The sequence below is a fragment of the Lampris incognitus genome, chromosome 3, assembly GCF_029633865.1.
Source record: "Lampris incognitus isolate fLamInc1 chromosome 3, fLamInc1.hap2, whole genome shotgun sequence".
NCBI classification, from domain to species: Eukaryota; Metazoa; Chordata; class Actinopteri; order Lampriformes; family Lampridae; genus Lampris; species Lampris incognitus.
The window spans coordinates 20,696,699-20,757,646 of record NC_079213.1 but is presented as its reverse complement, the minus strand read 5'-3'; the positions used below and the strand labels follow the sequence as shown (position 1 = coordinate 20,757,646).

At 45.1% G+C, this 60,948-nt stretch overlaps 1 long non-coding RNA gene across 1 annotated transcript; it reads right to left on the bottom strand.

Annotated features, from left to right (window-relative positions):
• Positions 1-1,195: 1,195 nt before the first annotated feature.
• On the bottom strand, positions 1,196-16,527 carry LOC130109055 (uncharacterized). Its single transcript, XR_008809968.1, has 3 exons — positions 16,422-16,527; positions 1,510-1,625; positions 1,196-1,272 (listed from the first exon to the last, which is right to left on the bottom strand). It is a non-coding gene; the product is annotated as an uncharacterized LOC130109055 (long non-coding RNA).
• Positions 16,528-60,948: the final 44,421 nt, after the last annotated feature.

Below are 60,948 nucleotides of genomic sequence, written 5' to 3'. Positions count from 1 at the left end.
ATCTGCTTTGTATCTGAAAGTAAAGACAATAGAGATGTGCACTTCCATAGCTGGCTGCAAGTTGCGGTTCAGGGTGGAGGTATCTCGTCCTAAGAACTGCACCATCACAAGGTCATAAACGCACGTATTGACCTATATATTTTCAAAATTATCGTTTTTAACAAGTGCAGCGTGACTTAAAAGTTTCTCTTCATGTTTGCAAATTTGCTGCCGAATGCTGTGCAAAGGACCGTTGAGTTTTTTTTACACCGAAATGAAGCGGCGCTGCACAACATGTCCAGGACTGCTCCAGGCTGATGGACATGTCCATCTGCAGGATATTGTGTTGAGGTTTTATGAGACTTCAAAACCAAATGGAAACATAATGTGAAATTGAATTATTTAGCTGCCGAGTCTCATCAGCGTATGTGGCATGGCCAAGGTGGGCCTAAAACGGCGGGAAAAGGGAAGAAAAATGCCATAACAGCAAATTAAATGGCATCAGTGTTGTCGTTTAATGTACTGAAACGAGATTGTACCCGAGGCTGAGATTATTGAACCGATCTAAACACTTTTAATTATTTATTAAACCGTGTGACTGCCCTCTGGGTCTTTGTGGTAGAAATTTAAGAAGGAAAAAAGGCCTGTCTCATTTTTTTTTGTAATTCATTTAGCAGAGAGGTTTAGCCAGAATCCCTGCACCTCGAGTCAGTGAGTCACATGGTAGCATTCCCATTAACCTGATGTTTGATTATATTATTTTAAAGGATTAAATGGGGATTTCCTTCAAGCTAGAAACCTAAAGGTTGTCTTTTTTTTCTTTAATTGACACATTTGGAGACACTGATAATTACATTGATGTTTGACGAATCCAAATCCATTTGCAACAAACAATAAATCAACAGGCACGGTGGCACAGTGGTTAGTGCGGTTGCCTCACAGCAAGAAGGTCCTGGGTGCGAGCCCCGGGGTAGTCCAGCCTTGGGGGCAGGGTTGTCCCGGTTCATCCTGTGTGGAGTTTGCATGTTCTCCCTGTGTCTACGTGAGTTTCCTCCGGGGGCTCCGGTTTCCTCCCACAGTCCAAAGACATGTAGGTCAGGTGAATCGGCTGTACTAAATTGTGCCTAGGTATGAATGTGTTTGTGTGGGTGTGTGTGTGTGTTTGTGTGTGTGTGTGTGTGTATGTTGGCCCTGTGTATGTTGGCCCTGTGTGATAGCCTGGCGGCCTGTCCAGGATGTCTCCCCGCCTTCCGCCCAATGACTGCTGGGATAGGCTTCAGCATCCCCGCGACCCTGGGAGCAGGAAAAGCGGTTCGGAAAATGGATGGACAGATAAATCAACAGTAATCTTGGTGTCTCCCAACAGATAATGCAATGACTCCCCCTGGCTTAATCTGCAGCACTTAAAGCTGGCGATATAACCTGTCCCTCTTATCTGACTCCCCCCCCCCCCAATGCAAACCTATCATTTCCCCAAATTCTTAACCTGATCACGAGGGACACAAACGTTCAGCTTGTAGAGATACATACACAGATCAGATTTCTTTAGCCTTGGTTTGAGTCTAGCTGCAAGGGAAGTGGAGTTGTGCTTGTTCAGATGTGAGAGGAACCGGGCGGCATTTCACTCGGCTGTCCTGTGGAGAGCACTATGACAAAATGCCCTACTTCAGTTTTTCATTACATACAGTGTACGAGTCCCCTCTGAAGTAATGGGACCACATTTCAGACGCGTTCACCCCGTGGATATTGACATACTGGCAGGAGAAGGTGCAAAAATCATTACATTAATTAGCAGAAAACATAAGTGGGCAAAGCTTAGTGGTAATAATACCATAATAACACCATAAATAATTTGCAGGAAATATAAAAGGGCAGAGATTAATGCTCCGAGAGGCAATAATGTCCAGATGGGAGGAAGTGTATTTTTCTACTAAATTCATTGCTCTAGCTAAAATGGTGCTCAAGTTGTGCTTGTTTAATAGTTTGGGATCTTTTTGGCCTGCAGGGGGCGCCATATTGAACCAGTCGTTGTTTTGGAAGCTGCAGCGAGAAGTAATGCCTCGAGTTTCATCAGAGATATTGGGCGTGACGGACCAACCAACAAAGGCTGCTGTATTAGAAAGTATAGCTGATAACTATTTGTCAGTAGTGTTCTCTATTCATTTGCACTCAGTAACAAACCGTGGCTCTTAAACCTCCGCCCTCTGACCACCTGTCCCTTTTCGGGGGGAAAAAGCAAGCTACCAGCCTAACTTCCTGTGTCCTCTCCTATAGTACTGCAAAACTTACCTGTGACAATTCCAGCTCTGAAATGAAAATTAAGATGCTAGTCCAGCCTTAGCAATGCAACAAGCAAACAGCACAGAGGGAGTGAGAGTTATCACCAAAAGAAGAGAGAATAAGAAAGCAACTTTATTTTGTCATTGTATGGTTACAATGAAATTTGTCTTCTGCATATAACCCATCTTATTGTGTAGCAGCAGTGGGCAGCTGCAGCACCCGGGGACCAACTCCAGTTCTTCTTCACATTGTCTTGGTCAGGGGCACAGACAGGAAGGAGTATTAACCCTAACATGCGTGTCTTTTTGATGGTGGGAGGAAGCCGGAGCACCCGGAGGAAACCCATGCAGACACAGGGAGAACATGCAAACTCCACACAGGAAGGACTTGAGATGGCCTGGGGCTCGAACCTAGGACTTTTCTTGCTCTGAAGCAACAGTGCTAACCACTGGGCCACCGTGCCACCACAACAAAAAACAAACAAAAACAGCTAGGGCGGTACGGTGGTGCAGTGGTTAGTGTAGTCGCCTTACAGTAAGAAGGTCCTGAGTTCGCGCCCCAGGGTAGTCCAACCTTTGGGGTCATCCTGGGTCATCCTGTGTGGAGTTTGCATGTTCTCCCCGTGTCTGCGTGGGTTTCCTCCGGGGGCTCCGGTTTCCTCCCACAGTCCAAAGACATGTAGGTCAGGTGAATCGGCCGTACCTAGGTATGAATTTGTGTGGGTGGGTGTGTGTATGTTAGCCCTGTGTGATAGTCTGGCAGCCTGTCCAGGGTGTCTCCCTGCCTGCCACCCAATGACTGCTGGGATAGGCTCCAGCATCCGCGTGACCCTGAGAGCAGGATAAGCGGTTCAAAAAATAGAAGAAGAAAAAAAACAGCTAGTTTCTAAAACAAAATGCAAATCCTCCTACAAATCATCACACCATCATGCAAGCTGTGTGTGCACTTAAGCAGAATATGGTGACAACAGTCCGGGGTGCAAAACACACAGCCAACCTCTCCTACCACACAAAACCAACAAAATTTCATGTACATCATGACAGCGCAGTCATTAGTGACAGACACTTCAGAACCATGGACAGTGAACAGCGAGCATGTCATTTTGGGAACCCAACACCACAAGCAAGCAATTCCGTTAATATTATTTGATTGGCACAACAGCATATTAAATATATACATTACGGTAAATGTGCATAATGACGGCTAAGTTGGTAAATTTACAGATCGACTGATAATTCAGCATAACGACCATTTTCCCAAGTAAACTTTAGTGGCAGCAGCGGCCAGAATAAAATCAGTTGGCATGTCAGCCCATCAGATTTTAGATCTGCCTCTGCTGTTTAACTCCAACTTATCATTAAAAGGTAATCTTGAAAAGGGCATGTCCCCCTCACTAGCAACATTACTTGTGGCTTCCATCGTGACTCAGCAGACTAGTTAGCTCAGCAGGCTAGTTAGCTCAGCGGACTAGTTAGCTCAGCAGACTAGTTAGTTCAGCAGGCTAGTTAGCTCAGCAGGCTAGTTAGCTCAGCGGACTATCTAGTTCAGCAGGCTAGTTAGCTCAGTGGACTAGTTAGCTCAGCAGACTAGTTAGTTCAGCAGACTAGTTAGTTCAGCAGGCTAGTTAGCTCAGTGGACTAGTTAGTTCAGCAGGCTAGTTAGCTCAGCGGACTAGTTAGCTCAGCAGACTAGTTAGTTCATCAGGCTAGTTAGCTCAGTGGAGTAGTTAGCTCAGCGGACTAGTTAGCCTGCTGTTTAGTTCCACAGAGTTGTGGCTTTCACAGAGAATGCTGACTGCACAAATGTAGTGTGGTGAAATGATACAGTATAATCTCTTATAGAGGATATTCTTGAGAATTTTATAGCATTCACTGAATGAAAATACATAGTCGCATGATGGAGGAGGGGCCAAACTATTTAAAATGTTATAAACAAGGCACAAATTTGACTACAACCTAAAATTGTCAAAGCCCAGTCAGTTGTGTTTCTTCATGATCCTGGAGTGATGATGCTACATTGACTTTTTATTCAGAGTCTCCAGTGGTTTTATGGCTGTTTCTCCAGCCTGCCCACAACATGTAATGCAATAGAACATATGGGAAAGGATCATAGTATGCATAAATATCTTGGCCACATCCAGAGAGTTTGCCAGGTTGTATTTTATGGTTTTTACCGTTTTTAAACATATTTCTTAAGATTAGAATTTGGATCCAATATCATGCCAATATACAGCTGCACCAAAACAATTGGCATCAGCCTGGTCATGTGGTAATGTAAGTAACCTGAACCGGATGCCGACTTCATTCTGCAAAGCCATCCATCAACTGTGGTGGTTAGGCCAGGGTTTAGATACTGGGCTTCATTCAGGCTGTACAGACTTCTGCAAGGCCTTACTTGAAACAGTGCACGGACTCAATATACTACTCAAAACACTAGTGCAACTTTGAGTCCAGATGAACTGATTCAACTTCCTGGGATTTCCTTAGCTGGTTTATTGAGCATGCATAGTACTATATAGTACCGTTATAGTACTCCAGGTAGCCTGAATAAGGTTGTGAGCCGCAGACATGAGTCAAAGGCATTTCTCTCAAGAGGGGAAGAGGAGCCGGGTTTGGTGGGTGGGTGGGGCTGGTGGTGGCTTAGGTAGTGGAAGGGAGTGGCGCTGGCTGGCGCTCTCTCTATTGTACATCTACACAGAGATTCTGCAAATGGGCAGAATGGGTTGATGTTACCCTACTGCTCTTTGATCTCCCACCCTGTGTGTGTGTGTGTGTGTGTGTGTGTGTGTGTGTGTGTGTGTGTGTGTGTGTGTGTGTGAGAGAGAGAGAGAGAGGGAGGCAGTGTGTGACCGTGCACGTGCTTATACACCCTTATCCCGTATGGACTTCAAGTCTGGACCTGCACGTGTGTGTGTGTGTGTGTGTGTGTGTGTGTGTGTGTGTGTGTGTGTGTGTGTGTGTGTGTGTGTGTGTGTGTGTGTGTGTGTGTGTGTGTGTGTGTGTGTGTGTGTGTGTTTGTGTAGCTCTCCAGTGTGACTGTTTCGTCTGGCCTCTGATCTCTCACACCCATCAGGAATGAAAGGAGACAGACAGGGCGACTTTGATCTCCAGAATTTCTCCTTCTTCTTCTCCTTTTTTTCTTTTTTTTTCCTTTTCAAAGGAGGCGCTGCAGCCCTTCTTCCTCAAATATTTAATTTGTTTTTCAGACATTACAGTGAAGAGAGACAGGCTAGTGGGTGCAGAAAGGGGCGCACAGATCCTCACTCATTCTACCCTGTCAGTCTGGTTTATTAAACCGTGCAATGTTCATTTTGTTGTGTGTTTTTGGTTTATATTGTGTTTTGGCAGCTCTTTGTGAGACACTTTGCTGTTCTTGTAGCACAGCTAGCATCTGTGTCTTGCTGCAGGAAGGACATATGGCTGTTGTTAGATGCACATTGGGGCTTGTTGGTCCAGCCTGCAGGAAAAGCAGCATTTGTTAACATTAAGGATCTCCATTGCTGTAGCGATGTCATGGGATGTGAACCTGTGTAGCACAGAGTCAGTATAATACAGCATTATAACCCAACTCCTGCAGGACTTTATAAACTGACACTTGTATTCTGATGGAGGCGGTAAAGGAACTGTATTGTTCAAGGTCAATGCAACAGGACAAGACTTGAACCAGTGACCCTTTTAAGTGTCGGGTTTCTCTTCTCTGAATACAACCTTCAAAGTCACACTATAACCTAACCAAAATGAACTTTAACAGCTCTGGTTGTTACAAACAGAGAGCAAACAGTGACAGCTTGGACTAGCCTTAAACCATTGTGTCTTAAAATATGTACTGCGACTGGTTGTGGCTTTGATTTTAAGGACTTCTCACAAGCCTATTTGTAAGTTTCGTGACCCTGAATGCCAGAGTGAGTCCTGGGTTAAAGAGGTGCAAGGAACCTTTGGCTAAACTTGAGAGCTTAAACCTCGAATGCATCGCAGGCCCGTGACCAGTTGAACCCCTTCTTGCTCAGATTAGCTCATACGTTATCACGAAACTAAACGAGGCTAAAGGTAATACATTTAGGTCGTGGGTGGGTGGGTGGGGTACTCTGGAAAACCTGGTGTAGGTGATGACCTCGTTCGTACTGGGGATACAAACTTAGATTTTTCTCTTGTTCCGGCAATGAGTGGGCAGCAGTTAGTATTGCTTGCTTATTTTAACACCTGCAGTAATATAATACATGAGCCGGCTCTCCACATCAGAGCTACCTCGCTCTCCCACTGTTGGCTACGACTTCAAAGTGTGAAACATTCTCCAAACGCTTTCCCTGAAACCAGTTGTAAAAGCCTGGTGGAAACGGGAGACAGTGCGCTCTGGCGTGGAGCAGTGTGTTGCCATGGCGCCGGGATGCTGTTGACACTGGAGGGTGTAAACAAACACAGAGGAGAGGGAACAAGGTGGCTGTGTGTTGGGGATGGGGAAGGGGAAGGCGGAGAATGCAGGATTCACGGGGCCGGGCAGGGTGAAATGTCAGAGGTTTGTGTCCAGTGAGTTATTGTAAGTACGTCTGTATGTCTGTCAGTGGCCCATTATCCCGTCACAGCCGACCATGTAAACAATATTTAGCCTTTTCTTTCAACTTACCATTAGTCATCTGGTTTAGCGCATCAGTAGAATGTCTGAAGTGCAACTAACATGTCATGGGATGGTGTTTGGGTTAGGCCCAAAGGAGTACCTTGAGGTTCAAAAGGTAGTCTAGCTGTGGAAATGTTTGCGAGTTCAATCTGCTGCACAGACAATATCACTCCTCAGATGTCCTTGAGTACGGCATCTTCACCTACATACCTTCCCAGCAGACTTGTATGTCTCTAATGTCCAGTGGTGTGACACCAAACTTAATAGCTATATCTAATTGGGGTGTCCGGGTGGCGTAGCACTTGATTCTGTTGCCTACCAATACGGGGATCGCCGATTCGAATCCCCGTGTTACCTCCGGCTTGGTCGGGCAGCCCTACAGACACAATTGGCCGTATCTGCGGGTGGGAAGCTGGATGTGGGTGAGTGTCCTGGTCGCTACACTAGCGCCTCCTCTGGTCAGTCGGGGTGCCTGTTCAGGGGGGAGGGGGAACTGGGGGGAATAGTGTGATCCTCCCATGTGCTACGTCCCCCTGGCGAAACACCTCACTGTCAGGTGAAAAGAAGCGGCTGGCAACTCCACATGTATTGCAGGAGGCTGCAGCCCTCCCTGGATTGGTAGAGGGGGTGGAGCAGCAACCAGGGTGGCTCGGAAGAGTGGGGTAATTTGCCAAGTACAATGGGGGAGAAAAAATTTATATCTAGTTGCTAATCACTTGAATCTTAGTGTAACCCACATGATTACATGTACCCTGTGACGTGTGTAAGTTCCACGAGTAGCCTCTAGGAGGCACACGAGCTACAGAGTTTAAACCATACAAACAACCGTCAACAATAGAGAAGAGAAATACGGATATTTAGAAATACGGACAACTTTGACTATGGATACTTGAATTATTGATAGTTGAACTACGGATATTTGAGCTACAGGACATTTGAACTATGAGAAAAAAAAACCCTCCCACGAAGCTTCCTTGGTGAGCCGCTAGCCAAAGCTAAAAAGTAAACAGCTTTCTGTGTTCCATGTAATCATAGCCATTTACGTAGGATATCTTGATTTTATCCAAAGACAGATGATCTCCCATTGAAGGAAGACTCTTTTCTCTTGTGTTTTGTACGCTGCTGGAATCCTGGTGAGATAAGAGTTTAAAATCTTGAAATCTAAAGACTGACAATTTTCCATTGGTTGCTAAGCTAAGCTAACCCAGCTAAAACGTATATCTATGATCCTTAGCAGTTCCCATATGATTCAGAGCTTTAAAACCAGGCAGGACACCCGGTCCATAGGGTTTATTTGATGTAGGAATGTTAGACATTTTAATATAATAATATGCTTGTTGTTAAAAAAAACTGTAAGCTCCAGTTGCCACTAGCCACCGAGCCAACTCGGGCTACATGGCATGCATGGAACCCATAGCAGCCAGCTAGACGTGAATTCACGTTGATAGTGCCGCAGCCTGGCTGCGATGACATTGTTTTTAACTGTTCTTACAGCAATAGGCTGTTGTCATTCAGCCGCATATTAGTTATATGTAGGAAATGATTTAATTCTGAGAATTGACTCTAGATTTGGGTATTTTTATTTTGTTTGTAATTGTTTGATAGAGATTGCAATTAATAAGGAATCTGTACAATTTTGTGCAGACTGGTTTTTTAGTACCCCGAACAACCCCCCTTGCTACACCCTTTTGGAACCCTTGGATACCCCCTTTGGATTGCCCCCATCATCGCCCTGGATTTAGATTCATCATCATCGCCTCAACATTAACTTGCCCCTGTGATTGTGGTAGGATCTGGACATTGCACCTTGCACAGATTGGAAGACTGAATCATTCTCCCTTTTCTTTTCTTTTCTTTATTATTTTCTTTGAGTGCACTCATACTTTATTTTGGATTATTTTCTTTAAATTGTTAGTGTAGAATATGGCTGCATAAGTAATGTATTAGAAGGGTATAAAATAGAATATAGATAGATATAGACAATAAATAGAATATTAGGAAGAACTTTTAAAAAGTATAATAGAGTAAAATATATATATATATATGTATAACACATCTAATTTAGTATTGCTATTGAAATAACTTTACTTTGAACTGTTGAAATAAATTGTTTTTTTTATTGTAAACTATACCCACGAGTGTGTGTGTTGTCTTTGGGGTGAGTACTAGAATCTGGTCCAGAAAAAAACCTACACCAATCTCCACTGAACTTAGACATTAGACTGTAAACTGTCCCTGCGCAAGCATAGGCCCATTCCCCTGTCGTGCAGGTTACATTAGCATCTAATAGCAGAGGAAATACAAGACTTATTAACTTATCTATAAGTACACAGTGCTATAAGGCAGGCTTCCCAATCATTTACATGCTGCGATGCACCTGTGGGAAATCTTTAGGCATGGGATCTACCAAATATTTAGCGCAGTAAAATAAGCAATAAATTCTCATTACCTGTTGAAAAGTGAAATGATTAACAATCATTTCTATATTGTTCATCGGTGCTGTATTTTTCTTTTCAGTCTTTAGTCATGGCCCACTAATGATCAAAGGGAACAGACAAGGCATGTCAACATTAAAACGTGATATTTTGGAATAAATTGAAACCATTGCATTGTTTACACTGACCCAGTTGACTCATTGACTCAAACTATGGGTCAGCACCCAAAAGTTTGAAACCACTGTTATAAGGTCTACAGTAGTGTTTGGTAAAAGACCTCTGTTCAAAGTTCCATGTTAATAAAATATTTAATACTGAATAAAAATGTAACTAATGTTACTATAATATGGTTATAAGTGCAGGGGCGGCATGGCTGAGGAGGTACTAGAGCGGGTCATCTAGTAATTGGAAAGTCACTGCTTTGATCCCTGGTTCCTCCAGAGAGCGTGCCGAAGAGTCCTTGAGCAAGACGCTGAACTCCTAACTGCTCCTGATGAGCAGGTTGGTCCCTTGCATGGCAGCCTCCTCCATTAGTGTATGAATGTGTATGTGAATGGGTGAATGTGAGGTATATATTGTAAATTGGTCGGTACGCTAGAAAAGCACTATATAAATGCAGTCCATTTACTATATATATATATGTATATACACTACCGTTCAAAAGTTTGGGATCACATTGAAATGTCCATATTTTTGAAGGAAAAGCGCTGTACTGTTCAATGAAGATAACTTTAAACTAGTCTTAACTTTAAAGAAATACACTCTATACATTGCTAATGTGGTAAATGACTATTCTAGCTGCAAATGTCTGGTTTTTGGTGCAATATCTACATAGGTGTATAGAGGCCCATTTCAAGCAACTATCACTCCAGTGTTCTAATGGTACAATGTGTTTGCTCATTGGCTCAGAAGGCTAATTGATGATTAGAAAACCCTTGTGCAATCATGTTCACACATCCGAAAACAGTTTAGCTCGTTACAGAAGCTACAAAACTGACCTTCCTTTGAGCAGATTGAGTTTCTGGAGCATCACATTTGTGGGGTCAATTAAATGCTCAAAATGGCCAGAAAAAGAGAACTTTCATCTGAAACTCGACAGTCTATTCTTGTTCTTAGAAATGAAGGCTATTCCATGCGAGAAATTGCTAAGAAATTGAAGATTTCCTACACCGGTGTGTACTACTCCCTTCAGAGGACAGCACAAACAGGCTCTAACCAGAGTAGAAAAAGAAGTGGGAGGCCGCGTTGCACAACTGAGCAAGAAGATAAGTACATTAGAGTCTCTAGTTTGAGAAACAGACGCCTCACAGGTCCCCAACTGGCATCTTCATTAGATAGTACCCGCAAAACACCAGTGTCAACATCTACAGTGAAGAGGTGGCTGCGGGATTCTGGGCTTCAGGGCAGAGTGGCAAAGAAAAAGCCATATCTGAGACTGACCAATAAAAGAAAAAGATTAAGATGGGCAAAAGAACACAGACATTGGACAGAGGAAGACTGGAAAAAAGTGTTGTGGACGGATGAATCCAAGTTTGAGGTGTTTGGATCACAAAGAAGAACGTTTGTGAGACGCAGAACAAATGAAAAGATGCTGGAAGAATGCCTGACGCCATCTGTTAAGCATGGTGGAGGTAATGTGATGGTCTGGGGTTGCTTTGGTGCTGGTAAGGTGGGAGATTTGTACAGGGTAAAAGGGATTCTGAATAAGGAAGGCTATCACTCCATTTTGCAACGCCATGCCATACCCAGTGGACAGCGCTTGATTGGAGCCAATTTCATCCTACAACAGGACAATGACCCTAAACACACCTCCAAATTGTGCAAGAACTATTTAGAGCAGAAGCAGGCAGCTGGTATTCTATCGGTAATGGAGTGGCCAGCGCAGTCACCAGATCTGAACCCCATTGAGCTGTTGTGGGAGCAGCTTGACCGTATGGTACGCAAGAAGTGCCCATCCAACCAATCCAACTTGTGGGAGCTGCTTCTGGAAGCGTGGGGTGCAATTTCTCCAGATTACCTCAACAAATTAACAGCTAGAATGCCAAAGGTCTGCAATGCTGTAATTGCTGCAAATGGAGGATTCTTTGACGAAAGCAAAGTTTGATGTAAAAAAAATCTTATTTCAAATACAGATCATTATTTCTAACCTTGTCAATGTCTTGACTCTATTTTCTATTCATTTCACAACATATGGTGGTGAATAAGTGTGACTTTTCATGGAAAACACAAAATTGTTTGGGTGATCCCAAACTTTTGAACGGTAGTGTATATATATAAACTTAGCACAAAAAGTAAGGAAATTTGTGTTTAGTAGATTATTTCTTTGTTGTAACAATGCTTCTTGGCAATAAATCTTATATCAGGCACCTGATTGTCAGCACCTGGGGTACCAGAAGCTCAAAACAAGAGTCAGTAGCAACAGCAAAATAAGCTGTTTGGCATTGGCAGAGAAGATTTGACAAATTTTTCATGGGTGCAACCCACATACTCAACTCTGCTGCTGATCCCACAAATCCATGTTCCTTACAAATGTGGCACCATTTAAGAGGGAAATAAACAGGCTTTCCAACAGTATAAGATTTATTGCCAAGAAGCATTGTTACAACAAAGAAATAATCTACCAAACACAAATTTCCTTACTTTTTGTGCTAAGTATATATATGTATATATATATACGTGTGTATATATATATTGTCTTGGGAGAATGGTAACATACCGCTAATATAAATATAACATCCATTACAGCAGATATCACTACGATTAAATATGATATCATAACTTTGCTACAGTGTTAACTTGTAACAAATGTTTTTTGTAAATGTGATTTGGGAAAAAAGTAGGGCGTTGCTTTGAAATGTACTGGAGCCAAAATGGGAAGTTCTCCACACGATATATCCTCCGGTAAAGACTGGTGAAAGAAAATAACATATAATTACTAGTCTAATATCAACAATGTCACACATTAATGGTAAAAGACGCGGATGGGATGTGAGATCCTGTGAGGAACTGGCATTCTGTTGTTCGTTGCACCACCAAGGACTTGATCACTTGTCAATGAGTGTTTTGCAACTTACAAAACTCACCATAGATTACCTCTTAAAAGTTACGACGTTTTAGGGTACGTTGCATTTTGCCAAACGCTGTTGCTGTTACATCAACAACACTACCTTCATTGTTCCAGTGTTGTAATAGCCAATCTCTTCTGGAAAACTTTACAGCAACATACCCTCCTAATGCATGGCAGTGTATCGGGACCTCAAAACTTTCTCACCGCATATTATTTTTTGGTAAATGCATTCATTACAAGAGAGGACGTAAGCCTGGTATGAAAGTTCAAAGATGTATAGTCGCGTTAAAACCTAACAATGGCCTATCACAACAACAACAACAACAACAACAATAGGAATCAATAACTCATTTACTCTATCGTAATGGAGTGGATATGAAACAGGCCCTTGCATCTGTGTCATTCTCTGTGAATCTAATTTCCTGGTCCTTATCAGTTCATATGGCTTTGTTTTCTCTGGACCTGAACCCTGCATGGGAGAGCGGCGGGGATCACAGGAGGGCTCGGCCGAGGAGATCACACGGCTTAGCGATGCTGATCTCCTCCTCCGTGGTTATGTAATGAACAAAGCTACTTTTGGTCACTGAAAAAGTCATCTGGGATTCAGATCAGCGGCTTCAGAATGTAAACCATAACTTTGACACCTCACCAGTGATATATCTTTTACAGACACCCATTTCGGTCGAATGAAGACTTCAAAACAGTTCCAGGATCTTTTTTTTTTGTCTTATTCCTTTTGAAGATTTGTGTACTTTAATAAGGAAATCGTTCAAGTTGGGGGGGAGGGGTGGACTCAAACTCAGCAATTTGATGCTTCTGAATAATTTTTTAACATTCAGGAAAAGTTGAGCGAAAATATTTTTAAAATGCCAATGCGGAGGGTCAGATTTCCAGGTGGGGTGGCGTGGGGGGGCGGCATATTGAATTGAAGGCGGCTGTCCTGATGAGTCTGCAGTCACACAGTCAAACAGAGAGCAGGGGGGGGGGGATAAAGGATGAGACAGAGACAGAGGGGGAGAGAAGAGTGTGCTGGGTCAGCTGGGCTACTGCCTCTTCCCTGTCTGTCAGCTCAGCATTTGGGACATATATTAGCCGTGAGGGGTTGCTGGGGCCAACGGCCTACTACATCCTACTACACTACTACACCCCCCCCCCACCGGCTGCAACTTTGCGTTAGTCACATGATAAAAAGTAGCTAAAATGTGGGAGACCTGTTGAGATTTGACACTTCTTATTAAAGTACCACACAGGAAAATTGTGATTGGGCCCCTACGTTTGAAAGTCTTCATGACCACAGGCGTCAGAGCGACAGACCTGTAGTCATTCAGTCGTTTGATGGAGGGTTTCTTGGGTACCAGGATGATGGTGGAGCATTTGAAACAGGAGGGGAATTCACACAGCTCCAGGGATCTGTTGAGGATCTGTGTGACGATTGGAGACAGTTGGTCAGCACAGGCTTTAAGATAGGATGGGGAGACACCGTCTGGACCCGGTGCTTTCCTGCTCTTCTGTCTTTGGAAAAGCTGGCTCCCAAACTCTACATGTATCTTGAGTATAGCTTGAGTATCTGGGGAGAGAGTAGGGAATTGCCTGAGTTTTAATGGGGGCCATTGTTGTTGGGCTGGAGTGGGTGGGGGGTGGTGAATTTGTCTCTCTCAAACCTGCAATGGAGGTCGTCAGCCAGGTCTTTGTTTGCCTCAACATGGATGGTCTTCTATAGTTGATGTCTTGTAGGCCCCTCCACACTGACACAGGGTTGTTGGCTGAAATGGCGCCATTCACACTGGCCTGGGGTGGGATGTAAACACCGACCAGGATGAAGGATGAAAACTCCCACGGTGAATAAAATGGCTTGTAATTTATGAACAATGACTCCAAATTCGGGCTGCAGTATTTACTTAACACTGTGACATCTGTACAGCAACCTTCGTTTATGTAGAAGCAAATTCCTCTGCCCTTCACTTTCTCTGGTAGCACCGTAACGCAATCTGCTTGGTATAGGTGGAAGTCCGGCAGATGTAATCCGCTGTCGGGGATGGTTTCGCTGAGCCAGGTTCCAGTGGAACAAAGGGCAGCAGAACGTGCAAAGTCCTTGTCTGTCCCGTTGAGGAGAAGCAGCTCGTCAGTTTTGTTGGGCATGGAGCAGACCTTCGCCAGGTGAATCGCTGGGAGTGCAGAGCGAAGTCCCCGCTGTCGACACCTCACCAGTGCACCGACACACTTCCCCCATCTGCGTCACATCCATGTCTCAGAGAGCTGCTGTTCCTCCAACTAAGATCCCCCAAAATTTTACCGGGTTTGTGAAAACTGATGAAAAGCTCATCTCATCTCATCTCATCTCCATCAGCCGCTTCTTCGGGGTCGGGTCACGGTGGCAGCAAGCTTAGTAGGGCACTCCAGACGTCCCTCTCCCCAGCAGCGCCCTCCAGCTCCTCCTGGGGGATCCCAAGATGTTCCCAGGCCAGACTGGACATGTAGTCCCCCCAGCGAGTGCTTGGTCAATCCCAGGGTCTCCTCCCAGTTGGATGTGCCCAGAAAACCTCCAAAGGAAGGTGCCGGGAGGCATTCTAATCAGATGCCCGAACCACCTCAACTGGCTCCTTTTGACGCAAAGGAGCAGTGGCTCTACTCCGAGCTCCCTCCGGATGTTCGAGCTCCTCACCCTATCTCTAAGGCCGAGCCCAGACACCCTATGGAGGAAACTCATTTCAGCCGCTTGTATCTGCGAGCTCACCTTTTTGGTCCAGATAGATTTTCTACAGATAGTTAGCCAGTTAACTCCAGATAACTCCATTAGGCAGTTCTTCTCTAGTGAAAGTAATCGGTTTTGAATAACCAGACACAGAGAATAAAAAAAAAATGTACTAGAGAGTGCTGTACTGAGGCTGCCATCCCCGGCGCCATCTTGATGACAATGTTGTGTGTCCACTAATAACTGGACACACAATAGTCAGTTCAGATTGATTTTAATGTTACACTCTAAACATTGAGTTGAGTTAATTATCAATTTTATCATTATCATTTCTTTTCGGATGGCAGGGTGGCTTGGTGGTAGGTTGGACCATCCCATAACTAAGGTCAAATTTTCAATTCCTAAAACAACCACATCCCATAAAAGTAGGCAAGCCTTAAGCAAGCCAGTAAGTTGTTCCCAATAGAGGCGTCAGTCCCATGCCTAAATGTTGAATGATTTAAAGATCATTGCTTTAGTGTGTCTTTATGCATGCTCAATAATCCAGGTAACGAAATCACAAAAAGTTGAATAAGTTCATCGAGACACAACTTCTACTGAGCATTGTGTCCCGATGAACTGATTCAACTTTCTGTGATTGCTATAGTGTGTTTACTCTGCACCTTCAAAACAAGGCGTTAAATTGTTTGCCTGGATTGACCCTTTTATTACATGTTATGAACAGAAAACTATTGTTATGCATTGTCAGTCAGTGACTGATTGATTGACGGCTCTGACACCTAATGACCACCAGGGGGTGAATCTGATGCGAGGGGCGTCCCGTCATCCCCGCCCACAATGGTTTACATGTGTATTGAGTTAATTGCAAGAAACGTGTGAACAAAGGAACTATTCAAAAGTTGGAGACAGCTGTTTAGAAGACTCATATGACGGAGCATTTTCCTCTCGTCAGCCTTTCGTAATTTTACTGTCACAGGTTGGTGCTTGAGCTTTTTTGCCTCAGGACCAAAACCCTTTTGTTTTTACGACCGGGCTCTAAAAGATATTGATGCGCTCCGCAGTTATGTAAACCAAAACATGATTTCCCATTAGGTGTTCCTTCTTGCTGGAACATGCCTCAGGAGGATCTATGTTTGTGTCAAACTAAACACTGCAAATAAAAAGACTTGTTTGCTTTGTTTTGCTTTGGGGTTTTTTTTTAGGTTCTTTGCTTATCATTTGTGCAGTGAGATGGGTCACTCATACAGTCATTTCCTTAGTGCTGGAATAAAGCAGACCTCTGCATGTTTGCAGAGACAGCAGGTAAAATGCACACATGCATGCATGCATGCATGCATGTGTGCATGCACACACATACCTGTATGGGATGGGGGTTGTGGGTAGGGGCTTCCTCATCTCTCCAGCTACATGCTACAGCCCTCTTCTCCTTTCCTTCTCCTGGCCCACATCCCTCCATCCATCCAGGCAATGTTCTCCCCTCTCCACCTCTTCTTGCCCCCCCCCCCCCGTTGCCAACTCTACCTTGTTCTTTATCATTTTCTTTCTCTCTGTCTCTGTCTGTCTCTCATTTCTTTCCTCTCCCCTCCCATCTCACCGCCTCCTGTCTTGTGTTGTTAAGGGGTGTCGTGGTAGTCTGGCCTGGCCGTCCAGTCAGAGGAGAGGTGGTGCGCTAACAAAACAGAATAGAGAAGAAGTCCGCCTTTACTTTTGACCAATCAGTGGATTAGAATAGAGTAAAACAGGAGAGAATAGAATGGGAATAGTGTGCAGGAGTGGTTTGGAGCCCCCACGAGTCCAACCAGTAATCATGTTCAGTGTAAATGTAAATGGAGTGTGTGTGTGTGTGTGTGTGTGTGTGTGTGTGTGTGTGTGTGTGTGTGTGTGTGTGTTTGTGTGTGTCTGGCTGTGTGACCAAATGACAACACAGCTTGATCTGGCAGGTTTAAACAAGGCTGGAGGCAGATTTGGTTTCCCAGGGCCAACGCAGTAGCAGCGAAGGCTTGGCCTACTTCCTGTTTCTGGGCCTCCGTGGCGATGGCAGTGAATGGCTGGCGTCGAATCTCCGATCACAGAGAGAATGGCCAGCACTGTGCAGCCCACTCACCAGCCTGCTCCCGCTACCACACACACACACACACACACACACACACACACACACACACACACACACACACACACACACTGGCAGCAGGAATGCTTTTAGTTCATTTTCATTCAGCGGAATGTGGGATGAGGGAAGTTAGTTTTGAAAATTTAATAAGAAATTCATCTTGTACAGTGGGGAGCTCATCGCTCATTTGCAGAAAAAAGAGATTTTCCCTATTAATAGCTGATTTTGATTTTTAATAATTTCAATCGATAGTGCTGGAATTGGATTTAACCCAACATTCAACAAGATTGGCTCACTGCAAACATAAACACACAAACACATAACTGAACAAACATGTTTTTTATCACTCACATTCACGTGCACGTGTATGCATGCACACACGCACATGCACACATGTGCACACACACACAGATGCACACACGCTTGCTTACTCGACTTTTTCCATCTTGGCCTCGCCCACACACCGACACGCTCTCGCACATGTTGGAACGCGCCAGCAGAGGACTCCCAGATGGAGTACTACCAGCGCAGGTTACGTAACAAAAGACTGCTTCATGCTTCAGACAAGCAGCACCGAGGAGAGAGAGAGAGCTTTCTGGGAGAAAAAGAAACAACAGTTTCGAAGGCTGAAATGTCCAAATTTAACATTTGTGTGGGACGCTGCGAATGAGCGGGGCGTTGATAGCACTTTCCCATCTGTCTTAACTTATCTGCTACACCACCCCCTGCACTGACCCAATCCCCCTAGAAAGGAGGGTCAGTGTCTCATCTGATCTGACCTGACCCATATTTGTGAAACACTTTGAACAAGTTACAACATGCGGCAAAATAAAAGGAATGAGATAATCAGAGGCTGGATTGAATGAAATGAGTCGTGTTTGAACCGGGTCTGGGTTTTGACACCTTGGATGAGTAGTTGCAGTCGCTACTGGAGTTGCGGCAGAATTGGATTCGACTGCTGATGCACAGCCTGGCCTCTCTCTTCATCTCCCGCTGAGCTGGCAGGACCGCAGCTCAACCCCTGCCTTGCTCCCCCCCCCCCCCCCACACATGGTCCCTGCTGGCTGACAGGTTGCTACCATTTACAAAACAGAAAGACAGATAAAGAGAGAGCGAGATAGAGAGAGATAGAGGGAGAGAGAGAGACATAAGTAGGAACAGATGTGACTTCTGCCACGTAAAAACACGAACACAAACACACACACACATAAACACCTTCTCTTTATCCCACTCGCTCCATCTATCCCACGTCAACCTTTCTCCTACATGGACTCGACTCATCCCAGAGAACTCTCTCTCACCCGTTCTCTCTGGCTTCAGCACCTGCCCCTCCTCTTCCTCACCCCTTTTACCTCTCCTGAAGCTATTCTTGCCCTCAGCATCTTCTGAGTAAACTCATCATCATCGTCGGCGGTTACTCGGGGTTGAGTATGACCGTCCTCCCTCTGGGTCCTTCTGGGTCCTCGTCGGCGTAGACGCCAATCCCGGAGCCACGTAATGGGAGGACGCCTGCGCGTGACAGCTTTTTATGCGGGAGTGGCTGATGCACCTGCAGCCACCACACGGTCCTTGGCAGGGGGTGGCCAGAGTCCAATGGCATGGAGAACCAAGATGATTAAGGACCGCGTTCTGTTGCGGCCTTCACTGCTGTTGTGACCTGGAGACATCTTCCGCCGTTGAGGTCTTTGTTGGATCGCGCTTCATCTGGAACCTCCCCTTTGACCTGTCCACCTTGGGTGACCCTACCAGGAGCCACGCCCTGGACGGCATAAATCTTGGGATCACTGGTACACGTAAGCTTCTCCACCACGGCAGGGTGGCGATCCAGGAGAAGCCGAGTACAGTGTTGCTGGGTGGGAGGGCAGGAGCGCGTTGTCTGTACATGTGTATTTGCAGTGTATGTTTGTTATGTAATGCTGCTTTTTGTTTGTATGTGTTTTATATTATATATTTGTGTCTACAGGAGTCCCTTGAAAATGAGATGCTACATCTCAAGGGGCCATCATTCAATAAATTCAATACTCCTCCCACCACCACCACCACCACCACCACCCGGCTTCCGCTTATCTTCAACCCCTTCTTTTCTCCCCCTTTCTCCCCTGTGCTCATCTCCACCCTTCCAACTCCCCTGCCCCCCCCTGACAACCTCAGGTTTTGACAACAGGCTCAGTGTGGCCTGCTGGCATTAAACGGACCCCCCCGCCCCCATACACACACCCACACACACACACACAGGCCACTCTGTGTGGCTGCAAATCCAAATGGGAGGTGCCTTGATTCCCCACACCCCATAACCTGGGAGGAGGGAGAGAGAAAGAGGGTGGGGAGGGGGGCAAGTACATGCTGTGGGAAAAGTTGGATGTGAGTACATAGTGAGAGACTGAAAGACAATAAAAGAGAGAGGATGAGAAGTAGATCTACTTGAAGTTCCTGATGTCACTCTTGGCCTCCGTTTTCTGTTTGTCTTGTGTGTGTGGCTGTTTTCACGCATTAATTTCTCTCTCTCTCCCCCTCTCTTGCGCCTCCTCAAGTCTAAACTCTTATTGAATGGACAGAGATGAAGATAGCGGTTAACACACACACACACACACACACACACACACACACACACACACACACACACCTGTTTGCGGAGAGGGCAGCCAGATAGAAGGCTGTTTGCTTACAAAAGAAAAAGGCGATTCAACAACGCACACTCCACATACATGTCTAAGGTTTAAACACAGACACACACACACACACACACACACACACACACACACACACACACACACACACACACACATCCCAGGTTGAACAACGCATGTGTTGTGAAGTGCGGAACACTGTTGTGCTTTGTTCAGAGCGGGTTTTTCCCTCCAAAAGCTCTCTCTCTCGCTCTCTCTCTCTCTCTCTCTCTCTCTCTCTCTCTCTCTCTCTCTCTCTCTCTCTCTCTCTCTCTCTCTCTCTCTCTCTCTCTCTCTCTCTCTCTCGCTCTGAACTATTCCACCTGGCCCTATCACACAGAGCAGCATATGGTGTTAATAGCCTTGTTGTGTTGGTACAAGTACTCGGGGGGGGGGGGGGAGATACAGTGATTGTACTGTCAACCCCCCCACCCACCCCAAACCTCTAACTATGCACCCCCAGTGTTTTACAACCAACTCTGATGCAATCACAACAAACGCTCCTTTATAAAACCTTCAATCCCCCAAAGAGGAGGATCAGACCCCCCGAATGCTGCTCGCTGGGGTGAACTCCTCCCTTCCAGACAAAACTGAACGCGTCTCTGCGGCGAGAAGTTTGTGGCGCCTGAGCGTTACACTGGGTTGACCCTTCCATCTTTAACAGAGGGTCAAACGGGGTATTTTGACCTTTTGCACGAGGTATTCTTTGCACAAAATGGTGAATATTTAGGGGCTGTTAGCTTCCAGCTGCAGTTGAGAAACACGTCTTACAACAGAGTTTGCGGCCTGCACAACTATTAACGTGAATAGCTGAAGAAGAGCGAAGTGAGATCCTGATCGCAGAATGAGCTTATATTGAGTCATTCAACTTTGAACGAACCAATTTTTTTTTTTTTGGACTATGCTTTAAATGTGAAGAGAAACAGATTTCCCAGCATGACCGCTCTCATTAGTCGACCATTTATACATGTCTAAGGTTTAAAAACATCAACCCCCCCCCAAAACTGAATTCTCATGAAAAAAGTATGACTGATGTGAAACACTTCAAAATCTGAGATTTCATCACCAGACTGGCTAAACCAGTCATTTGAGTATGGGTGACCGTGATGCTGTTTTGGGTTTCGGCCTTGAACACAACGTAACGTAAGGTAGTAACGGTGGCACGGTGGCGCAGTGGTTAGCGCGGTCGTCCCACAGCAAGAAGGTCCTGGGTTTGAGCCCTGGGGTAGTCCAACCTTGGGGGTCATCTCAGGTCGTCCTCTGTGTGGAGTTTGCATGTTCTCCCCGAGTCTGTGTGGGTTTTCTCCGGGAGCTCCGGTTTCCTCCCACAGTCTTAAGACATGTAGGTCAGGTGACTCGGCCATACTAAATTGTCCCTAGGTGTTTGAGTGTGTGTGTGTGTGTGTGTGTGTGTGTGTGTGTGTGTGTGTGTCGGCTGTGTGATGGCCTGGCGGCCTGTTCAGGGTGTCTCCCCGCCTGCCGCCCAATGACTGCTGGGATAGGCTCCAGCATCCCCGCGACCCTGAGAGCAGGATAAGCGGTTTGGATAATGGATGGATGTTGCATAGTATCGTATTTTGTGTGGCTTCGACAGTAGCAGAGCTGTGGAGAGGTGGAAAAGCTGCGACTCTGTCAGACGGTGGCTCTCTTCTCCATCTCTTCCCCCTCTTTGCGCCGGTGTGTTATGTGAGATGACAATGTCCGCATGTTGTAGCAATGCCTCCTGCGTTCCCCCATGAAAGAGGCAGGATGTTGCTGATGCTCCTAGGTTCTTTCAGTCAACAGGCCCCCCCCCAACCCCCCCCCAACCCCCAAGGGCCAATAACAAAAGACCCCGCTGCCCGCTCCAATTGATTAACCAAACAAATGCCACCGCAGACGCACAATGTACGTCTGTAAATGCATGCGGGCATTCCTGACATACCTGTCTGTTTGTATGGCCATGGGTTCAGATGGGTTCACGTGTGCACGTGTTTGTGCGCGTCGCTCATGTGTGTTAGACAGTGACCACGGATGACCCGAGTGAACTCTTTAGACACGGCTATTCCGCGGCTTCAAAGCTGTTTTGCTGACATGAACTCCGCTGACACCGTTTAGATGGCGATACCGTCCAACTTGAGCTGCAAAGGTGTGTTCTTTTCTCTCTTTTTTTTTTTTTGGCAGTCTCGTGTAGTCGCGTGTCAACCCCACTGGCTGTTAGGTCACAGGTTTGCCTAGCGGTGACGGGTCATCCTTTAATCATTACACCAAACGTTCACTCCCTTCAGTAGGCGTGCGTCCTGTCAAAACGTCCTTGAGTTTGGACGCAGATCCTGTGCCTTTCCCGGATGACGGCGTCCTATGAGTGGAGCACAATGTAAATATTACACGCTTGATTTGTGCTGATCCTTGACAAAGTACCACAGTGCAGTGTGGCGTGAGGAGAGGCACTCCTGCAGCGGACTTGAAATGGCCAACGTTGGTAGGAGGAGAAGCTGAAGAACTGGTCGAGGACTGACTGGCGGCACTTGTTTACGGCGAGCACCGAGTCTGGATATAGAGCGAGACCCGTACAAGAAACCCTATCTGAATCATCATTTTCATTCACTCCTTTATTAATTCAGTCATTATTCCTTTTCTCTTTTTTTTTTTCCTCCCCAATTGTATCCAGCCAATTACCCCACTCTTCTGAGCTGTCCCGGTCGCTGCTCCACCCGCTCTGCCGATCCGGGGAGGGCTGCAGACTACCACGTGCCTCCTCCAATACATGTAGCGTCGCCAGCTGCTTCTTTTCCCCTGACAGTGAGGAGTTTCACCAGGGGGATGTAGCACATGGGAGGATTACACTATTACCCCCAGTTCCTCCTCCTCCCAAATAGGCGCCCCGGCCGACCAGAGGAGGCGCTAGTACAGCAACCACGACACATACCCACATCCGGCTTCCCACCCGCAGACACGGCCAATTGTATCTGTAGGGATACCCAACCAAGCCGGAGGTAACACGGGGATTTGAACTGGCGATCCCCGTGTTGGTAGGCAATGGAATAGACTGCTACGCTACCCAGACGCCCTCATTATACCTTTTTTTATCCATTCTCCATACCCTTTCATCATATTAAGAGTCATGGAGGGGTGTGTGTGTGTGTGTGTGTGGGGGGGGTTGAGTCTATCCCAGCAGGGAAGGCAAGCAGGGACACACCCCCGGACAGGATGCAGTTCCTTCAAAGAGCCTTTGTCACTTTTAATTCACCATCAGTCATCAGAGGAGAGAACATTGAGATAATCAATGGAAAGATCTGGAAGGATCTCTGATCCTGCGTGTAAAAGGCCCAGTATGAAATGACTGTTTCGATGGTGTACTATATCCGATGCTATTTCTCATACGGACCTTTTCATTGAAGCTAGTATTTCTCCACCATATACACCAGAGGTGTGGACTCGAGTCACATGACTTGGACTCGAGTCAGACTCGAGTCATGAATTTGATGACTTTAGACTCGACTTGACAATGTAAAGAGACTTGCAACTCGACTTGGACTTTAACATCAGTAACTCTTGACTTCACTTGGACTTGACCCTTTTGACTTGAAAAGACTTGCTACTTCCCCCAAACCCAAAGATTAAAAAGTATGTTGACATGGACCGCTCTATCTCTCTTTGTACATACATGTGTGCATCTGCGTGTGTGTGTGTGTGTGTGAGAGAGCAAGCGCGCTGTCGGCACGACATCCAATCAAATTAGATCCACGTTGTTTTGAGCCGACAGCATCCAACCAATCAAATTACAGGACAACCAATGAAGAATAACAGATAACAACGGGCCAGTTGGCAAAATGATACCAAAGATCGTTTCGTTTGGGTATAAAAATTACGAGGTGGTCAACAAAAAACGAATTGCAGTATGTAAAACATGCGGGTCGAAGATTACGGACGGAGACGCCACAACTTGGAACTTCGCTCGACATTTGAAGTTGCACAAAGAACGGTAAGTTTTGAATGAAAGCTAACACTAGCTTATCGGCTAAGTAACGTAATTGCTAGCTGCATAGTTAAATCAATGAGAGTGTCAACTCACTGTTAACGTCACCTTGCAAACACGGTAATCTGCATCCACTGCGGGTTCATTCCCTTACTCCTACTTATTATATTGTAACAGGACAGTTTGGGATGTTTGAAGCGGGATTGTATAAGGTGCTTAGTCAGTGTATCACACACACACACACACACACACACACACACACACACACACACACACACACACACACACACACAGTAGACTGCTGTCAGCAGTAAAACATAAGCAAACCTAATCAAGTCAAGGTCAGTTTAAATGTACTCTATGTTAAGAATATGTGTACGTTACCATTTTAGCTTGCTGCCAGACGAGTTTTTCCCGACAGGAAAGCGAAGTATATCTTACTCTCTCCAGCACACCAGATTCCACTGACAAAAACAGCAATTTTACTTTGCAGCACACGGGAGTTGCTTGTTTACTGCTGCCTCATTGAGGTCGTTTATGTCATTTCGGTAAATCACAACTAAGCTGAACTATCACCGAAGACATAAAATAGCACAAATAAACTTAATGATTGAGGTAGCAGTAGACCAGCAATTTCTGTGTGACGCGAGGTAAAATTGCTGTTTTTGTCAATGGAATCTGGTGTGCTGGAGAGAGTGAATTAACAAGCATATAACTTCAGTTTCCTGACGGAAAGAGCTGTTTGATGGCAAGGTAAAGCCGTGAAAATATTATTAATATAGCGTACAATGACAATGAAATTGATTTTATTAATGTAATGTTACAACACACACACTAATACAGTATACAATTGATATTAACACAAAATGAATATTAACACAATGTTACGATTGATATGTGAGTAAAGAGTAGTTTCAAATACAATTCATGTGTGGCTATAAGGGGATTTTCTGACATCTGTTTCATATGCTTACCTGTTACAGATTTGAAGAATACCAGATGAACAAAAGCATCATAAATGAACCACAACAGCCTTCAATCTCAAAATTCCTGGACCGTCGTGTAGGGCATTACAGCATGAGTCATCCACAGCATAAAGCTATCACCAATGCAATACTGTCCGACTTGATTATTGATTGCAACTTTCCCCTGTCTATTGTGGAAAACAAGAGTTTTCGGCACTTTCTGACAGTACTTGACAGTAAGTACAGCCCAGTGTGTCGCAGAACGTTGACATCAAAAACAGAGAGCCTCGCTGAGGAGAGATGTTCAAAATTAAAAACTCAATTGAGCAACACTGACCATGTTTCAGTCACTGTGGACATTTGGTCTGACCGAAAGATGAGGGGATTCCTTGGTGTCACTGTCCACTGAACAGAGAAAGAGGCAGAGAGGATACAGCTAAAGACTAATCTCTTGGCCGGCAACTGCTTCAAAGGGTCACACACAGCTGAACGAATCTGTGACCAATTTGAGTCAATATGTGATGAATACAACGTCAAAGATAAATTGTACTACATTATTAGTGACAATGCTGCTAACATGCGAAAGGCGTTCACTGTGTGCTTCCCCAGTGAACAAGAGGATGATGATGACGGAGACCATCTTGATGACCCTGAGCTCTGGTGTAACTTAACCCTGGAAGATCAGCAAACGGTAGATGCTGCTATGGCAAAGAAACAGCGCCTGCAGTGTTTTGCGCACACTCTTCAGCTGGTGGTGGGAGACGGTTTGAAAGAAACAAAAGTGGTATGTCCTTCTCTTTCCAAGTTATCTAAACTTAGCTCACTGCTGCACACAAGCACAACATTCAAAGATGTGTTTGATAGTGAATTTGGGGAACAGAAAGGCATCCCTGCTGCAGTCAACACAAGATGGAACTCAACACTGAGGCAAGTGAAGGCAGTTCTCCACTGTGATCATCTAAAGCTCTGTGCTGTTCTAGAGAAGGCTGGGCATAAGGAGTTGTCATTCACACCACGAGAGTGGAATCTGTTGAAGGAGTTGGTGGACATCTTGAAGCCGTTTGGAGAAGCAGCTGATTTGACACAGGGGGAGAAGGTCGTCACAATCAGTGCAGTTGTTCCATCCGTCTTGTCCCTCAATCACCACCTTGAGAAGCTGAAGTCTCAAGTTCGTTTCCTGAGCGGCCTGGTCAGAAGTCTCCAGGTATCCCTGAAAAAAAGATTTCTTGGGATCTTCATTAACGTGAAAATGGCCAGGACTCAAGATGGGATCACTGCCCCCTTTTCAGACCCAGTCTACCTCAAAGCAGCCGCCTTGGATCCAGCCTTTTCTCTGCTGTGGGTGGAGCCCCATGTGCTGGTCCATCGTGACATCAAGGCAGAGGTGGCACAACAAGTTAAAGGTAAATATTATTGACTTTAATGCAAAATTTTTCCTCATAATCTGATCTAATTGACCGCAACAATAATTACATTTTTCAGTCTAACACTATCACCAACATCAATGGTAATAAGGGCTCTTTTGTTTCTGCTGTTGCTGTTACATGTTTTGCCAGAATTGATCCTGCAAGATGCTGCAGAGACTGAGCAACCTGTGCCTCTGGTTGATGAAGAAGAGCAAGAGGATCTTGGAGAAGGAGAAGGGCTGTTTGCTGCATACCATAAGAGGCAGAAGAAGGATGTTGGGACCACTCCAGCACTACAGCTAAGTCACTACCTTGACATAGCCGAAGGACAGGCTGCCCTTTTGTTCTGGGCACTGAACATGAAGACTCTTCCTTCACTCTTCCGAGTGGCCATCAGAGTCTTGGCAGTGCCTGCCTCTAGTGCTCCAGTGGAGCGAGTTTTCAGCCATAGTGGCATCATACTACGTCTCCATCGTGCACAAATGACTGACAGACTTTTGGCCAATTTGATCTTTTGCAAATGCAATGCAGCATGGGGCCCTGACATAGAAAAGCACAACCCTGCTCATTGTTATGTTCATGTATTTGCCATCCCGCCCCGTTCTTCCAATCTCTCTCTCTCTCTCTCTCTCTCTCTCTCTCTCTCTCTCTCTCTCTCTCTCTCTCTCTCTCTCTCACACACACTCACACTCACAGTCACACACACAAACACCAGTCTCAGTCTCTCTATGGATGCATACCAATTATTTTAGCGGTTTAGCCTCCATGTGTGTGTGTGTGTGTGTGTGTGTGTGTGTGTGTGTGTGTGTGTGTGTGTATATATATATATATCTATATATATATATACACAAATATTTTTATCAAGGGAGCAGCAGGAACTGATAGAGGCGTGAATATATTACATGTAAATTTATGTTTGTGTGTGTTTCTATATCTGTGAGGACCGTAATGGAGGATGTGAACACGCTGGAGTGGAAAGAGAGTTTTTGGAAAGTGTGGATATGTTGAAGATGTGAAGATATTTTTAGAGAAAATGTTTGAAAACTAAAAATATTAGGACTGTTTTGCAAAACTGAGGATATTTTGTGATGAAGACGAACACTTTTGAAGAGTCAGGAAACTTTAATAGAATGCAGATCATTTTTTGGGAGTGAGGATATCTTTTATAAAGTGGTGACATGTTTGAAAAGGTTACGGTTACACTTAGGTTTTGAAAGGAGTTAAAAACACTGAAAAATATTTTTTAGAAAGTGGTGACACATTTGGAAAAGTAAAATTTTTTGGAGGACTGTTTTTGTGATCCTCACTTCATCCAAATACCTGTTTGAGGTTTTTAGTTTAAGGCTAGATTTAAGTTTTAAGGTGAAGACTGTTTTACAAAAATGAGGATATTTTGAGACGGAAACAAACACTTTTGGAAAGTTAGGACACTTGAATCTTAAGGAAATTTTTCAAAAGTGAAAACACTTCCAGAAAGTCGGTGCAGTTTTTCAGAAGTGATAATTCAGATAATGCTTTGGGGAGTGAGGATTTTTTTTTTAAAGTTATGACATGTTTGGAAAAGGTTAAGGCTAGATTTAAGTTTTGAAAGGAGTCAAAAGGACCTGTCTAGTTGAAGGCGAAAACGGTTTTGCAATATGATATGAGATCAATACAATACAGGACAGAAACTGCTGTGCAACTAGTTATAGTGCAATATGCTATGGAAATACAATGTCAGCACTTTTTGTGCAAATTACATTTGCATTTGTTTCTTTCAAATGTGTTTGAACAATGTTCTTGCAAATAAAGGTTTGATAAATACAGATCTTAAAAGCATACATGATCTGTGTAAATATTATTTCTCTGTTGTTAAAAGGACTCGAAAGGACTCGAAACTCAAATGGTAGGACTTGGGACTTGACTTGAGACTTGTCGGTCTTGACTTGGGACTTTGACTCGGGTCTTGCCTGTCTTGACTCGGGACTTGACTCAGGACTTGAGGGCAAAGACTTGAGACTTACTTGTGACTTGCAAAACAATGACTTGGTCCCACCTCTGATATACACCATCCTCAGCCACTAAGCATTTGGCCTTGCATGCAGCCGCACAATAACAGAGCGCGTCGACCTTGCAGGCAAGTGAGGGAACAAATAAAGGGGGGAAGAAGTGCCTGCGTCCGTCCTGGAAGTTAAAACAGTGGCAATAAAGTATGAAAGGGGAAAAGAAAGGCATTTATCAGTATTATTCCTTACTAGGTTCCTGACTTTTCAGCCATTCTGATCCATCTGTAGCGCTTCTTTCACTTCAGATTTAGACAACATGACTCGGACGTTGACGGGGAGGATGTACGCATACACAAGACGAGAAATGCAAGCACATTATGACAAAGAAAGGAGTGGAGGTTATGACTGGATGACCGGTTCAACAGGGACAAGAGGTGCTAGGTCAGAGAGACACACACACAATGGACTACCCCGGACACCTTACCTGTGGCAACTGCCACAGGTAAGGTGACAGCTCATTCAGAGGACGAAGATGATGACGTCTGACTCTCAAGGGCCCTTGAACATCCTCCTCATAAATGGTAAATGGTAAATTGACTTCATTTATATAGCACTTTTCTAGTCTACCGACCACTCAAATTGCTTTGCCTCACACTCGCACACTGATGGCGGAGGCTGCCATGCAAGGCTCCGACCTGCTCATCAGGAGCAGTTAGGGGCTTCAGTGTCTTGCTCAAGGACATTTTGACACGCTCTCTAGAGGAGCCATGAATGGAACCAGCGCCCTTCCGATTACTAGACGGCCCGCTCTACCTCCTGAGCCATGGCGCTCATCTCGAAATCCATGTGTTTGGTCACAATAGCTGAAGCCTTTTCAGACAACTTCATATGTGATTATTCCGACCCCTTTGGTTTTGAGCAGAGGGAGAATTAGGGTGCCATGGCAATTGTCAGGTTGATTTGAGCATCAGGTACATAGGATGTGAACCTGCCATTGTCATCGAGCCTCCTCAATCAGCTGTGGCATTGTGGTCTGACTGCATGTGTGTGTGTGTACATACAAGTATGGTTTAACACAGTCCTCACCTACATCATAGAACAAGTCGCAAGGGGAAATATTGTTTTGCTGCTGAAGGACAGGGTAATATCATTCTCCCCCCCCAGCCCACAGTCGTGCAACACAAAGACAAAAACACATATCCAGTCTACAAGAATACATATATCCAAACTACAAAAAAACCTACAAAAACACATATATCTAACATATATATATATATATATATATATATATATATATATATATATATTAAAAAAAGTCGCTGTCCAAGAGAGCGAACGCCAGGATGACTGTTGGAACCGCCGGTCTGCATGAGCTAGCAGTTAGCTTAGCCTGCCCCGCTTCTGCGTCCTGTCAGATCACAGTCAGTGTTTCCTCCTCAGGCGCAGCTCCAGACAGGGCCGTGGTCCCTGGGCCCACCAGACGCAGCAGACCAGGCTTCCCCGGCTGATCTAAAGCTAACTCTCCCAGCCAGACACCTTCGACACACACCTCCCCGCACTCCACACGACGACACCAAAAACCCAGTCAACGCTAGGCGAGGCCGCCGCCAGACCGCCCTCGGCGTTATCGGAACTGCCAAATATGATTAAATTTGTATAAGGCTGCAGGGCAAGCATTTAGCCAATTGGTTTGTGGTATCTTTTAGACATCAGGTATCCAATGTAGTTCAGTGGGATGTTTTCTGGCATACGTGGCCATGTATGGGCCCCTGTGAGTGTTCGTGTCACACGTCTCCCACTTCATTCTGTTTTATTGTGTCTCCTAGTTTAGTTCACTCAGTCATTTTCTGCAGCCATTGTCTCCCATAGCTTCAGTCAGCCCATTACCTCAGTCATTGCCTGTTGTTTTTCCTGTTTTATTTTGAAGTTGTCACCTGTCTTGTCGTTTCAGTTCCTGCCCCTGGTTTTGCCATCAGTCAGCCCTTTGTATCCCACACCTGTTCCCCATTCCCTGATTAGCTCCAGCAAATATCCGCCCCTGGTTTCCCCGTTCCTTTGCCAGATTGTCCTGAATATGTGCAGCCAAGCTATCCTGTGTTCATTTACTCTCGTCCTACCGGGCTACCCGTGTTTGAAGTCTTCTGCCTCGTTTGTTTGCCCCTTGTCGGATTTGTTCACCCGTCTGGACTGCAACTAGAACTTGAGTTTTGAACCTGTTTTGCCTGTCTGCCTTGACCCTTGTCTGTCTCGTTGCCTGTTTGGACTGATTTCCTGTGCACTGATCCCTGCCTGCTCTTGGTCATTAAACCGAGTGTTACTGTAACCTCCCTGTCTGTGAGTCGTGCACTTGGGTGCTCATCTGCCAGTTTTCCCGGGAAACCTTACGGTTTGTACCCGGACCAAATCAGCTCAAACATCCGCAGCGTTGGACATTATCCAAAAAGAGCGTGCTTTTAAAAATACATGCACACACACTGTAACACAAGTGCACACACAAACTCGTGCACGCTATGTGATGAGAGGATAGCCCAGACGTTATCTCCGTCACCTGGTGGCGGAGCGAATTACACGTTGACACGTGCTGTGTGGGGACATTGGGACTTCCATCCTTCCCTCCTTTCTTCACTTTGTGTCTTGGAGTGATGAAGGAAAAAAAAAACAGAAGGAGAGGAGAAAAGAAAATGGCAGCCCTCAGCCTTTTTCAGGTCTTGAATAATTAAATGGTGCCGAGCAGCTCAGTGAGCAGATAAATATGGCTCTATTTTTAGTCAGCATGAAGAACACTCACCACCCATGACTCATTAAAACCCAAGAGGTGGGCTAGTACTGCTCACACGTGCATGCACCCCCCCCCTCTCTCTCTCTCACGCACACACACACACACACATGCTCAAATGTGTATCTGAAGGCACATACAAGGCTCACATATGCACACACATACATGCACACACAACCCACATGCACACACTTATCCTCCTATTCATTTCTCCACACACACATGCATACTTACCTGCAGGCATGCAGACACACACACACACACACACACACACACACACGCTCCCTCACCCTCTGATGCTAGCTCATTGCTTCTTGCCAAAACAGCGATGACAAATCTGCACACACTGAAGTGTTTTTACACACTAAACCTGTGACATCACCATTTACAGGCCCAAACATAATCCGTCCAACATAACAACAATCTCATAAATCTCTGGAAAAAACTGGCACATGTGTTCTTAAGTCATGGCTGCAATCAACACCTGTACTTCTGAAATTGTGACACTGGCCAGACCTGATGTTTAACTACATGGTGGAATTAGTTTGTTTTTTAAAATACATATCAGTGAGGAAAAGAGGAAGGCCAAAGAGGAGGTTTATGGATGTGGTGAGGGAGGACATGCAGGTGGCTGGTGTGACAGAGGAAGATGCAGAGGACAGAAAGAGACGACGGATGATCCGCTGTTGCGACCCCTAATGGGAGCAGCCGAAAGTAGTAGTAGTAGTATGAGTTATTTGCACTGAAAAACTGTAACGAGGTGTCAATTTGCAGCATTCCTGTAAAAGAAAAAAGTAACTTATTTAGGGATTGTTGTAACTAAAAACCCCGAGGACAGAATTACCTTAAATTACGACCCAATGATTGATAAATTAAACATAAATGTAATATGTGGTTACAAAGAGATTTGTCATTAAAAGGGCGTATTCTTATATCCAAGACTGAGGCTTTTATATATATATATATATATATATATATATATATATATATATATATATATATATATATATATATATATATATATATATATATATATATATATATATATTGCTTCATCTGTATTTTTGGATGACACAACTGCCAATGCCACTGATAGTCCATGGGCCAGACGATATTTCGGTACACTCAAGGTGGCAAAACTTACTTATAATTTTTGAAAGGATCCATGTCTGTAGATGATATTTTGGTATGATAACCATTCCTGAGTGGCAGCTGTATCACAGTTATCAGCTCATGAAGTTAACCACCCGCTAAACTAAATTGCATTTTAGACGCTGATGCATATCCTGGTTTAGCCTCATGGTCAGGACATTTTTCAATGTTCTATAATATTGTCTTTGGTATCATTTTAAAGGGGACCTTCTTAGCTTTCATTCAAGCCCTGTTGTGGATATTTCTCACAAATATAGAGGTCACTTGAGCTCTTCAACCCGTCAATAACACACATCTTTCTGCAATTTTCGCCTAAACTATATACTTTCTTTTAGCCCTGTGGCATCTAGGAATATCAGGGACACAAAACACAAAAACTGGAATACTCACAGGACTGTAAAGATTCAGAAAATGTATAATATACCCATACTATTTCATTGTGTGAGGTGATTGTGAGCCTTAAATGAGAACTAGACCAAAGCCAGTTAGGTCACAAACTGGTCTCTATACATTTGTTTAAATACACAATCAAAATACATGATAAAAAGGAATACCATAGTGAGGTAATGAACTATTTTAATATTTTAAACAACATTGACATTTACATATACTTAGTCAATGATACATGTAATCCCATATCATTAGTGGGTATATACACTCACTGGCCACTTTATTAGGTACACCTTGCTAGTACCGGGTTGGACCTCCTTTTGCCTTCAGAACTGCCTTAATCCTTCATGGCATAGATTCAACAAGGTACTGGAAACATTCCTCAGAGAGTTTGGTCCATATTGACATGATAGCATCACGCAGTTGCTGCAGATTTGTCGGCTGCACAGCCATGATGCGAATCTCCCGGTCCACCACATCCCAAAGGTGCTCTATTGGATTGAGATCTGGTGACTGTGGAGGCCATTTGAGTACAGTGAACTCATTGTCATGTTCAAGAAACCAGTCTGAGATGATTCGAGCTTTATGACATGGCGCGTTATCCTGCTGGAAGTAGCCATCAGAAGATGGGAACACTGTGGTCATAAAGGGATGGACATGGTCAGCAACAATACTCAGGTAGGCTGTGGCGTTGACACGATGCTCAACTGGTACTAAGGGGCCCAAAGTGTGCCAAGAAAATATCCCCCACACCATTACACCACCACCACCAGCCTGAACCGTTGATACAAGGCAGGATGGATCCATGCTTTCATGTTGTTGACGCCAAATTCTGACCCTACCATCCGAATGCCGCAGCAGAAATCGACACTCATCAGACCAGGCAACGTTTTTCCAATCTTCTATTGTCCAATTTTGGTGAGCCTGTGCGAATTGTAGCCTCAGTTTCCTGTTCTTCGCTGACAGGAGTGGCACCCGGTGTGGTCTTCTGCTGCTGTAGCCCATCTGCCTCAAGGTTCGACGTGTTGTGCGTTCAGAGATGCTCTTCTGCATACCTCCGTTGTAATGAGTGGTTATTTGAGTTACTGTTGCCTTTCTATCAGCTCGAACCAGTCTGGCCATTCTCATCTGACCTCTGGCATCAACAAGGCATTTTCGCCCACAGAACTGCCGCTCACTGGATATTTTCTCTTTTTCGGACCATTCTCTGTAAACCCTAGAGATGGTTGTGCGTGAAAATCCCAGTAGATCAGCAGTTTCTGAAATACTCAGACCAGCCCGTCTGGCACCAACAACCATGCCACGTTCAAAGTCACTTAAATCATCTTTCTTCCCCATTTTGATGCTCGGTTTGAACTGCAGCAGATCATCTTGACCATGTCTACATGCCTAAATGCATTGAGTTGCTGCCATGTGATTGGCTGATTAGAAATTTGCATTAACGAGCAGTTGGACAGGTGTGCCTAATAAAGTGGCCGGTGAGTGTATAATGGTAATGGGTAGGGTAATGGGTATATGTGAATATGGTTACATTATTGTTATCAAGCTCTGGGTAACCAAGTCCAGAATCAACATCCTGTGCATCAATAGACTACTACCACAGTAATACCATCAGAATCATCACACTGTCATTCATCAAACTGCTCGTTTCTCTCATCATCTGACTCCCCAAGTTCAAAGTCCAGTTCTGGACCATCCTGCTGTTTTTGGTTACTGCAGGTCTGTAACCTGCACATGTCTGTGCATGGAAGTCCATTTGACAGGCACATGCAGCTTGGCATTTTGCATGAATGCACACACTTGCATGTTAGCATTTCCAAGACCACATCTGGTGCAGGTGGGGAGCGCATCCAGTAAATGGCCAGCTTGCCTTCATCGTCTGTCCATCCATACTCAGTAGGGCTTGGCACCACAGGGTTAGCCTGCAGACAGCACTTCCATATTGCTGCCTGATAGTTGGCTCGTTGAACATGCATAAAGAGACAGTCTCTACATGGTGGCAGCTGGCTGGACTCAACCTCTCCCCTTTTGGTGCAGAAGAGCTGGTAACGCAGTTTGTTCACCTCAGCAGTGCTGCTATTAGCAATATACATCCGACAGGTGAACTGCTCAATTTTCTGGAACAGCTCATCACTCACATTCCATGTCTGTCCCAGTTGACTAAAAGTCTCTTGGCAGGAAGTGTGCTTTCTCACTATCTTCAGGGCATTCAGCTTCCCTCAACCAGCGAATGCACTGACAGTGTCGCATCCTGTGAAGGCATGTAAGCCAATTAGGCTGTCACAGATGCTGTCTCCAAGTGAACTTGCCAGTTTGGTGATGTCGACAAACCGTGTGCGGTTCTGAGTCCCACACTTCTGGTAGATGGGACAGGTGATGTCCTTCTGGAAGCCAAGACAAAGCACCATGACATCAGTGTCCTCAGCTGTGATGATAACTGACTTTGAGCCCGCATTTGCTGCATGCAATGCATGCAGGAGCAGACGGGTGTCAGCTTCTTCATGTGTGGAGTGCAGTTCTGCTGCTTCCTCACACCCATCTTCTGTCAACTTGTAGCAGGTTTCCTCACAGGTCATGTACAACACCTTGCCATGCAGTATAGCTCTGTATCGTGGGAGTTTCCACTCTTCCACCAGAAACTTGATGAGACTGGTCTTGTTGGAGGAACTGCACAGAAATTTTCTCCACTGCTGGACGTGGTGTCCCCCTGCAAGATTCTTGTACTGGAGAGTGATGTCTCCACCCCGGTTCAGTCGTTCAGCGTCTTTGATCGAAGTCTGGTGATAGACATCAAAAACAACATCAATCCTCCCACTCTGTGCTCCCTCATGGAGGACCTGGGTCAAGGCTGACTCTGCCACCTGTGCAAAGGTTTTGTTGTTGCCATTCATTTTTTGGACCAGGCTCATCCCATCAATGATGGAAGTAGATGGGATTGGGATGTCTTCTGCAGGAGATACATTCTTTTCAAGCTCTCTGGCAAGTGCAGCCTTGTTTGTTTTTTGTAAGGACCCATCAGCATTTGCCAGTGCCCATGGTAGTGGGCCCAATGGGTAGGCAAGGACATCCTTCAGATTCACCTTCCTGCTTTCAGCCCCCAGGATCATGTGACTGAAAAGGTTTCTATCTGCCTTCAGAACCACATCCTGTGCTTTCTTTCCATGAGCTTGTTTTGTGCTGACATTGGAGAATGTTTTCAGACTTTGCTTGGTCATCTTGTCGTGGAATTTCACAGGTGGTGGGTCTGCATCTAACCTTGTTTGCTGGAATGCTTGGTAGGCCTCTTCTCCTTTCTCAAGAGATCTCAAGAGATCTACGGTCACATCAGGTGGAGCCATGTTGCCAGTGGAGAGGCTAACCAAATCAATCTCATCAGGGGACATAGGATTGAGCCAGTTATTCTCCATAAGGTCCATGAGAGACTGGACATCTGCTTCATCTCTCTTGATCCTTGGACTCTGTAGATCTGGATGAGACCATTTGCACCTGCCTTGACCTGTCAGGTCTCCAGCTGTCTGAGGTACATGCTTCTATACTCAGCTGTGAGATAATATTTGGTCACAGCTCCTGGCTTCAAGCTGAATCCCTTTGTCCCTCCAGCTGTTTGGGTGTCTTTGTTCACCGTTTCTTCTATAGCTTGGTCAACAGGGATTCTGCCAAAGGGATTGGTGGAGCCCAGTTGGACTGAGAAGCCTCCTTCCATGAATTCTGTGTACACATCTGGGTGTGTGATGGGCAGCTCAGACATCTGGGCGTAGTAGTAGGGGAGGTAGCGTGCATAATTCATCCTGTCATAAGCAAAGCACCATGGGATCATTGCTCGAATGCTAGCCAAGTGTAGCATCCAGTCTCCCTCTCTGGATGCTCGGATGAGCCCCAACAAGATTTCAACCATGTCCAAATAAGACATCCAGAAGTTCGAGAGGCTGCCGTTTCCACCTCTAAGGAACTCACGGTAGACTTCAAATAGATCCATGATGCATGTACAAGAGCTGTTCTTGAGGACCTCCTTCAAAGCATGTTGTGAGACTTCTTTCCCAAGGCTGTCAATAGTCTTCAGTGTCTCATTCAGGTGAACCATGTCATTCCTGTGAGTTTCTTCCAACCAGGACAGGAAACCATTCAAGGTCAGTCGCATGAGAGCCTCATACAGGAGCTTGTGTAGTCCCACTGCCCTGTTGTACTTGCGGCCATCCATAACACCAGCAATTGAGCCTTCTGCAATCATGCCAGACTCAATGCAGAGGTCTTTGAGTCCAGCATCTTGGAAACACTTTCCTATTATTGCCAGCAGTGTGCAGATGGTGTGGAATACCCCAAGCCTAATGATGATATCATGGAACTTGTCATGGTGTTTCCATGTGATCTCGACAGCCTTCGCATACAGGGCTTGGTCAAAGACACAGACAATCTTCCTCAGGCCTAAGCACTGCATGATGCTCAGTGACTGGTTAAGCACCTCGTTGACAGTAGACATTTGTGTCGCTGGAGCATTGATGGTAGGCAGATAGCCTATATTGTCGGGGATGACCGTCATCTCTCCTCGAGTCAGGATGTTGAAGCCTGTCCAGCTGCTGACTGACTGTTCTTCTTGTTGTGACATGCGTGCTAGGACCCAAAGAAGGTTCTTCTCTCTGGCAAGCTTAGTATTGGCTGCAGTATCGGCATCTGACTTTTTGCTTTGTGGTGGCCCTACCCGTTGTCCAGCATTGTAAGTTGGTAACATTGGTGGGGGTCCATCAATGCTTCTCTTCTTTGTTTTGGGAACAGTGGGCATGGGTTGGACAGGAAGTGGGTTGACTGGCTTTGCTTGCACAGCAATCCCATTGACTCTGTGAGATGTTCCCTCACCACTGACAGTTTCTTCAAGACGGTCGATATTGTCCCAGGCTAAAGTTGTGAATATGCCAGGATGGATGTTAGCTGGAAGGGCAATGCCACTCCCTGATGATGAGAGTTTCTGGAGACACAGGGCAGTGTTGATCTCTTCCATCTGTGAATAGGACACACTGTGACCAAGTCGGTTGAGGATGTTTATCAACTCTACATTTCCTGTCAACGATTTGACACTGAATGGCAGAACAATGTGCTTGGAAGGCTTGGTATTTCCACATGTCACTGCATATACTGTGTCATGGCCAAATGACTGCAGAAGGCACTGCACTCTCTGGGATGCATGATCAGGATCATTTGAGCCTGTGAGTAGAGAGTACAGGAAGATAATGAGCGACTCTGGAATGGTAGGACATTCTGCTTCTGGTTTGACTTCAGGCGGCCAGGTTTGAGGAACATCTTGACTTTTAATGTCTGCTCTCAATTTGATGGCTGCTTTGGCTATAACATCTTGTGCACTGACACTTTTCAGGGTCTGCAGCTCCCTTTTGAGAGACTGATTTTCTTTGGCAAGTTCCCTCATGGACAAGTTATCAGGATAGAGGAGGAATTTTCCTTTCTCATCAGGGAATATCTGCAAGGCTCCAGCAAACTCACTCTCCAGGTTTCGCCTTATGTGCTTCTTGGTTGATTCCTTGACTTGGGCAATGCCTTGGGAGTTCATCGAAGCTACCAGTCTAGAAGAGAGATCAGTCATTGTCATCACTTGAGGATTGCCAAAAAGCTCCATCCTGATGAAGAGGAACAGCTCATTGTATGCCTTATTCACAGCAGCTTCATACTGGGCTGCAGCATCATCATCTTCATTGCTGGCAACCTCTCCTTTGGAAACCTCTTCTTTGGTGTAAAGTCTATAGCATGACCTGTGGTAGTGCCCTTCAGCTGCTACAAGGTCTCTACTCACAATGGCAAGGATTCTGCTGTCCCTTTTCTTTGTGGCTGCACTCCTGATCTTTGCATCAGCTCGCAGTTCTCGACACTGCACCAGTACTTCTCTCGTATTCTGTCTCTTGGAATATTTGCTGTTTTTCTGACAAAATATGCACTCTGCATCATAAGTCCTAGATGTACTTGGAGCATGTCGAGCTACTCTCTTAGATTGTTTCTCTTCAGCAGAGACACAACTTTTCTTTTCTTTTGCAAGGAGGCCATCAAGAATTTGCTTCATAGTGAAGATACTGCGACACTTTCTGTGGTAGTAGATTGCTGGAATCTGTCCCTCAGGAATGTCTTTGCCAGTTTCAAAACTGGTGCATGATTTCGTATCTGAGCTGCCCTGAGCAGAGTTCTCCATGAGTCGACACTTTGTAGTGAAACCAGCTTATCTGTATCATCAGAACAGTGGATAATGCACTCCACCCGTGGGCGCTTTGGTATTTGGTAAAAACTTGCTTGTTCACCAGTGGCCATATTCAGTCAGTTTTCACCTGCCACATACAAACAAATACATGTAACTTAGGTGTATGAACACTACTAAAACAAAGTTTACTTTGCTTCACCAGCGTCATATTACCATTATTTATCTTACATAGCCACAAATAGATACATTACCTAGTTGCTATGCAACAGCTGTATTTTGTCCACATGACGCCGCTAAAATCAACACAAGATGAAAGTTCCTCGTAGCCACTTTAACTAATCATATTAACATATACATTAAAAGAACATGCTAACATTATGGGAAATTAGCTTACAATCTTCTCCAGAGTGAGACAAGAAGATAGATACCAGTTTCCTCTATATGTGTTTAGTAGAAAGCTATCTGGCTGCACGTTAGCCTAGCTTAGCACAATGAATGGAAGTACACAGTACTGGTTATCCTTGGTTGTTGGCCAACTAAGAACTGTCCCAGAGTTTAAGCTAGGCTAATCAGTACTAGGGGTGTTGAAATGCTATATTTGTAAAAATCTGGGCAAATACACAATCGTGAGAGGCACAGAAACAGGTTTCCTGAAAGAAAAATGAAATAGCTGCTCATTTGGAAAGGTTATCATGTATTATTTTACTTCTGTTAGTGTACCAAATAAAATGGCACCAGTGAAGTTGTGTCACCTTGGGTGATATCGATATCTGGTCTGACCCATGGACTAACTGGCTTTGGTCTAGTTAGTTTCTTAGTAATAATGCCCTTCTAATTTAAGGTTCACAATCACCTCACACAATGAAATAGTATGGGTATATTATACATTTCCTGAATCTTTACAATCCTGTGAGTATTCCAGTTTTTGTGTTTTGTGTCCCTGATATTCCTAGATGCCACAGGGCTAAAAGAAAGTATATAGTTTAGGCGAACATTGCAGAAAGATATGTGTTATTGACGGGTTGAAGAGCTCAAGTGACCTCTATATTTGTGAGAAATATCCACAACAGGGCTTGAATGAAAGCTAAGAAGGTCCCCTTTAAAATGATACCAAAGACAATATTATAGAACATTGAAAAATGTCCTGACCATGAGGCTAAACCAGGATATGCACCAGCGTCTAAAATGCAATTTACTTTAGGGGGTGGTTAACTTCATGAGCTGATAACTGTGATACAGCTGCCACTCAGGAATGGTTATCATACCAAAATATCATCTACAGACATGGATCCTTTCAAAAATTATAAGTAAGTTTTGCCACCTTGAGTGTACCGAAATAGGAAATTTTGGGCTCTGGCCCATGGACTATGATAAAATATTGATTAATTTTCTATGGAAAAAAATGGAGTCCACTATATCAGGAAATCTGTTGTTTTCAACTCTATTAAGAATGGTGGTTTAGATTTTCTGGATTTTTGTGCTATGAATTATACTCTGAAGATTACCTGGTTAAAGTGCTTCTTGTCTAACAGCTCATCCATGTGGAACATTATCTCCAGAACTGTCTTCAATAAGGTTGGGGGTCTTCCTTTCTTGTTAATGTGTAATTATCAAATTGACAAACTCCCCTTGTAAACTCCCTCTTAAACCATCAGTAAGGCTGATAGTTTAAGAGGGACTTTACAAGCAAGCAACTGGCATGGAAATGGATTTACAAGCACATCTTTTCTCCACACTGTGGAATAACTACAGTATTTTATACAAGCACAAGAGTATTTTCTTTAGGTAAATGGTTTGATAGAAATATTTTATTGGTAGGGCAGCTGCTGAACTCTCAAGGTTATCTCATGACATATGACGAGTTTATTGTACATTTTAATTTTCCTGTAACACCCAAAGAATTTGCTGTAGTGATGGCAGCTATCCCCAGTGGTTCAGTTTCCTTATTGCAAGGTACTCAATATCTTTCCTTGAGTACATCCAAATGGAACAATGTGTGGAAGGGTTTGCTTCACTGAAGCCATAACAAAACAACAAGGCTGTCCGTCCTCTTTTTCATAGGGAGTTTACCACTTGTCCATATGTTGTAGCTTGCTGGCCCCAGTTTGATCAGAATATTCCAAGGGGAAAAAGTTGGGCATTATCTCATAGATATCGTCTCACAAACAAAGTAAAGGAAGGTACCTTTAAAATGATTGACAGGTGTTATCCAGTTAAGCAATTTCTTTCTAAATATGTGAGAGATTTGGAATTTGGAAAAAAGTGCTTTTGTGATTAACCTCGTTCTCTCTCTGGCATATTTTCACGTTCATCGATGCGAGTTTCCTAAAAGGACTCCTCTTTACAGTGTTTTCACAAAGGACTTGGAGCATTACTACTACTACTACTACTACTACTATTACTTTTGGCTACTCCCGTTAGGGGTCGCCACAGCGGATCATCCGTTTCCATTTCTTCCTGTCCTCTGCGTCTTCCTCTGTCACACCAGCCACCTGCATGTCCTCCCTCACCACATCCATCAACCTCCTCTTTGGCCTTACTCTTTTCCTCTTTCCTGGCAGCTCCATATTCAGTATCCTTCTCCCAGTATACCCAGCATCTCTCCTCCACACATGTCCAAACCATCTCAATCTTGCCTCTCTTGCTTTGTCTCCAAACCGTCCAACCTGAGCAGTCCCTCTAATATAATCGTTCCTAATCCTGTCCTTCTTCGTTACTCCCAGTGAAAATCTTAGCATCTTCAACTCTGCCACCTCCAGCTCCACCTCCTGTCTATACATCAGTGCCACTGTCTCCAAACCATATAACATAGCTGGTCTCACAACCATCTTGTAAACCTTCCCTTTAACTCTTGTTGGTACCTTTCTGTCGCAAATCACTCCTGACACTCTTCTCCACCCACTCCACCCTGCCTGCACTCTCTTCTTCACCTCTCTTCTGCACTCCCCGTTACTTTGGACAGTTGACCCCAAGTATTTAAACTCATATGCCTTCGTCACCTCCACTCCTTGCATCCTCACCATTCCACTGTCCTCCCTCTCATTTACGCATAGGTACATCACCCCGATCAAACGCGGCATTAAAGCAGGGTTTTCCCATTTCTCATTGTCTCTTTATAATTGCTACAGAAATGCTTTCTATCTTTATTAAAAATGCAACTGTCGCTCCATTAGATGTAATTGGGAAACCACTAATCATTGGGAGTCTTTGAATATTGAAGTGACATTCAAATGTTCACAGATTTGAATTCATATCATTCTCTTCAGCTGCTTCTCTGGGGTCGGGTCGCAGTGGCAGCAAGCGAAGTAGGGCACTCCAGACGTCACTCCCCCCAGCAACGCCCTCCAGCTCCTCCTGGGTTATCCCAAGGCATTCTCAGGCCAGACTGGACATGTCACAGTCAAATGTTCACACATTTGAACATAATGACCCCCCCCCCAGTATTGTATTATTTGTGGGCGCCTTTCAGAGCACTCAAGGACACCTTACAGAACACAGTAAAAAACAAGCAGCACTGTATCAGACAGCATAAAATCAAAACAAAGCAGGGTACACAATATAAAAGTTAATACAACAGATAAGTATAAAATCCTCATCTGCACAAAACTCAATGAAGTGTGTATCAGGCTGAATATGCCAGTTTGAAAAGGTTCGTTTCTAGATGGGATTTGAAGGTTGAAAGAGAGTCGATGTTGTGAATGTCTTGTGGGAGAGAGATCCATAGGTGGGGGGCAGAACAACTGAAGGCTCTAGACCCCATGGTAGTCAAGCGGGCCGATGGTGTAGTGAGTTGGAGAGCAGAAGAGGATCTGAGAGTGCGGGAGGGCTTGTGGATATGAAGGAGCTAGGTTATTAAGGGCCTTAAAGGTGAGGAGCAGGATCTTGAAGTCAATACGGTGTTTGACAGGGAGCCAATGGATTTGCTGAAGAACAGGAGTGATATGATATATATAGTTTATATATATATATATATATATATATATATATATAGTTTTTTTCGAAACCGTCAATGGTGTTGTTATGAGTGCTCAGCTATTGAGGAAGGGAATATCAATATCAATATCAATATATATATATATATATATATATGTGTGTGTGTGTGTGTATGTGTGTGTGTGTGTGTGTGTGTTTGTATTTATGTATGTACTATGTAGGTATGCGGGGTACATATGTATATTTGTATTTGTATGTGTATATTTTATCTTATAGGTGGAGAACTTTGTAACCGCCTTTTAAAAAAGTGCTATATAAATGAATTATTATATATAGATATATGATATATATCAGTGATTTTTTTCCCCATTATTTTCTACTCCACCATGCCTTGCATTTACCCTCTCTGCTTCAATTCACCGCACGATCCACGCTGTCATATCACGTCTTATCAGCCGTGTTTTTTTTCTTTTAAAGAGCTCATGTGGAAAATCACATTTATGTACTCAAGACCGCAATAGAGTTACAGCCAAAGAGATTGTGTGTGTTCGTGCATGCATGTTGAGTCCATATATGAGGCGTGTGTGTTCACACACACATATAGATAGATGTCTTTACACACGTGTTCACATGTATGTGTATGTGTGTGTGTGTATTTGGGGGTGGGGGGCGGTTTGAGTGTCCCTGGGACACTCACACATGCTGTGGGATATTGACAGACACTGATATTTCAGGGACAGAATAGACGCTCACACACACATCCAAACACAATAACGTGCACCGTGCCCCTGTATGACATCATCAGATTGCTCCACGACTCAATCACCCGGCCGGCTCTAACTGGAGTGCAGATGCATACCAGCCTCACCGACAGTTGATTGGAAATGATGTCGCTCGCCGAGATCTGACCGCAATGCAAACAGCCGGACAATACACCGGGTTATCGTGGCAGCCTGTCCTAACTCTATCTCGGATGACGCGGTACCTTCTTACCCTAATTACATGCTCTCCTCCACCTTGACTAAAGCAAACCACTCCGCTTCATAGTAAAACCAATTGATTAGGGTTGGGTATTATTAAGAATTTATTGATATCAGTACTTACACTAGTACCGCTTATAGATTTCAACCGTACAAACAATTAAAGTACGAGGGCTTACCTTTGATTTGATGAAGCAAAACATGTTTTCCTTCGATAACGGATGGTAAAAGCAGTCTTGGACATGTCCACCAACAAAGTGATCGTATGCTTCTAAAGACGTGTATGCCTTCATTGATTCTTTCGTTAATATGCTTGGTGTGTCTATGAGGTGTTCAGTCATATCCCTCCAGCCGATGTTTGGCAACTTCGGGACATCACTTGTCCACTGAGCTTCAGCAAGCATAAACGGATCGGGAAGTTTTTCTTCAGATCTTAGCGTAGGTTTCGACTCGTAATGCTTTCTGTCTTCCTTGCTTAGGCCTTCAACATATTCTGAGATTTCTTTCCATCCATCCATCCATTATCCGAACCGCTTATCCTGCTCTCAGGGTCGCGGGGATGCTGGAGCCTATCCCAGCAGTCATTGGGCGGCAAGCATGGAGACATCCTGGAAAGGCCGCCAGGTTATCACTGCGCCCCCCCCCCCCACACACACACACACACACATTCACACCCAGGGATAACTCAGTGCGGCCGATTCACCTGACCCGACTAAATTGTATTCTTCTATCTCTTTACCATCTGCATCAAAGGTGAATGAACCTTAACCAAACATGATCTGATCGGGCCCCTTTTCTCAAATTTCTAACTTTTCTCCATTTAAATTCTAAATTTTATACGCTTTCATCTGTGAGTTTCGTAGGTACGCACGTTGTTTCTCGGCCATGTTTTGCCACATGTTCTGCGCGCGCACCTTGTTTACAACGCAGCTTTTACGTCACGTGATGAGGGGTCTACATCGCTTTTTTGTGGTGGCGGGTTCCCAAAACGCCATGCTCGCTGTTCACTGTCCGTGGTTCTGAAGTGTCCGTCGCTAATGGTTGCGCTGTCATGATGTGCATGAAATTTCATTGGTTTCGTGTGGTGGTGGGGGTGGGGGGGCAGCGGCTGTCATGCGTTTTGCACCCCGGCCCATCGTCGCCATATTCCGCTGAAGCGCGCACACGTTTTTTTTGTGAAGATGCGATTATTTGTGAGGAGGATTTGCATTTTGCTTTAGAAATCAGTTATTTTTTTGCTCTTTGCATCGCTAATGCTGGACTAGCCTCTTCGTTTGTTTATTTCGGAGGTGGGATTGTCATAGGTAACTTCTGCAGTACTATAGGAGAGGAGACAGGAAGCTGAGCAGGTAGTTTGGTTAGGGAAGGAGGTTCAGAGGGCCAAGGTTTAAGAGTCATGGGTCCCAAAATAGACATGACAGATAAACAGATGGACTCGCTGATACCCGTGGCCTTTTATATGGGGTGAGCGTATCACTGACGTCACAGCAGCCTCGGCGATAATCAAATACAAATAGAAGCGTGCTGTGTGATGATGTTGAATCAGAGATGAATCAAATGACCTAGAAATGCAAGATATGATGCGGCATACAAGGGCGCGCAATGCAAACATGCGTACGTACACACAGACGTAAACACATATGTCACACGTGTATCCTTACACAAACCGGCCACAGGTACTCGCCCACATACTTTGGCATATGCACTGACTCCAGGTATCATGGACAAATACACACGCACACATTGATAGTCAAGGCAATAACTAGACATTTGCACCTCAGATAGAAGGTGCTAGCTGTTTAGCGGTGATGCTGGTTATGAGACTGTGGCCCCATAGGAGGGCCTGGCTGAAATCTAACCCCGAGATCAGTCGAGCAGAAACAATACTCTGGTGTAAGGCTCTCACCACTTGCTCAAAGGACTCTTTTCAGCTGCGAAACTATCACCCCGATCGTTTCCTCCTCTCCCCAGGAAAGTCACACCAATGTCAGCGGTAGCCCTCGTTAGGTAACAGAGTGTCCAGGGAGCCCGCCAGCCACCTTAACGAGGACATGTACTTTAAGATCCCGCTCACAGTCTCCTTTTTTTTTTCTTGTTTTGTTTCTTTGTCACTCCGTCATGAGCGCCATGGCTCAGGGGGTGGAGCAGGTCGTGTAGCGATCAGAAGGTCACCGGTTCGACCCCCGGCTCGTCCAGAGAGCCTGGCGAAGTGTCCTTGCATAAGACACTGAACCCCCCTCCCTAACTGCTCCTGATGAGCAGGTTGGCACCTTGCATGGCAGCCTCCCCCATCAGTGTATGAATGTGTGTGTGAATGGGTGAATGTGAGGTATACATTGTAAATTGGTCGGTAGACTAGAAAAGCGCTATATAAATGCAGTCCATTTAACATTTTATTTTTTAAATTGTGTAGTTCTCTCTTTACTACTTTCCTTCGTTTCTCTTCCTTCTGCGTGCTGGCACAGAGCAAACCTCACACAGAAGACAAAAACAGTCAGCAGACCACTTTTTCCAGCTATCCCCTCTGCAGGTTTAGCCCATCCTCTTTCCTGACCTCCAGAGTGAATGCAAGGTACAGATGAAGGACTTTCCTTGTGATGTTGAAGTACTTATTCACTTGCAAAGTCAATTCTAGTTAGAGATTTATTTAATTCCATTCTTTCTTGGCAAGAGTGCTGCTGAAACTGACACGGGGGGGGGGGGGGTAAAGATGTCAAGTCCAGTTTATTTGTATAGCCCTGAATCACATCCGGTCTCCCAGACGTTCACTCCGAGAAAACAGGTAGAAGACAGTAGACGTCAACCTCGAGTAAAAATAAACCCAGAAAAATGACATTATCGGATAAATATTTAACCGTTTTTGAAAAAAATAAATCATATCCCAGAGTGTACCCCATTCAAACTTCTCAGATATAAAACACCCGGTTTGTTATTATGTAGAAAACCAATTTCTTTTCGACTTTCCATTAGAAGCCCGTTTTTTTTATGAGCCGGTGTCGTTTTGTTCAAAGGGTGGAAGAAATAAGCGCCAGACACAAGAGATTGACAAGGCTTTCCAAACATAATTCAAAGCAATTTCCAACATGGGGTTTTTTTTCTCTCTTCTTTGCTTCAATATTTCTTTCTTGTTTTGGGGAGGAGGTTGAAGTACTCACAGTAGGACTTAATAACAGAGACACATCATTGCTCATCAAACTGTTTCATATATATATATATATATATATATATATATATATATATATATATATATATATATATGAAGAGACAGGGCTTGAGTTCATAAATCTAGTTTGTCCTTTGTATGTCACATGAAGTTCTGAAAACAGCACAGTTGCAGAAAGAGAGCGACAGAAAGTAGGCCGCAGTCAGTGGTGCAGGATAAGGCCTTTGCTCTGAAACCTTATTTCCACTCGGCCGTGGTGTGTTGTGTTTGCAGGGACTGACCTAGTTTTGCATGGCTAACATCTGAGCTCCCCGCTGCAGGTTATACTGCAATGCACTCGCTCACACTCCATAAAAAAAAAAAAGAAAAAGAAAGAAACTGCTCTGGCGGCCCATCCGGGCTTCCTGCACTACGCTGTGCCTTAAAAAAAAAACAAGCCCTGTGGGAATTTTACTCAACTGCAGCTAAGCCGGAGGATGAGTCTCCTGTCTTCTGTGCAGCGGTGCAAGTGAGAATATAACACTCAGTAGTCAAGACTGGACACATGGACCTCAGCTTTGTCATTTTTGACCCTTTTTCTGTTACTCTAGCCCGCTTTTAATGCGTGCAATATCAGCAGCTCTCTCTCTCCCTCTCTCTCTCTCTCTCTCTGTCCAACTATATCAATCTCTCCGTCTTGCTTTCTCTTTCATCCTCTGTCTTAATCTCGTTGCACACATACATTCGATAGCGGTAATAGGAATTACACGGGCATCCAAGTGAGCGTCCTTATTTCATATGAATCACAGCTAATAATTAACACTGCGTGACAACAGTGCTTGACCTCGTAATGCGCAACAAAAGCATCTGTGTGTGTCTGTGTTGCCTGTGCGTGCTGCGCTTGTATCCCTACCTTCATTTTTGCGTGTCGGTGTGTGTACCTGCTCATCTGTGTGTGTGTGTGTGTGTATATCGAGGGTCTAAAAGATAAGAGGGTGTCGTCCATTGTCGTCTAGTACTTGTATTTACTTTGTTTTCATTGTGTGATTTAGGTTTCTGCGAGTGAATGTGGCTTGACTGTGTCTGATGTGTCCGAAAGTATTTGTGTGTCTGAGCATGTGTGCACATCTGTGCACTCACGTACATATATGCACAGGTCTGTCTGTACATTTGTGTGTGTGCACATCCCTTGTGCAGTTGTGTATGTGCTATGGCACTGGGCCTCAGAGGACAGGGCCACCTGTGAACAATAGTGGCCTATTATTGGGACTCCCTCGCCTCCCCCGTTCTCAGAACTGGCCGTCCTAGTTGTAACGCAATCGCTGTGACAACGCCGGCTGTCACCACGAACACAGACCTACAGGTAAACAAGGCGGGGGGGGGTAGGATGATAGAGACGAGAGGAGGCAGGGAAGGGCGAGAGAGCAGGAACGAGGAAGAGGAGGGAGGGAGGGAGGAAAGCGATGGAAATCAACAAGGGGGAGGAGGGCGAAATTGAGGACAGAGAAGGAGGAGAGCGGGAAAAAAAAGCAGAGGAGAAGAGACAGGATGAGGCGTTTAGCAATACACGGGGTGTGATGTAACAGCCCTTGTGTCATATTCCCACTCATGACCAACTCAGACAACTGACTAAATGTATGAAGTCTTGACCTTCCCAAATGTGCTGACATGCCATGGCTAGTATAGAGAGCATCAGGTTATGATATAGTGAACCAAGAGGCCAGCTCCATAAGCAGCATCATTCACTAAAAAAACTAAATTAGCTATTAGATGGCTGAGTCTGTATGCTTGCATGTCATTTGGGTTATAAAATGGATATGTTCATTCACTGATGTTTTATTGAGTTTGGTCCATGACACCTCAAGAATGCATTCCAGCATCCTGGACCCACCTCCCTCCACACCGACATCCAGTAGATCTAACAAGCACTACCTGCACTTAAACCTCCAGGTAAAACCCAGTGTCACGTCCCAGTGCCCACCGGTCCATGCATCAGTAGGCTAAACGAACAACTGATTGATGGCTTGAAATGTCCGTTCTGCGAATCAGACACTGAATTGTATCATATCAGCTTGTATCAGGGATCAGACCTCCTTAAAGCCAGTCTGAGCTATCTATTCTCACTATGACATATCAGTAAAGTTGGACCATACACGTGGCACCTGGTTTTAGAAAACATCCATCGATCCATCCATTATCCAAACCGGGGATGCTGGAGCCTATCCCAGCAGTCATTGGGCGGCAGGCAGGAAGACACCCTGGACAGGCCGCCAGACCATCACAGGGCCCACACATTCACACACATTCACATCTAGGGACAATTTAGTATGGCTGAGTCACCTGACCTAAATGTCTTTGGACTGTGGTAGGAAACCGGAGCACCCGGAGGAAACCCAAACAGACACAGGGAGAACATGCAAACTCCACACAGAGTACAACCCGGGTTGACCCCCAAAGTTGGACTACCCTGGGGCTCGAACCCAGGACCTTCTTGCTGTGAGGTGACCGTGCTAACCACTGTGCCACCGTGCCGACCCCTAACGGGAAGTAAATGAGGAAAATATGCTACCCCATGTATTGACACATGTTGCCCCCTTACTTTTTTTAGAAAACAACAGACAGGAAATGCTGGATACTAATGCAGTACACATAGCAACAGGGTGTGGACTTCAGGGAGCTCAGAAAAAATATTAATCACCAAATTGCTTTTGTCACAGTTTCGCTATTTGCATTTCTATATTGTGTTCTATTGCAACGAATTACATTGTTCATGCGTTCTTATATTAAAATCTCATTAGTTTAATGGGGGTGAATTCTCGCCCATTCACTATGAGGATGCAGCTGTGCTGATCCTGCCATCGCTGTCCAAACATGGTTGCACATTAGCAAACGGATCACAAGAAGTAATTCCTAATTGCTGTGTGGCGTTTGCATTTGACCTGTTTGTTAATTTGCTGGAAAATTATTGCTGTCAGTGGCGCGGCGGTTAGTGCGGTCGCCTCACAGCAAGAAAGGTCCTGGGTTCGAACCCCGGGGTTGTCCGACCTTGGGGGTCATTCCGGGTCGTGCTCTGTGTGGAGTTTGCATGTTCTCCCCGTATCTGCGTGGGTTTCCTCCGGGGGCGCCGGTTTCCTCCCACAGTCCAAAGACATGTAGGTCAGGTGAATCGGCCGTACTAAATTGTCCCAAGGTGTGAATGTGTTGGCCCTGTGATGGACTGGCGGCCTGTCCAGGGTGTCTTTCTGCCTGCTGCCCAATGACTGCTGGGATAGGCTCCAGCATCCCCGCGACCCAAATTTGGATAAGCGGCTTGGATAATGGATGGATGGATGATTGCTCTCTATTCTGTTTGGCCGTGCTGTGTCATAGGTAATGTTTAATATGCAATGTACTGTGTATGTTTGCATAATGTATGTTTTATCACCAACGACCCGTCATCACCGTAAGTCCTCTCTGAGATATGCCCCCTTTAATGCTAAGCTGCAGTAGTTCCTACCCCGACTATCAGCCGTTGGAGGATGGACGGGCAGATGAGTAAACAGCTAGAGGCAGGGGGAAAAGGAGCTGGAAAGAGGAGAAGTATCACATGGGAAAGAAAAAAAACGGCTGTCTCTCAACAAAGGCGTTTCGGGAAAACAGCAACAAAAACATCGTGGAAGAGGAGAACAACACCTTTGTTTATGAATGACATATCTCAGAACCTGTTGTCTCCTTCCTGACCCATATTGTGTGTGGTGGGAATGTTCTCATGTTTGCACTGGCCTGTTACGTAAATGTTACCCGAAGCTATCGCTGGCATCTATGAGAAGATGACTCAACCATCCACAGAGCACTACAAAAACAACAACAACAAATAATTGCACCGATACTGTACTCGTAAGGCATGAACACAAACAGCCGCCCTCCTTAAGATATTTTCTATTCGGTAAAAGGAATCAAAAAGGCTCTTTTGGATGACTCTCTGATACAAAATCACTGTGTGTACCACAGCCACGAATAGCCTCTCTCTCTTTTTTTTTTTCTATCCGTATCAGCTGCGCTTCTTGCTTTACAGTCAACGGCTGGCGAGGTTAGAATTATGAATGAGAGGGATGTGAGCAAGTGAATGAATGAGCTCTAGGACACACAGCAAGGAATAGAAAGAGGGAGAGAGAGAGAGAGAGCGAGAGAGGGGGGGTGGGGGGCTGAAGAAAAGAGGAGAGTGCGTCAGTGAGCCAGCTCCCCGAGGGTCTGATTCGTGATACGCCGGCGCTACATCGGGGTCACAGTGTTCCGGATGTGTTGCGTGATGGCCCGCTTTTAAAAGAGCGAGCATGGCGGATGGTGTGCTGACGTTATGATACTGCTTAGTCAGACCGTGGGGGCCTTGATGCTCAGGTGAACAGTCACCTTGACCAGGGCAAGGGACTCGACACTGGCGCATATGCAACGCTTTGGTGGTAACGGAAATCTCTTCAGACCTTCCCATAATGATTACTGACAGTATATGCATTGGGTTGGATATAGTATATTCCATTAGGTTACTTAGAGTTTTTACCATCCATCCATTATCCAAGCCACTTATCTGAAATCGGGTCACAGGATGCTGGAGCCTATCCCAGCAGTCATTGGGCAGCAGGCGGGGAGACACCCTGGACAGGCCGCCGGTCCACATTCACCCCTTGGGACAATTTAGTATGGCTGATTCCCCTGACCTGCACGTCTGGACTGTTGGAGGAAACCAGAGCACCCGCAGGAAACCCACCGCAGACATGGGGAGAACATGCAAACTCCACACAGAGGACAACCTGAGACGACCCCCAAGGTTGGACTACCCCGGGGCTCGAACCCAGGACCTTCTTGCTGTGAGGTGACCGCGCTAACCACTGCGCCACCGTGCCGCCCATTGGGCTTTTACCAGATATTTGTTAATCAATAATCCTTCCAGATGAAGACTGTTGTCATCCTCAAGGGTGTCGACAAAATGCTCTACGATAGTAAAACGTGTCATTGAGACGGGATAACGGAATACTGTATATTACGTATTACATGCCACCCATTACTCTGTCAGAGTTGGAAACCCTTTGAGTGAAAGTCTCATCCTGCAAATTCTTCTCGGACTTCCATGTGTTATTGTCAAACGTTTTATTCGCATAGATTCTGTCCCGTTTTGGCAATCTTTGTGCTTTCTGAAGACATGATTGCCCACACTGACCTGTTCAAAACAGCAGCTTAATTCTAAGCCATTCAAATTCGGAGTAATGGGACGACCGGTAGATTTCATATAGAACACTTCTGTACACCCGCAGAAATGTTGACGTACAAAGTCAGGGCACTTAAAAATGGCACAGGCCTACAGTCTGCACAAGGCATGTTGAAGTTAGCTCCATGGTCACGAAAATACTGTGGGACACCGAGGCTGCTTTAATTTCGGTGATCCAGGAACTGAAGGTAATTTTGTGCTAATTGTGAGTCGCTTTGGATAAGTGTCTGCCAAAAATATAACACTAGATATAAAACTAATTAGTGGAGAGGTTTCACATGTATTACGCCCATAAGTCCAATGCAATTTGAGGTGGAATATCAGCGCGAGGGAAAGAGAGAAAAGAAACGGAGAAGAAAGGGAGAGTGGGGAACAGTGAGACAAAGAGAGGAGGAAGACAGGGAGAAAGAAATGAGAACAGACCGCGATAGAGGACCAAGAAAGCAGGAGGAAGGGAAAAGAGGGAAAGATAATGAGAGGGAGTGAGAGAAAGAAAGGAAAGGAGATGGGGCTCTGAGAGAGAGGGAGGGAGAGAGAGAGAGAGAGAGAGAGAGAGAGAGAGAGAGAGAGAGAGAGAGAGAGAGAGAGAGAGAGAGAGAGAGCGAGAGAGGGAGAACTCCTTGCAGCAGAGTGACTAGCAGTGAAGCACTGACAGAGCCATCTGGAAACATGGGTCCTGGCTAACTGGGTCACACACACACACACACACACACACACACACACACACACACACACACACACACACACACAATTCAATTCCCTGTTGCCATGGGACCTCTCTTCCTTCAAACTGACCAATAAAACGGTGTTCAGTTCCAGACCTCATTCTTCTTCATTGCTCTCTCATCTCTCAGACGTCTCACTCGGGTCCATCTCCTCCTGATGTGTTGTCCTAGCTGGTACATGCCTGAGCTTGCCACCCTGTGCTCCTCATATGTTCTTAAAAGAGTGTGTAAAAACGGTTTAAAAATTAAATAAACAACTTTTCTCCTTTTTCAGCAGTTCTGACAGCAACGCTTTTGTGGTAACTTGAGAGCAGCAATGCACACGCACAATGCATTAGACTAGGTCGTTTTACTGAACTTGCCCTCAACAGTTTACATAGCAAAAATACACAATCCAGACATGAGCACTGCCAGGATTTAACCAACAAAGATTCCCGGGCGTGCCACTATTGATACGTAGTGCCACCGCTCCATTCTCTAGCACATCTCCTCCTTTAGGTTAAAACATCTCGTAAGACATTCAGACTTAACAGACTTTGTATCTCAGTCCCCATTTGAAACTACAAGAGAACCTCAAATGACAGGCAGAACCTAACATGTACTTAACAACAATAACACAATGGCCTCCTGTTTTCCACAACAGTCTTCAACTTTTTTTTCCCCTCTTTTTCCAAGTCAATAATTCCATCTATCAGGAGGCTTGTGTTGCCTCTATGATCTCCTCAGCTCTCCCGTGCTGTCTACAGACACAGGCACAGACGGTGCTCGACTGGCCAAGGTTTGAGCAGGGGCCACTGGCACCACAGCACAGTCCATAGAGCTGCTCACACTGTCCTTGTGTGAAACACTCTGAGCCCCCCCCCCCGCATCATGGTCGATATGCCTGTGATCCTGGTTCCTCCAAACCTGCCTGCCATCAGACAAGCCCACAACAAAAGATACCAGACCTGTCTGGCTGTCAGTGACTCCCGGTAGCCAGGGTGAGCCGCTGGCAAAGCTTCTGACATACACACAGTCCCCTGACTTAAAAAGCCTCTGCTTAGCATGTTGGTCCTGTCTCACTTTTTTTGCTTTTCTTGTTTTGAGGCGATTCTTGCTCTTGTGTCTTGGTGAAAAAGATCCAGATGAGATTTGGGCCTTATCCCCATTGAGTCGGGCAGCGGCATTGTTTACCCACTGTTTACTCCCAGGAGGGAGTCCTGGCTGATACCCCAGTAAAGTGCATTGCGATAATCAAGCCAAGAATGGATAAAAGCATGTACAACTTTTTGCAGATCGGCAGTTGATAGAAATGACCTAATTTTGGAGATTACCATGAGCTGGAGAAAACATGACTGAACAACTTGTTTGATTTGATTGTCAAAACCGAGGTCAGCATCGAATATTCTTTTAATTCAGAAGCGAGGAAGTTCTTCCTCCGGTGTTAAACAAAGATTCACTAATGCTTGGATACGAGTCCCCCCCAATTGTAATATACGTAATACATGGTGCATACTGCATTCTGTGTACTGAATGGTTTGACCCAATGGTTTGGAGAATACACTATATATATACTCGATGTAGTATATGAAATACACTAACAGTTTGACCACCGTTTTAGTGTCTTTTTGAGGTTCTTTGGTTCTCTGTGAAAATGTGCTGCGTGGTTGTAGACTCGTACTTTATACCAGTCATTCCCAGAGGCTGGAGATGTTATTTGGGTCGCCAAATACATTTGCAGAATTTCTTCCAGTCTTTTATTTAAGATTTATATCAGCAATACACTGTTGAGCCGCAGGAGAAAGCTCTACCACACTCACGGTTTCCACCAGACATGGACTGAACGCCGCACCGGATATGCGTGTTGCGCTCTCCTCTTGTACACCGGACTGGCATGCAATACGAAGAAGCAAGCGGGCCCACTTATCACATTAGCAAGGTGTTAGTGAAATTAATATGCTCGACTGGATATTTGGAGTAGGCCTAAAAAGGAGATAGTCAGGGTAAATAAATAGCACATAATGGGCCTAATGAGATTTGACATGGACTAGACCTGATGTGGTTAACGAATTGATTGTTGATTGTTCGAATTGATTGATTGCCTGTTTGATAACAATAGTGGCTCTTAAACACAAACCTACTTGTTCCGATAATAGGTATGATCATTTCAAAAAACTTTTCAACAAGAAGCATGTTTTTGATGGTACTGAATGTTCATCTTGTACTTATAACACTGAATCTGATATGAAAGACTGGCAGGGCTCAGTGGTGAGGAGCCCATCGCAGACGCCATACGAACAGCTGGCTGCGGGGAGACGGATGAGGACGCCATACAGAATCATGACACGAAGATTATAGCACTCACAGAGGTGCAGAGAGGTCAAGCTGAGACTGAGTCTAAAGGAGCTACAGTTCAGGGTCAAAGAGGTCAGGTTTCATGGGCACATTCTGTCGACAGAGGGACTCAGGAGAGACCCAGAAAAAACCAGGGCAATCCCAGAAATGCTGAATTCTTTTTGTTTTACTGAAGTCTGGTATCTCCACTTAAATACATTTATTTGGGCTCATATATAAAGTATTTAACATATGTATATGTTTGCATTAAACAAAGTTGGGATTTATCAAACGTATATCTCTTCGAAAAGGCTAATTTAATTCAAGATAATATGAGGTGATGCGGAAATGGCAGCAAAAATGGTCAGGACGTTATGCACAAATTTGCTCTTCTCACGGTTTATAGATAAGGCCTAAATTGTGAATTGGGTCGCGATGGGTTATCGTTTTTAAAAAGTGGGTTCCCAGAAAAAAAAGTTTGGGAAACTGGTTTATACTGTAGTGTACAAAACAAGTATATATAGCCTATGTCTGTCCGTCTGTTTGTTACTCTCTCTCTCTCTCTCTCTCTCTCTCTCTCTCTCTCTCTCTCTCTCTCTCTCTCTCTCTCTCTCTCTCTCTCTCTCTCTCTCTCTCTCTCTCTCTCTCTCTCTCTCTTTCCTTGTTAATTCCCTTGGCCCTCCCCGGCCATATATTCGCAGGCCTCGGCCGCGGGGAAAGTGCGGATGGTACGCCTATGCGGTTGCACGGGGAGCTTAGAGGTGGGGCCAAAATGAATGGGCTGTTTCCCCACACAGTGGTAGTTTTCTCCCCTTCCGAGTGGCTCCCATACATTCCTGGTCGGAGCGAAGGGAGCTGAGCTCAGCCTGAAGTGGTCGTTGCATACCTGCGGGGAACACGCGCCCTCTAATCATAGTGATTGAGTTCAGACGCGCCAGCCTTGGAGATGGCGCTGAATGGGAGGCTGAATGCCCTGCCATTCTCACAGCTTGTAATCAGAGCCCTGCTTGTGTAAACTGTGTCTCTCCGCCATGTAGTGATATTTGTCTCTATTTAAATAAAAAGGAAATACAGTAGTGCTTTGTCTTTGGTGCCAGGGTAAATGACTCGCAGTCTCTTTTGTTTTCTTGTTTCTTATTCTCGGAGCGCATTCTGAGCCCAGGAGTGAATCCTGGTATTTTCTAGATCATCGTAATGAAGTAGTACTCGCTCCAATTACTGTTTATGTTACCTTTCTATAAAATCCTTCTGAGTCAATGTTGAGGTTGTCTGAAGAAAAGGGAGTAATGACGTGAGTTTGTAGGTTAGGGGCTCGATAACAGGGCAAACGTCTCTTCGTTACTCTGTACAATAGCATGCAAAATCAGTTGTTAGTCATGAGAGGAACCCTTGGTAATGTAGCTCTCCGTCTATCTAACAGTGAAAAATGTAATGTGACGTTTGCACATTCTTCGCTTTTGGGATATTGGAAGTCTATTGACCAAGAAGCATGGACGCTTCATAGTCCTTCCACCTAGCAGAGCACAAACCCATCTGGCCTCGTCTACGAGTGTTTGGTAAGACTGTCTGTTGCTATGGCAGGGAAGTCATTTATTCGGTATTCATCCCATGCCCCTTTTTGCCATACATAGAAAATGCCTGTATGGAGATGTTTTCGCTGTCCTCATCCTTGACTCTGTTCTCTAGTTTCAAAGTTTAAATGTAAAGAGGGAGCTCATGCAATTTAATCAATGCTGTATTCCATCCCCGTCGTCAAGGACGGCTCAGTTTATATTTTTTGAACATGTATAATGCTCAGCTGTAGCATTGTTCAGTGTTTGGTTTGAAGCCAGGCAGCGTGGTGGCACAGTGGTTAGTGTGATCGCCTCACAGCAAGAAGGTACTGGGTTCGAGTCCCGGGGTTGTCCAACCTTGGGGGTCATCCCAGGTCCTCCTCTGTGTGGAGTTTGCATGTTCACCCCGTGTCTGCGTGGGTTTCCTCTGGGTGCTCCAGTTTCCTCCTACAGTCCAAAGACATGTAGGTCAGGTGAATCGGCTGTACTAAATTGTCCCTTCGTGTGTGTGTGTGTGTGTGTGTGTGTGTGTGTGTGTGTGTGTGTGTGTGTGTGTGTGTGTGTCCTGTGATGGCCTGGCAGCCTGTCTAGGGCAGGGGTCTCCAACACGTCGCTTGCGAGCTACCGGTAGCTCGCGGCCCCTTTTCAGGTAGCTCGCCAAAGGGTCTTTCATAAATTTGGAAAAAAAATTTTTTTCATTTATTTCTGATTTCCCCCTTTTTCTCCCAATTTAGTGGCCAATCACTCCCTATTTTAGTTCCAACGCCCACCCCCGTACTGCATGCGTTCGCCGACTGCATCTCTCCGGCCGGCAGTCTTGAAGGAGATGCCTTGCCACTTCCGTGACAAGGCGACTCCAGGCCGAACCATTGCTTTTTCCGACACACCCAGAGACGCTTTCATATGACGAACACAAGCCGACTCCGCCCCCCTCCCGAAGAAAGCGCTGCCAATTATTGCTGCTTCATCGAGTCCGGCCATAGTCGGATCTGACGAGACCGAGGCGCGAACCCTGGTCCCCAGATGGCAACTGTATCGACACAAAGCCGACTGACGCTTAGACCATTACACCACCGCGAACTATACATTTGAAAACTTGATGAGTCAAATTTGTTTGGTCACTTGGAAAACCTGCTGAAATTTATATCCAGTCAAATTCACAGGTGTCCGGCCCCTCCTTACACGAAATGATTATTTGCCAATTAGTTGTCAATCAAACAGTTGCGCTGCTGTCAAGCTTGATGAGTCAGTGGTGATGTGAGACGAACAGCAACCATGACCGCGGCAGCTGCCCATACCAGTAAGAGGCTAAAGGCATACTATTCTCACGGAGAGTGGGAAACAGAGTTTTGTTTCACGAATGTAAACGACAAGTGTGTGTCTGATCTGCGGAGCTAGCGTGTCAGTCGGTAAAAGATGTAACGTGGAGCACCATTTCACCAAAGTCCACAGCAAGTTTTCACGGGACTGTGCTGCAGGTAGCAGTCTACGAAAAGAGAAGATAAAGGAGCTGAAAACTACGCTTCAAAGACAACAGTCTCTGTTCACAAGACCAACAAAGACGGCCAGAGCAGCAACGGAGGCTTCGTTTCAAGTGGCGCACATCTTAACCAAGCACAAAAAGCCCTTCACCGATGGCGGGATTGTAAAGGAGGCTATGACTGCGGTGGCTGACACGTTATTCAGGGACAAAGTATGGGGATCTCCTCCTCCACACTGAAGTCAGGTGGCTAAGTCGGGGTAAGATACTACAGCGCTTTCTTTCCTTGCTGGGTGAAATCAAGGCATTTATGGAAACGAGGGAGGAGGATACCACCCTATTATCTGATGCAGAGTGGCTACTTGATCTTGCTTTCCTGACAGATGTAACTGAGAAAATGAATGACCTGAACCTACAGTCACAAGGCAAAGATAAAAACATATCTGATATGATCAGTGTTGTCAATGCGTTCAGTGCAAAACTGTCATTGTACATTCAGCAAGTGAAAAACAAAAGGTTTCAGCACTTCCCCTGTGTCTCAAAGATGTTGGAAAGTCACACAGGTGCAGCCAGCGTTTTAAATGTTTCCAAGTATTGTGACCTCTTGTCAAGGCTTGGAAAGGAGTTTGCAGACAGATTCAGTGACTTTGAGAAACTTGAGCCCTGTGTGACATTTATGGCCAACCCCTTCATGGATGTGGACATACGTGAGATTTCAGAACAGATTGCTGAACTTTTCTGTGTTGATCCTGTAGAAATGGAAATTGAGGTAATAACCCTTCAAAATAATGTGCAGTTAAAGGCTCAACAGCATTCTCAGCATTTCTGGAGCTTAGTAGAGCCAGATAACTATAAGAATCTTCACCAAGCAGCTCTGAAAATGTCTGCTTTATTTGGGTCTACATACCTCTGTGAGTCGGCCGTTTCTGACATGAAATCAAAGTTCAGAACAAGACTGACAGATGAACATTTAAATGACTCCATAAGAGTGAACCTGAGTGGATACACTCCCGCATACGCCTCTCTTGTTGACTCCATGCAGTGCCAGTCATCTCACTAACTACAAGACTGAATACACATCACACATACAACTGTATATGTGAATACTCTTGTGAAGTTATACAGTGACATGTGGACAGATATAACAAAATGACAAGTAAGTAATAATATCCGTGAATTTGTAATTGCATTTTGTTTTGACAACATTCAGATTTTAATTTAAGTGTGACATAGACTAGAAAGAAATGCATGCAGAAATACAGAACGCACATGCAGGTGAATTAAATACTTTTTGTGATGTTTTAATAAAAAATGTGAGTTGTGGAAACCAACATTTTGTGAATGTTCAGGTAAAACAAGCTTATTCAGTTTGTTTGGGTTTAAATAAGCTATGAGAATAAATGTAACAAAACACGAGTAGCTCTCGGCCATTTTCATTTTGTAAAAGTAGCTCTCAGAGGAAAAAAGGTTGGAGACCCCTGGTCTAGGGTGTCTCCCCACCTGCCGCCCAATGACTGCTGGGATAGGCTCCAGCAACCCTGAGAGCAGAATAAAGCGGTTTGGATAATGGATGGATGGATGGATGGTTTGAAGCCGAAATTGGGATGTCATCCCTAAAGAAAACCTGAAGCGTGAATTTGGAAAGATGATAATGGAAACTGTGAGAGCACCCCAGGGGATATGCTGGGACATAAGAGGTTGTTTTCTGGTTTCAGTATGGATCTCTACAAAGCAAAGCAAAATCCTCACGCCTACCTACACTCCCATCATTGTAAAACATATCCCATTCATCACCAAACATTTCTTTCGATGACGCCATGAAATCTTAGATCACTTGTTTTCTCACTCTCGGAGTTCTTGGTGTTTGCAACCATCGATTTGACCGAACATGCGTGGGCACGTTCGGTCAAATCATGCACAGGAGCAGGAGATGCGAGTTGGTGCTCCAGCTCAGATTAAGTAACGATACAGTTCATATGATCTCCTGCAGTGTAAAACTAGATCAGCTACAGTTAGGCTGCAGAGCTCCACACCCCTCTGCAGCCTCCCTGAAGTAGAAAACCCAGTTTGCTGTGTCCAGCGCCCCAAGCGAAAGAGAAGTACAATGAAAGTGTGGCTGACACCAGAGAGTCAGAAAGCAGCAAAAGGACATCTCGCCATAGGCCGGGAGACGCATCCGTTGAGGCGCGTCAGTATTTTACAGGTCCGGGGACATTGTCTGTACAAGATCCGCGCTCCCTTTGGTTATGAATATTTGATCGCTGTGGGGGGTTGACTTTCTTGTTGAGGCCAGACTGTAGCGTAGTGCGAAACGCTCGAGTTCTGCTGAGCGCTCAACAGAGTAGCAACCAGGCAAGCGCAGTTGGCATCGTCAGTGGACTTCATCACAATAACAACTGTTCCCAACGCACAGTGAGTGAGCCTTCTGACATCGCTGTGGGAAATGTCCCAACAGCAACAGCATCAACGATTCACAAAACGGCAACTGATCTTTTCAAAGAGAGGGTGCTCACATAATTTTGCATTCTCTGCCCCACCTGATGAAAATAAGTGAGGACCTAAGATATTGGCGGCACGGTGGCCCAGTGGTTAGCACTGTTACCTCACAGCAAGAAGGCCCTAGGTTCAAACCCCAGGCTGTCCCAGGTCCTTTCCATGCGGAGTTTGCATGTTCTCGCCGTGTCCGTGTGGGTTTCCTCCGGGTGCTCCGGTTTCCTCCCACCATCAAAAAGACATGCATGTTAGAGTTAATCCTCCTGTCTGTGCCCCTGAGCAAGGCAATGGAAAGAAGAACTGGAGTTGGTCCCCGGGCGCTGCAGCCGCCCACTGCTCCTATACAACAGGATGGGTTAAATGCAGAGAACACATTCATTGTAAGAATACAATGTCAAATAAAGTGGCTTTGATTTGGTTGA